This window comes from Chaetodon auriga, chromosome 9 (genome assembly GCF_051107435.1).
Source record: "Chaetodon auriga isolate fChaAug3 chromosome 9, fChaAug3.hap1, whole genome shotgun sequence".
Lineage (NCBI taxonomy): Eukaryota > Metazoa > Chordata > Actinopteri > Chaetodontiformes > Chaetodontidae > Chaetodon > Chaetodon auriga.
In genome coordinates this window covers 27,881,579-27,953,667 of record NC_135082.1, presented here as the reverse complement: position 1 = coordinate 27,953,667, position 72,089 = coordinate 27,881,579, and positions in this window count along the sequence as shown.

Sequence of the window (72,089 nt, the reverse complement as noted above, 5' to 3'; positions counted from 1 at the left end):
TGCTGCTCTCTAAAGTGCCACCGTCGCCACCACTTTTTCTGATCGTCGCCACCATCGGATCGTCACCTCCTGTCAGGCTCTGATCTGAGAGCTGCCTGCGACTCCGTCTGTCATCTTAAAGAATGAAAAGGAAGCTGAAGAAGCATCGCTCTCGGCTCTCTAATGGGCCCGGATGACTGTTCACCTTTTGAGCTTAACGCAGCCTGAGAGCGGCAGGTACATTTCTCTCTCTGCCTTCGTTTTCATTCTCTTTCCCTTTTTTCGTCTTGCCGTCAGACTAACCTGTGAGCTGATAATGGCTTCTCCCATCGAGGATTCATCCCTCGTTCTATAACTTTCCCCCCAAATGCAAATACGCTCCGTCACATCTTTTTGACTCCCCCTCCTTCCTCCGTCTCTCCCCGCTCCTCTTTTTCTTTTTTCTGGAGAAGCAAAGCAGAGGATTAGCAGCCATGCGTGACTGATGGGGAGAAGATACGCCATCAGAATAAGTTAGAGGACGAAGATCTCTCCTCCTCCTCTCCTCTTGATTTCTTTGTGCATGAAAGAAAGAGAGAGAGGAAAAGAGAGAGGAGGGGAGACGCTCACTCCCTCTGAAGTGTCATCCTCTCTGCTCGTCTTATGAAACAGGAATAAGTGGCTGGTTGAAGTGGAAGGAGCCTCTGTTGGGGTGAATCTAATCCGATGCGTGTTTCTTTGGCTGGATGTGACGCCACATCACCTGCACCGCAGCCCGAGGCCCTCATTACTGTCACCATCTGACTCGCTCTGAGTCTCTGTGAGTGTGTGCGTGGTTTCATGCCAACATGTGGAAATGAAATGGTTATAAATTCGTCCAACACCTGTGCTCGCAAAGCACCTTTCCATCTGAGAGCTTCACAGGTTTTAAGCAAATGTCCAAAGACTAGCAGGAAAGAGATGTCACTGTGTTTGTCCGTCGGTCAGCAGGAAGCTGCCGCGTCGCGTCGGAGTGTCAGTATGATAAAACATTAGTTAAACATTACGGCTACCTCGTGTGTGATGTGACAGGAACCAGAAACAAGCCTGAACACTGTGACGACGGAACAGAGCTGCAAACATCTGGAGGACGAACGCCTTCCTGGATAAGAGCTGTGGATTCTGGGATTGGTCTCGTGGCCCCGCCCCTCTTAGTTGCTGCTGCTACGTGGGTCGACCTTTCAGTTTACGATAACTGCCGCGCATCGGTCCTGATTTCAGACAGAAGTCGAACAAAGAAACTTCACGTTCAGCAGCGATCGCAGGCTTTCAGCGGCAGCTAGCTTGATGAGTTGGTCACCAGCTGTCATTTTAATGTTTGCCGTTAAATGGACTCAAAACGAGAACCTTGTGAAAGAGTTTCAGATGTGGACTTGATGACCACCCACATGATGAAGAGTGAGGCTCGATCTGCATGTCATAAAGTTAATGGTCCTCACAGCTGATGGAGAGAAGAAGCAGCACTGTTCTGTTATTGCACTGTTGAGCTGCTTAGTTCTAATATTATGAGGAAGATATCAGCTTCATCCAGCTTCCATCTCTTCATCTGTGGCTGCTGTTCAATGTACTGCGACCTCATTACCCAAAATCCTCTCTGTCACCCAGGACGCTTCCACTTTCTTGCCTCTCTTTTTGTTTTTTCAAGATTAATTGCGTCTGTCGGGTGTTTGGTTTTCCTTTCTTTTCCCGGCCTGGTCGGCTGCTCTGGGATTGGGACCCGTTGTCACATGACCTGCTGAGTCAGCAGAGTTTTTCTGCACGCACACACACACACACACACACACACACACACACACACACACACACACACAGAGCACTGATGACCTCCCCTGAGACGGGCCTGACCCCATTACAACACCACACGCTGCTCTCTCTCAGTTTAAAGTAATGAGTGCTGGTCAATTATTGATCAGCTGAATAATTATGAATACAGAAGTTAATTGGGGTGGGATTCCATCCTGAAGTTTCTCCACGCCGGACATTTTACCGGCAAGAACAGAAAAAAAAAAAAAAAAGCCGGACGTGTGAAGAGACACGAGCAGTGAGACGATCCGGCAGGTTGGACACAAACCGAAAGGTTAGACAACACGTTTAGTCCAAGAGATAAATCAGCGTTTGTGTTCATCCACTCAAGTTCAAATGTGAGTGAGATGATCCTCAGACGCCTCCAGATTAGAGGTTATTTATATCGTCTTTAGAAGAGTCAATAAAAGACCAAGAACAAAATGTTTGTTCTGGTCTTTTTATGAAATAACTAATGGTAAATATCATCTGAAAATCAATCTTTCTACGCTGTCAGCAAAGCATGAAAGATACCGAGCGATAACGGTTTACTGCAGAATAACAGAAGTCAAGCTTCCAGATTATGAAGAGAAATGAAAGTGTGACTGTAAGAAGGTACCTGTCCTTTAAGTTCAGTGTGGAGGGAAACACGATGCAGAGGAAGAGGAGGAGATCATGGTCAGTCTCTCAGTTTGCATCAGTTTGGAGACAAATGGAAGGAAATAAGGACAGAAAGCATTAAAGTCAAGAGAAGCTCAGTTTAAGAATTTCATATTTACTAAAATAACGATGAACACAGAAGGTAAAACGCAATGAGCAGTCAAACACGGGATATTCCTGTCAGAACTATAATTAAATTATAAGTCAGCAGTCTGGGAGAGCGAGAGAGCGATCGATGACTGAGGTTCAAAAACAGAAAATACGTGATGAAGCCAGATCAATAACACATCTGTGACGGTGCACTGAAGAGGTTTGGGATTCAGGGACGGGATCAGGATTAAGGGAGGGTGTGAGGATGGGGTTGGGGTTTGTATTTGATCAAATAAAGGTGGGACTGGGGTCCTGGGAGGAGTAGAGGAGGGGGCTGGGTTTAGTGTGTCTCCGTCGAGTTGGATGTATTGGAGCACCAACCAGCCCGAGGAAGCCTGGAAACGAGGCCATGAGAGCAGCGAGACCGGACCAAACGTCTCCATGAAGACCCGTGCAGCCCAACAGACTCAGCCGACGACTCTCTGCGGGTTCAGGCTCCTTTCACGTGGTGTCATGGCCTCATCGGATGTGTTAGCGGGAGAGGCGGCGGGAGGTCTACAGGAGACGACGCTAGCTCCGACCTCTGTGCTGCAGTCTGGACTCTTTCCGGAAGCTGGACCTCGTTCCTCCACGTTCAGTCAAACTTGTTAAAAAAGTGCCACCTGGCTCATGATGGCGGCTGAAGTGTGCCACCACTTTAAAGGCTCTGCCAGCTCTAAGTGGATCAAACCGTCGCTGGCCCGGATTTGGCTACTGAAGCGCTGACGCCGCCGCCGCCACCACCCCGGGAGAAATCAGTGGCTGGAAGCGGCCCCTGTAATTACCGGCCGCTCTGCTGCGCGCTGATTGATGCCTCTTGATGAAGTAGTGCAGTGATTGAAGAGTAACAACGCTCCAGGAAAATCTATAAGAGGCCTTTAACTGCTCGTGGAGGGGAGCGCCGGGATTGGCCGTCCTCCATTCGGCTGCTTAATCAGAGGGGAGTTTGTCCCCATCACGTGGTGGATCGTCCCAGCTCGTCAATCAGATCGATCAATCAGCTGATGGAAGCAGCAGAAGCAGGAAGGAGCTCCTCACCTGCCGCCTCTCCGCTCTCAGCGCCGATGATGTGGATTTATTTAACGCTGTTAGCGTCGGAGTGTTTCTGCTTTCATGCTTCATATTCCACCAGCGCTGTGAGCGAAAGTGGAGTTTTCTACTGAGAGCAGATGGCTGCTTTTATACGGCGCTCAGGGTCAAAACAACCAAGAAACAGCATTACAATCGTCCTCCTGTTGTCAGACAAAAGCTCCTTCAGCTCCTCGAAAATATGAAGGAAAAGAAGAAATGCAGATTGAAGGTAAACATGATTTGTCAACAAACTGCAGAACTCTGCCAACTGCATCTGCTATTTGCTTTGAGACAAATGTATTCACTGCGCGCGCGCACACACACACACACACACACACACACACACACACACACACACTCAGACAAATAAATGTGCTGTTGAGATGTTTGCAGTGAGAGGAAACTATTTCATCTACAAACACAGTTTTCTTATGTAAGACGTTTGAACTCGTCAAACTCAGCTGTAATTAATAAGAAGCTTACTTTTCTTTAACCCTGATTTACAGTCGTGACCCTGGTCGCCTTTAATGCGCAAAAAAGGAGTTTTCAAGGCACAAACTTGGATTTGTTTATTTGTTAAATATGAAAACTGTAAAATTGAGCGTTCTGCATCACCAAAGAGTCCTAAAGGCCACATGATGTCACATTTGTTTGGAACTATAAAGGCCTGAATATTTCCATACATGAACAGAACGACATCAGGAGGTGCTGCCTCCTCAGTGATGGAGGTGATGGAGTGAGTGCAGCATCTGAGGAGAGTCAGGGAGCCGGAGGTCTCTGAATCACTGTCCTCAGACGACGGGATGCTGCGAAGCTCATCGAAAAGAAGTCTAGAATTAAAAAGGTAACAAAGATCATTTTAGGCCTCTGGTGTTCAGATGCCTCCAGTTTGAGTCAGTGTCTCACCTCGATGAGCCCAGAGAGCAGAGATGATGAAGATACTCCGCCCGCTCGGACAGTCAGGTGTGTAAAGTCAAACACAAACTTAGAACTTTGACGCATGTTTCTAAAAGCACATTGGTACAGAAATCAAGGTAACGCGGCCGCCGAGGCTCTGCAGAGCTGCAGTCGTCTCCACCGAGAAACCGCCATCAAAGCTATAACTCACTTCTCCACCGAAGCCTGTGATTGGCTGGCTGAGTACAGGGCCCGTGCTGGTCGCAGAGGCTTGAATGTTTCAGAACAACCTTCTGAATAAGAAAACAAAGTGAAGAACGATGGTTTTGTGCATTTTTACACGTTTGTGGGCCGAAAAGCTTGGAAGCATTTTGTTTGTTCGTCTTTTACGGTGAAATTAAGATTAATAAGATGAGACTTTGTTGATCCCGCAGCAGGAAAATTAAGTCTTTAAAGCCAGCAAGTATTACCAAAAACAAACTAAAGGATAAAAAGTTCACAGAGAATCAACTGTGTGTATGAACATCATGCACAGACTATAAAAACTCATGTTTCACTCTTCAGGTCTTTGGTTCGCAGTTTAAACAGTTTTCAACCAAAAGCTGCTCCAGGTCTGGAGAAAAGGCCCTGCGAGCTGGACTTGTCGGCCTGAAGCCGCTCAGGTCTTGTGTCTCGGGTTTCTTTTCGCGTCGTGTTTCCTGGAGGATTCTCGCCTGTGCCGAGCGTCGCCGCGCCCTCCCGCCGGCTCTCAGCCTCGGCTTCCTTAATCAACGTGGCAGCTGTGCTCCCTCCTCCCTTCCTCTCCCCTCGTTGTCATAATCACACGCAAGACTGCCATGACAGGCAGGTATTTGCACGAGATTAAGGCTGTAATATTTTGGCATTAAGGTGAATTAATACAGAATAATAATACGAGTAATTACCAACTCTGAGGCGCTCTGAGACGTTTTAGGGACATGTCAAAGGATTTTCTCTTCTTGCTGTCTTCTTTACCCTCCTTCCAAATGCCACCATGTTTTTTTCCCGCCTGCTGTTTTCTTCTTCTTCTCTGGTAACAGCAGAGTGACCCCCGAGCTTGCAGAGAGCGAGTGCACCACTGGTTGAAAGCATCGATTATCACGGAGCAGTCCTTGATGGAGCCGTTTGGCTTGATGCGTGTAATTGTGGTGTAATTAAACATTGACACGGGGGCTTTAACGGAGGCCTGTCAAACTCTCTGACCTTCTCAGCAGCTCCGAGAGGTGATCGCACCATTTATTCCTGCTGGAGGGAGACAAAGGAGGATGTTTTGCCTCTCTGCTGGACACGAGTTCACAGCAGAGCGTCGACGATGTCAAGCTCAAGCACGCAGTCCGACTCGTGTGTCATCAGCTCAGGCTGCGTGTGACGTTTGGTCGCACTCAAAGTATGAGAGCGTGAAACATCAGCAAAGACCCTCTGCAACAAGTGGAAGAGAGAATTTATTTATTGCTGTCTGTCAGCTATGAAACTAACAATATTCTGACTAAAAGGAGAATATTCAAACATCATTGCACACGAGTGAAGAGCTGAAGATCCGTCTCAACAGCCCTCGCTTTGCTGAAGAGAAAAACAACAAAATGCAAAACACGTCGAAGCGGTTGTCCTGAACGCGCTCTCAGTTTTTCAAAAGCTCCCAGTTTGGCTCCCCAGTGCTTTGACTGCACTTACTGTAAGCTGCTTTGAGCAGAAGCAAATATCTGATTCACATTTAATATCATGCAAATTCTCGTGTGATAGCAGCGTTGACTCTTTTTCAGCTTCAGGTCGGCTGTGTGTGACTTTCACGTTCAACTTGGGATGACCCTCCTCAGACGAAGCCTTCAGGGATTCTTTTAAGTGTCTTTTAATTTATGCTTTTGTTCTGTCAGTTTCCTCTGCAGCTCACAGGAAGATCAGCGGTTTCATCTTAAAGACAGGAAAACCAGCACTTCAGTGTCCCAGGAGTCCTTCCACCCATGATCTGTACCCGCTTATCCTGGTCAGGGTCAGAGATAACGTCCATCTCTAACCATCTGAGCTCTCAGTGGGTCAGAGGTGTCTGATCTCTGCAGCTGGTCGAGGTTTGTGAAGGTTCAGGCAAAAAGACAACTTTTCAAGGCGAGGGAAGTCAGTGGTTTGGGTTGAAATGACGGCTGTTGGTCACGGTGACGGTTAAAGGAGAAAACATTGATGGTGTCGAACAGGAAACCAGCAGCTCTCACTCTGTGGTGTCGATCCATCGCTGCACGCCGACCCTCTGCAGACTGACGAGGGTCGGAGCTCTTATGGACCTCTGGAGGGCCGAGCAGGTAAACGTGCATGAAGATACTACACCTGCAGTACTTAAAGCAGTATTTCAAAGTACTTAAAAAAAAAACCTTCTTTATTGTGAGTGTATTATAAATTGTGTAACAGTGTACTAAACTACAAATACTTTCCATAGTAATAAAGTGTACTTAAGTACTTATTTTCAAGTCTGTTCTACAACACTGTTAGCAGGCTTGATTAACGTCTATAATTTCACTTCAATTGAAGTATATACACGTATACTGTATAAACACATTGGTAACAACATAATACAGCTGTACTGCAAGTGTGTTTTGAACGCATCCTGATTTTCTCTGGTGTACTTCAGTACACTTAAAGTTTGTAAAAAGTTGTGCCACTATTTACACTTCAAGTATTACTCACGTGGTACTCGAGGACGACTGGATGACGACAGAAAACACAGAGATGATGAATATTTGTCTTTGTTCATTTAACGCTTCTGTAAACATCATTTGGCTTTTTACAAAGAGCATTTCAGCTCTTTCAGGAAGGAAAACGAAAGGCTCATCGTTCGCAGACGGACAGGGACAAACCCTCCGCCTTCAGAGGTGGAGAAATAAACGGATAGAAACTTTCCTCTCTGACTCTTTCCCCCTTTGGCCCTTATTTTCCTCCACTTCTCCATCATCACAATTATATTTGTCTCATCTGGTTTTCTGGTCCGCTGTGGTTCAGCACTGAAAGCATAACCTGAGGTGGAATTGAAATCTAAAATGTAAATGCATTTCCCTCTGGGTTGTGTGTTAGTGTGCGTTAGTGTGCGTTAGTGTGTGTATGTGTGTGTGTGTGTGTGTGTGTGTGTGTGTGTTGCGGCAGTTCAGCGTGCTTTGTGCCAACAGAGCAAACACATCAGGAGGTAAGAAGGGGCACGACGCCTCGCTGAAGCTGCAGAATCATTTCCTCGTGCATTTACATGCAAATTCGGCCCTGCGCTGCCTCTCTGCAGCCACAATGGAGCTCAGCAAATCATTGTCTCATCACAGAGAGATGGATTTCATCCCCGGGCCTCGTGGACGTGGATGGAAACCGGGCTGAATTCATATGTGCAGCTCTCTGCGGCTGCCACGGAGCCCGGCTCCTCGCCCTCCATCATGGAGGAAGGCAAACAGCCCGGACCCTTTAGCATTTGTGCAAATGTCAGAGAAAAGGACAGATCTCAGGAATTAACAGCTGCAGAGGTGCAGGAAGCTAAAAAACCTCCAGAAGAAATAGACGGACTTTTGATGCCAGCGGCGGTTCTGTCTCCTCCACGGAGAGAAATAATTCAGAGGAGGCGCAGAGCCCAAAATTAAACACAGCGATGAAGACCATGATGTGATGAAGACCAGGAGGAGACTAAAAACTCACTTCATAAAGCATTTCAGCCTGAGCAAAGTCTGAAGTGTGTCAGATGGATTATGTGCAACCCTGATTCACTCATTTTCAATCAATCTGAAGTGTCTCTGAGTTCATGTGTTCACCTCCTTCATCCAGTCAGAGGACAGAGGACACAGAGGACAGAGGACACAGAGGACACAGAGGACAGAGGACACAGAGGACAGAGGACAGAGAGAACGCAGAGGACAGAGGACACAGAGGACGCAGCAGCGTGTGAACCCCACCGGCCGAATGTTGACGAAGGTCAGCGTCCACAGAGAGGTGCACGGCTCCACGATGAAGGACCCCTCATCCTGATCGGTCTGGTGGGTCGAACCAGGATCGCCCTGCTGGACACCACGATCACCTGTGAGGAAGACGAGGGGGCTTGACTCTGAAGGTTCTCATCCATATTGAAGACCTGCAGGGGGAGACCATGACTGAAGACAGAAGACGAATCAAAGTATGAGGTCGATATTCTGCTTGAAAATACACTTTTTTCAGTTTTTTGTCCAAATAATATTAAATTGAAGTGTTGATCGAATGAAGAATTCATGGACTTAGTGTGTTCGGTGCAGAGCTGGGGTCAGGTCAGTGTTAGCCTAGCTTAGCATAAAGCTCGCCCGGCCTCTAAAGCTCACTGACCAACAGAAACAAGCTGTGTGTTCACACGCTGTCCTGTGCAGTTCAGGAGTCATTGCATCTGTTTGCTGTTCACAAAGACAGAGTTCCTGCACAGGTGCATGCTGGGATGAGCACCATGTACTGTGGTGTACCTGCTCTGGTCCTTTATGGGCTTTTAAAACAGTTTTCTATTTGTGTTATTTTCACATTGTCTCCATGAAAACTGAGCAAACTCTAAGCTGATAAAGACTGAAAAAAAACATCCCAACTGATTGAAAAAGTTTTTTCTCCTTTTAAAAGGAAATTATTTTTTAATCAGAGTCCTTCAGATGCTTTCCAACTCCAGCAGCAGCTCGTTTTGTGCTTTAACCTCCGTATCAGCCGTTACTTTATCCCAGCTGTTATCACTTTCTTCAGATGGAGGAGATTTGAAGTTTGGACCAAACTCCTGCTCTAACTTCAGTTCAGTTTTTATTACGATGGAACGGGAGGTCAGCAGTGATGTCACATCTCACACTCCCACATGCAGGAACTGAAGAACCGTCAGAGGGTTAAAGTTGAACCTGAGTGGAAGTTGGCCAGGTGCATCATGGGGGAAACCAGCAGAGAAAACTCCAGCGAGAAGTCTGCTGCCAAGTTCCTGTCAAGCTCTGAAACTGATAACTGCTGCAGGGAGAAGCAGCCGGCCGTGCTTCTCTCAGTCCGCCTCAGATCCTTCTGAATCACGAGTCTCTGGTGGTGCCGCTCGCTAATCTTTGGTGACTTCAATGTTATCTTCAGCCGGACGGGTGGGGCTTTTCGGCGGCCCGGAGGCGAACGTCTCCTGCGGGGAAAATCTCATTTTCTATTCAGTCTGCTGCTCTATTCAGGGTGGAAATGCCTCCTCATTAGGAAGACCGTCCAAAGAACATCATCACATATCAACTGGATTAGCCCGCGCTATCGTCCGAATTGGACTTTTATTTGGTGAGTCTCCAAAACCAAAGCGTTGGAGTTTGAAGCGGCGTGGAGCGCGGCGCTGCAGACGGCAGATGGGATCTGAGCGCTCGTGTTTGGGCCGATGACTGATGGCTGCTCCTAATTACTCCTCCTCTCTGGTTCCTTTCTCTCCTGCCTCATTGTTGACTTTTCAAGGTCTGTGTTTGCCCTTCAATCAGTCGCCTCCATTTTCACTTTTTCATCAAAGCTGACAAAAAGAAAAACAGCTGAAAAGAAGTCAAATGAAGTTTAGATAACTCAGACACCGAATAGCAACTAAATTGGATTCATCATTATCAGAACAAAAAATGGACTGAATGTAGAACAGAGCATAATAGAGCGCAGCCACATAAAGAGCTGAGAGATGAATCTGTTTGTCTTGTGAAAGAGCAGATTAACTTTTTGATAAACTTACAGGCTCTAAAGGAGCTGTAGAGCTGCAGCATGTATCATAGATTTCTTTCTTTGTTTGGGCTTTAAAAGTCAGACATTTGACAGATCCTCCATCAGGCCCTTCTTCCCACAAACCTGCACAAGACAAGCAGCCTTCTCTCTCTGCTGTCTGCTCGAGGCCGCTTGGAAAAAGCAAATGCAAATATGATACTGCTGTTTTTATAAACTGTGTTCATTGATAGAGGAAAATGCGGTTTGTCTCTCCGTCAGTCCGTCAGTGGTGCACGACGTCATGCAGCTTCATCAGGAATGTGTTCATTCACTTAAACGTGAGCCTCTCGTTCTCACTCACTGATTCAATTTCAAGATTCAGAACTTTATTGTCAAGATTAAAAGCTTTGCACAAAGTCTGTACAGCCTGCAGAGCGGCAGCAGCTTCAGCGCTCCATCTGTGATGCGTTCAGGTGCAGCGCTGAGTGTAGGTCACCTGCCTGGTGGTCAAAGAGTAAAATCAGGCTTTGGGTTACGTTTCAGTGCATAAAAAAAAACAAAAAAACAAACAGTTTCTTTAATGAAATCATGCGTTTCATGCGTTCATTCTGGCTAACGCTTGCTAACATTGTGCTCTTTAGCTACGCTGTGTTTTCTTACTTTGACCTTTGTCTTTATTTCCAGTGTTGATTAAACTGTTTCAGGCTGTTTCCTCAATAAAAAGAGCTGAGCTGCTATAAAAATCTCATTATTAGTGTGATTATTTCTACACTATCAGTTTTAATACTGATGACAACCTGGTTCATCCAGTCCTTTCCCAAATTAAGTCTATTTCATTGCATGTACCATTTTCATCATTCGCTTATTAATAACCTGTGCTGTAAAAATTATTATGAAGAAACACCTAACAGCATGTTTAAAAAAAAAATAAAAAAAAACAGAAATGGAAAAACAAATGAAGGTTTTTCTGCTGCAGCTGCTTTAAAGTACATGTTGGGAAACTGCCGACGGTGAAAATAGTTGTTATTATATTTCATCTTTGGGTCTGTTTGGTTTTCGTTGTTGCTTCTGATCATTTCTTGTATGTTTTCATTAAACTGCAGAAGCTGCAGAAACAACAGTATTGAGACTCGTCCAAACTGAACCTGCCAAAACCAGTTTGACCTGCTGAGACTCAGTTTTAATATTCATTCGAGACGTCCTCGTGGGACCGGCGGCGTCTCTGGGGCTTCAAACCAGACAGGGCAGGAGGAGGAGGAGGAGGATGAAGAGTGTGAAGGAAGTAGACAGGCACCGGTCAAGGTGTGAAAGGTACAACAGGAGAAGGGAGGGGGAGAGGATGGAGAGAATGAGGAGAGGAGGAGGAAGCAAGGCAGGGAGAAATCACCTCCTTTTCTATGTTTCTCCAAATATCTTCAACTTGACCCTTTTAAAAGCACAAAAACAACATTTCAGAGTTGGAAACAGGAGAGGAAGAGCAGGTCAGAGAGAGGAAGAAGAGGAAAGGAGGAAGATCCAGGATGTGTAACATAAGGGGAACAGGAGGACAGACAGATGAAGGAAAAAGGATGTGAAGAGGAGAAGAGGAAACAAAGAAGGCCGGCGTGAATGAAGGAGCAGAAACTAAGGGAAGGAAGGACAGAAGTGAAGGAGACATGTGAGGAGACACACCCACCTGCAGCTGTGATATGAAGCTTGCTTTTTCAAATTAAGAGCAGAGTAAATGTAAGGCGGCAGGTGGAGCAGAGGCAGGAAGCAGTAATCCAGTTTCAGGTGTAGCTGCATTAACGTCGGCCAGATCTCTGCCAGCTAATTCAGTGAAACTCAATAGAAGCGGACCTGGCTAAGCTCTGGCCCGGCACAGGCTTCAGCCTGGTTTATTTCATCTGTGCTCACCTCCTGAACTGCAGCTCTGACAGTAATCCCCTTAAGTTTGACCTGAACTCTGTCGGACCGGCGGAACTGAGCTGAGGCGTCACGCTATCGATCAACACGTGCGTATTCTCCTTCACGAGCGATGAACCGTCCTCGTGTGTTACGGCCGTGTGGACGCTTTCGACCTTTGACCCCTTTGGCCACAGAGGAAAGTGAGCTGGTTTAAATTGAGGAAGGATTTGGAGTGTATTCTTTCCGTCTGCTCTCAGCTCACAGTTACAACTGAAACCTGACAGCTTTCTAATGAAATGCATTTTATCTGGATTCTTCTTCTATTCCACCGTAAATCCTGACGTCAACTTTCACATAAATCATTTCTTCAGTTTCAAACAGCTCTGGTTATTCTGGAAAATACAATGTGCACTAAAGCAAATTTGAGGCTCACAGACTGATGAGACTCTGAGAGGAGTTTAAGTGTTTAATGCTGTTGGAAAAGTTGACCTGAAATCCCAGAAATCCCTCAGATTGAAAGGTTTTATTGCTTGTTTTCAGAGCTTTGTGGTCTCCTGCTTATTTGCTGAGATCCTCTGATCTCAGCTGTGAAGCTGATCGATGACATGAAGTCGGAGTCGCTTTCTGTGAACTCCTCCTCGCAGCTCACTCGACCATCTCCTGCTGTTTAAAAAACAGGATTCTTAATATCAATGATTTCATCCTGTTTCTCTTGATTTCATGTATGTTTGTTTTCACTGTAAGATCGTGAAGCATCGTTATGAAAGAGCTGAGTAAATACATGTATTTTCTTCCCTCTCTCCTCCTCCTCCATTTCTCCCCTCAGGCGTCCTTCCTTCCTTTCTTCCCTCCTCAATCTTAATAATTCCCTCCTTCCTTCCTCTCCTCCTCTGTCTGGCCTCCTCCTCCTCTCCATCACTCCCTCTCCCTCCGTGTGGCAGAGGAGGAGCAGTGGATGATGATGGCGGAGGAGGTGGAGGAGGACGGACAGGGCAACATGCTGCCAGTCGCCGCTCATTAGGCCGCCGCTCTGTCTTGGTCGTGCAGATCAATGAGCGGTCTAATGAAAGCTGTGACACACTGTGAGGAGGGGGAACGGCCAGCCAATGAGGTGACAGCGTCTGCTAATAACGCAGCTCATCGACACCTGACGCTGATATTATTAACCTGATCGGCTCTGGTCTGATCTGCTTACAGATCAATTGAAGAACTCATCAATAAAACACCGCAAGAGCCGATTAACCTGCTGGAGCGCAGCGATCAGACTCCGACACACCAGCATCATAATAATCCTGCTTCAGAGGAGAAATGTAATTTCATCCAAATAGTAGTTTCAGTTTGGAGATATCGATGTAAAACGCTGTTGACTTTAAGAGGAATCAGCCAACAGAAATCAATCAAACCCTAGCTGGCAGTTTACAGAGAGTTTTATTTACTGTGGAAGAAGAAATCAAACTCTTTACTGAAGTAAAACTGGCAAAACCACAGAGGAGAAACTCTCAATCAGAAGCTAAAACGGTGCTAACGAAAGAAACGGCACATCAGAGCTGGCAGCGACGGGCCAAAAGCGTAAGTGCTCACTGTAAATATTAATTATCAAACATTTAATTTAGCTGATTTTTCAAGCCATCAGAGTAAAAGAAGTGCAGTAAATGAACTTTGCAGTAAGTTGAAAATGTGAATATCTGCACAAACAAACAGAGAAAATGTAACTTTAACAGCAGTCGAGGCTGCAAAGGACTTTTCATCTGTTGCTCGTTAGTTTGGAAGCTTCAGCGTTTGGAGAAGTTTTTAATCTCTGAGGTCTGAAACAACTTCGCACTGATGACGTCTTTCAGAAAATGACGCCGCGGCTGTTAAAGGCGAGCTTTGTGTCAGAGCAGCGACGTAACTGCCCTCCATGTTGTTCCACCTGCTCGTCACTGCTCCAGCATGAACGCGTCCTCCCAAAAATCAGCTGGAGCAGCAGCACTGGGAGGCCGAGGCAGAAGGCAGCGCTCCTCAACGTGCTGTGTGCTGTTCATAAACCCACCATCGTCCAGCCGTCGGCCGGCGCAGCTCACACCATCAGAGCGACGTGTCCATCACCTGCCACCTGACAGAGAGGCTGCAGACACACGGGATGAACTGTGAACTGATTCCACACGTTAACACACTTTTTATGAATCGCTGCGTGCATAGACGCCTGCTCATACACAAATTTAAAACTTTTGAGAGTAAAAGTTGAAACACCTGTTGACTGTAGTCAGTTGAGTTCATTAGTGAGGACATGCTGAGGGTTTGTGCTCGCTGCTGTAGACTCTCTTTGCACACAGCTGTCGGTGACATCGATTCGTTCTGCACCTGCATCATTACTGCAACATAATTTGCTCTAATAGCCAGAGAGCTATTACACTGGAGTACTGTATTAAAGGAAGAAATACATTTTTTATGGTGGAAGAAGGTTAATAAAAACCTCAGCATCTCAGGATGAGCACCAACCAAGACATCAAATGTTTGTTTTATCACAGTATAATTATTGCTGTAAATCAGACCCAGAAATACGCTGACACCTCGTCTCTATCCATCTATTTCAATAACACTGAAGGAAAGCGACAGTCGGAAAGGCAGACAGGAAATGTGTCAATGAGGACGCTTTAATCTGAGTCAGCAAAAATCAATAACAATTATTGCACAGTCCACCTTCACAGTCAGAAGTCTGTCTGCTCCAGCTTTGGATTTGGGTTCCTGCAGCTCGCTTTGAAGGTCTGGACATCAGTGCGACGAGAGCAGGCTGCAGTGACGATGACGGTGATCTCCTGCTGCAGGGGGTCTACTGACGACAGTCTGACTGCACGAGTCGAGATAATGGGGGGATGTTTAATCTGGACTACGGATGACTCATCAAATAAAACTAAAACAGCAAGTATTCCACCTCAAGGACTGTCTTTCCCTCTGAGCCGGTAACCACTCTGTGAAAAAGAAATCAAGAAAGCAAAACTCACAGATAAGGACACACGAGGACAAAACCTCCGCAGAATGAATGCCAGACTCACAGGTCCACCTCAGACACCAGTGCAGAGACCTGAACAGCGTCTGTGCCAGGTTTGACAATCTGAAGTGCTCCACTGAGTGGGAGGGGTTGCTCAGAGCCGACAGACCCCCCATCAGTCACAGTCTGTCCCACGTCCACCTTCAGCTCAGGAGGTGCAGCCTGGCAAAGCTCCGGCCCGCGTGGGATCATGGGAAGGTGCTCAAGAACTGTGGCTTGGAGTTCTCTGCTGTTCTCTGTTCTCCTCCAGACCCCAACCGTCCGTCTCTGGAAACCTTCCCCATCTGAACTCAATCACTACAGACCAGGAACACTCGCCATAATTTAAATACTTTGAGGAACTGGAGCCGAACGCCGTCCACCCTACGGTTTACTGACGAGACCAAGAACCATTCAACAGCATCTGATGATCAGCAGCATCTCCACCTCTCCTCACCTGCTGGATCACATCACAGACCTCCATTTGCAAACCCCACCCGCTGCTCCTTCTGCACCGAAGCATTACTGAAGCCATCCGCCTGCCCTGCACCACCTGCTATTTCACCACGCTCGCAACAGACACAAGCTCCTGAAAACCACTATCTTCTCAAATAATTGGTGTCCCCACTCCCAACCTGTCAGCCCTCATTGACACTGCCACCACACTGCACATGACCCCTGCCCCCACCCCCAGCCAGTGCTTCGCCCTCCTGCCCCCTCCTGCAGATACAGACAGTCAGCCTGCGAATGAAAACACTGCATTAAAGAGCCTGAGCGCTCTCTAACAGACGTGTGTTGCTGTTCGTTCAACCTCATTTTGTGTGCAGACTCAGGACGGGTTTCCTCTGTAGAAGACGACAAATGAATCTGAATCTGAACAACGCGCTCAGATTTAAAGTTTACAGCCATCTTTGTTAGAAGGCTTGGATGGACTTGAAACTGTGGCTCTCAGAGAGACGCTCAAAGGTCCAAGAAGCCTGTGGACATGAAGACTGAACTCTGGTCATGGTCCACGCGGTCCTCTGTTTTAGACACGCAATGACTGTTTGTCTTCATTTATCACATCATTTTCACTCCAGGCTGCAAATATCGTTCTTTAACTTCTCCGGGTTTGTCCTTGAGCATCAGTGTCTCAGAGAAGCTGAACCTTCAGGTGTTTCCAGCCAAACGTTTGTCTTTGCTTCTTAATGAGAGTCTTACAGTGTTTATCCTGCGCAGGACTAAACCAGGACACCGTAACAGAAAACTTTTCAGACTCTCTCCACTTTGTCTCTGTAGTATTAACACCTTTCTTCCCTGAACCTTCCAGCAGCACTTTAATTTTTCCAAACAGTTCCTGTGGGGACGCAGCAGCAGCAGCAGTAAAGCAGGAAGGCCGTAAAACCTGGGAAAGGACATTTCTGTAATTCACTGGAACGTTATGATTCCCAGCTGAGTCCGAGGAAGTTCTGTTTAAGTGCCGGCTGCTGAGGCGTCTCCGCTGCCTGATTTAGTCTCATTCATTTATTCTGTTTGTCTTTAAATGGAAATCCAATACATGCGCAGCTTTGATGGTGGAGACGCTGAACCCTCACAGCTGAGGCACTGCAGCAGTATTCAGTCAGCAGGGAGCAGATCTGAATCTCAGGTGAACTCGGGTCGACTCCTCCTCCAGATCCCTTTAGATGTTTCATGAGGGGAGTCCAGAGGAACGCCTCCCTCTTGTGGTGTTCACAGTGGAAATTTCGCAGTTCATTGTTTGATAATATTTTCTAATTTCACTCTTATAGAGCTTTTCTTCATCATTTTTTGCCACAGTATGTCTGAAGGAAGTGCTGATATTCAACACAGCGTCATCTTCTCCACCTTTGCATTTCCAGCGTGATGCTACCTGCTCGTTAGCTTGTTGAATTATTAGCCTCGGTGGCTTCTAGACATCAGCAGTGGCCCTGTTGCCGTTGCAGCGGTGTTAATGACCTCCCATGTCATGACCACAAGCTCATAAGTTCCATTTGAAGGCAGCAATGATCGACAAAAAGTTCATTGCTCAGCTGTTGAAGGAAGCTGCAGATTCAGGAGATAATCTCAGAGTAACCCCTTTCATGTTGTCACGTTACTTTCACTTTATCACCAAAGGCCACGACTAACAAACAGCAGGACGGCTGGTCGTTACCGAGGACATGAGCTCATCTCATCACTTTCATCTTCTAATATAAAGGTATGTAAACATGGAGTTCAGGCAGCGTTTCAGGCAAAGTGCAGACGCAGTTAGCAGTAAGAGAGCCACCAAGCTAATTAGCTAAAGAGCTAAATGGGACGTGGTTTCCAGCAGCTCAACACGTTTCTTCACCACATGTGTTCAGCTCAGTGTTCTCAGTAGTTTCAAGTATCAGCAGATGACTTTGGTAGTTTCTCTCATAAGAATATTGGCAGTAGTATTTTTATGGGCAGTAGTACTTTTTAATGGAGATGAGTATTTTTATAATGTTCATACACATAGTTGATTTTTTTATTCTGTGTCCTGTGAACTTTTTATCTTGATCTTGTTTTTGCTTTTTTAATGCTGTAATGACGTGTGGGATCAGTAAAGTAAAGCTCAGTCTGTTTTTCAGGATTTCTAAACGTCTCTCTCAAGTGTCTTTGAACATGTTCATCAGGCTCGTTCACTTTGTGACGGGCTTGGAGGAACGTGGTGACACCAACTGTATTAATGAACCTGTGTGAAGCTCTCGTTCAGCTGAAAACATGTGGCGACGCACCGACTGCAGTTTGCAGTGAGCTTAGCGAAGCAACCTGTTAAACACTGTTTAAATGACACTGGATGTGACGCGTCTGCTGAACAGGCCGATTCTGATTTCACCTTCAGCATCTCCAACGCTGCTTCTTCACCGCGGCGTCTTTGACTTCTTGAAGACAAATTTTATCCACATTTCCAGAGACACTCCACCTTCAAGCTCGGCCACATTTATCCAGAATTACGGCTGTTCAGAGAGATTTGACCTCGCTGCTGCTGAATAGAGGTCACAGTTTTTTTTCTTCGCAGCGTCTCAGAGAGTTTTTGGAGTGTAAATAATGAAATACATAGAAGGAAAGCAGAGCAGAGATGTGACCTGTAAGCTCCTAAAGCAGAATCAGGTCGAGGATGGGATTTTAGTTCTTATCTGCTCTGAAAAGCCTTTTTCTGTTTGTCTTTTCTTTCTTAAATGAATCCTGTACGACCGTGATTTCTGTATTTACCAGCAGATAAATAAACTCCTCTGTCCACGTGTGTTTGCACATTGAAAAGCTGTCGGCCTCTTCGTCTTTCTTCTCTGCAGCAGAAGCGGAGTGTCCTTGCAGAGCAGAGGACGACTCGCCGTTCAGCTCCTCCATAAATCTTCAGGTGCGGCGGAGCTCAATTAGCGACGACGGCGACGGCGCGCTCCGAAATGTCATCGTCTTTTGTTGCCGCCAGACAATTACTGTTAAATATCTTTTATTGTTGTTTGTGTGTGAGAGAGCCAATTCTCATTTAGGATTCAAAGGCAAAAGTGCAGGCAGTGTCATTAGAAAGGGCTGAAGTAATTAGCCGTCGTCCTACTGCTCACTAATCAACATGGAAGAGCGTTTTACAAAGAAGTGGGTGGACGGTGGGGGAGAGGGGTCAGTGCCAGAGCCTCTAAAAACAGTGATGATTATGAAAGTAAAGCATGCTTAAAATAGCTCAGTGAATAGAAAAAATATTAGAAATGAAGCTGTAAAATGCACATAAATCATTTAAATAAATAAAGATAAAAATGAAGCCATATAAAATCAGATCTGAAGCACTATGTTGCCAAAAGTATGTGGACGCCCACGAGCACTTCTTCTTCTAGGTTTCTCTTCCTGGGTTGTTCCAGGCCTCTTCGTTGTAATGAAGGTAAATTCAATGCTGTAACATAGAATGATGTTTTAGACAGTAATGTACTGAAGAACAGCCTGAGGAAGGACCTGAACTCAGAGTCCTGAACTCAACCCGATCCAGCACCTCCGGCCTGAACTGGACCACCAGCTGTTGGTCTTTAACACTCGTGTGTCTGGGTGGACAAATCCTGTTGGACAGCCTGAAAACACGATCAGACAGCAGCATGTTAAAGCATGAGGTTTTAGTTTCTTGAGGTTCAGCAGCTGATATGGCTCTGAGAGCTTTGGTGTCCACATACTTTTGGCAGCATATTGCATCTGACTGTGCTGCAAAGGTTCAGTGGCTGCAGCTCTCCTGCTGCTGCGATTGATTTCTTTCTTTTTATATCCTAAAATCTGAAAACCTCCGTGGCCCCGAATCATTTGTGGAAGGATGTGAGCATGCTCAGAGCAGCAGGAGCCACGAACGAGCAGCCTCTAATTCATACAGAAAGGCGTCATGAAGGACTCTCTTCACAGCTTCTCCGCTGCCATTGATGATGTCCATCGAGATAATTCAAAGATATTAATTCACATCAGTCTGCACGCAGTTATTCTGAGCGTATTTAAAACATCTGATTTTCTTTTTTCTTTGAGACTGCAGAACAAACCGTCAGCACAACATTAACATAATATGGGTCATGTTTGTGTCCACCTGATGAAGCTGAGCCCAGAGCTCGCTCTCATTTAGCTCTGCTTTGGTCACCAGCTCCTGAGATTAATGTGTCCGTTCAGCTGCTGGATGTTGCTGACATTTCTCTGTGGATTCAAACCTACCAGTGACACCTTTCATTTTACACATCATGTGATCCATCATTTGAAGCTGTGTGCTTTGAACCATGCAGGGTCACAGAGAAAGCCTGTTCAGACCCTCTGACGGAGCAGCCTCCAGCAGCAGGTATCTGCACCCCGTCGACATGAAAACAAACACTATAAAGACACAAATTTTAGGAAATTTAGATGAATCTAGACGTGCGACACCTTCTGTCGCTCGCGGGCTCGTCCATTTGTCTCCATTAGAGTCTGCAGAGGGAATTAAGCCGTGCATCTGTTGCAGGTCATGTCTGGATGTGTCATCGACACGCAGCATCACGGCACAGCAGGTGTGTATGGAGGTTCATCAGCGACTGCAGGATGCCCAGCGTGTCTGGACGTTTGCTGCAGCTGCATGATCCTCAGAGACGAAGCCGCTGCCTCAGCGTCAATAAAAACACTGAAAGAAAAAGTAAATACATCTGACCTGCAGATCCACACCGGACTGTCTGCTCGTCTCTGATTAAGTTCTGCGAAGCTAACGTGTAAATGCTATCAATCATGAATCAATCAATCAATCAGCTGTTGACCTGAACCATCCCGCCCACCGTTGATTACATGCTCTTCACTGTGTGAATCACTTCTTCTTAAATATTTCATGAAAGTTTTGAACGATTTTTTTGGTGAAGAATTTTTGCCTTTGTTTGTCTCGCTGCAGGAAATCCTACAAAGCCGATGAAAAGTCTTATTTTTGAGCATTTCATTGACATGTTTTATGAATTCAGAGGTCATACCTGGAAAGCAAAGGTGAGCTTCCTCTCACGTCTTCTTGGTGGATCCACTGATTCTGTCCTCACTTGAACTGACAGATTCTTTAGAATCGTGATACATTTACAGATTTTTTTGAAGTTAAACAAAATAGTTTGCTCAAACTTCAGCTCTTAAAAACATGAATCAAAACCAGGAGAAGAATGTGTGGAAGCACTTTTCTAATATGACAAAAAACAACAGCGTCTGCAGTGAGCGCGGTCACTTTTCTGACGATGCATCGTATTTGTCTGCTTTTCACACGAGATACAAAGCCGAGTTCTCGCGGCCTTCGGTCCCACATCGATTGCAGCTCGTCTTGGTGCTTGTTCAATACTTTTGTCATCAATAAGCTTCCATATGGATTTGTCAGATAGCTGTGGATGGATAGAGAGAGAGAGCGAGAAATGCTATGAACTCTGGGAAACGTGTCTCTTTGCTCAGCGGAGGCTGTCAGAGCGGCGAGAGAGAGTCGAGAGAGTCGTTCTGCTTCAGCGACGGGAAAATGCCACCGAGCTGCTCCGCTTCCCCGCTCATAAATACTCTCAAGGACCGCGGCTTTACAACAAGTCAATAGCTTCTGTTAGCAACACACACTCACGCGCACACACACACACAGCGTCGGAGAAACACACACAAACAACCGACAGCGTGCACGTACACACAAATAAAAAACACACATCAGCAAAATACGCAGATGCATGCTGTCAAAATATAAATCAACAATCACAGCACTACATAAACACAAGTGCCAGGCCAGCAGAAAGGGCTGCTGGGATAAACGCGGAGGCCGTGGCTGACGGAGCAGGAGGTAAATCTGTCTGGGAGGAGGGAAGGAACGAGGGAAGAAAGGAAGGATGGAGGGAAGATTAAAACACAAATCTTCATTTAAAAGAGCTCCGTTTCCTCTCCGTGAGAAAGAAAGCCTGCCTGAAACTTTCCTGTCACCACTTCCTGAAACGTCCCGTCAGCAGAGGAGGCGCCGCCAGTGACAAAAACAGCAACGACACTCCAAACTGGTGCGACTGGCACCCGAGAAATAAACCTAACCGCAGCTGACGCAACTCAAAGTTCTGCAAAACACAGAAGAAAAGCGAACGCGCTGACACTCATGTCTGTTATTTTGGGCTCAGCAGCAGCTTCAGGACGTCACAGCTTCAGCTGCATGGACATGTCCTGAATTCACTCCAGCTCTCCAGAGGATGAACCCGTCACAGAGGACCATCACCAGGAACCTGGATTTTCACATTGTGGGTTTTGGACCTTTTCTTGTCGGTTTTGATCTAAACAGTATTTATTTGAACATGTGATCAGCCGGCACAGCGTCACATCACTTCCTGAGGGTGGAGTCGCCGCTTGATGGCAGTGGAAGCAGGATTATCTCTTTCCTCCCTCGTCGGTGTCCTTTGGCTCGTCACCAGCAGCAGAAACGTGTCCGCGGAGGAACGAGCCGGTTCGATTCCCTCGGCCCGGCCGATCGCCTCCGACGCAGCGCGGCCTCCAGATTCATGTTATTTACAGCTCGGTCCGTCCCAGCGGTGCGGAGCTGCTGACGGGTGGAGGAGGAAGACGGTTGGATTTAAAGACAAAGAGGAAAGAAAACCACTCTGGGTTCTGGGCGGCTGTTATTTTTAGCCAAAGCAGCCATAATTACCCGGGCAACGTCTAACAAAATTGTTCAGGCTCGGCTGGGCAATTAGGCCAGGCGGAGCAGCTAATGGAGAGAGAATTACACAGACCTTTCCCCCATTAGCCCCCATTTACAACAGGAAATTTACTGGGAGTGTATGGACGAGCCGTGACTTCCAAACCAGATTACCGCTCTGAAACCACTCTCCCTCCATCCCTTTATCTACCCCCCCCCCCGTCCCCCTCTTCTGCACACAATGGAAATCCATCCATTCAGAACAAGAGGAAATCTAACGGAAGCGGCATTAAGACCTCCTTCATCTGCTGCCACGGTGTCATTTCACAGAGAGCGGGGAAATGAGCGTGCATGATGGTGGTAAAGTGTTTGAATCTGAATTTTTAAGAGCCTGCGGATTGATAAGAGCCACGTCTGCCTTTAGAGGGGAGTGAGATTACACTCGAGTGACATTATACAACTTGTTTCCCAGCAGAGTAACATTAACTATGACTAGTAAATGAATTTGGCTCGAGAAGACGGAGCGCGCCTTGAAGGGCAGGAAAATCGATACGAGACATTAGCTTCATGGTACAGTTTAAGTTGGCAGCGGTGTTGTTATTTAGCTCCGGCCGTTTAATAGAAAGAGATGCTGCCACGCTAACGTCACTCGCTGCCGCTCTGAAGCCTCCAGTTTGGCGTTTTGGCCGTCGCCATCTTTGTTTTTGGAGCTTTTTTGGACGAGACGGTGGCACTAAGTTATCAGCAAACTACTCCTGACAACCGGTGGACAATGTGATGTAACCGTGTGAACAGATGGTTTTTATTCTGCTTTTATTGTCGGTTTATTTGTGTAATAATTTCACTGAACAGACAGCTGTGATCATCATCGGTAATGCGAGCAGCTCTGTGTGCATTCAGCTTGGCCGACCGTCCTCGATGTCTTCTGGAGTTTGACTCTCTGAAATCTCTAAACTCATTGTTTGCTGGAGCATTAAGACTTAACTTTTAACTTAACTTTCCCTTTTATTTTTGTATAATTAGCATAAAAGTTTCAACATGTAGCTCTGAAACGTGGACGAGTAGAAAGCAGAAGATAGAGAACAGTGTCTGAAATGTAGATGTCATTTCTACCATTCGGTCTGTGTTGGCTGTGTGTGTGTGTGTGTGTGTGTGTGTGTGTGTGTGCGTGTGTGTGCGTGTGTGTGTGTGTTGCAGGAGACTGGGTCAGTAGCTTCAGGCTGATACCTGTGGATCTACAGAGCTGATGCATTAATTATGAACTGCATGAGATTAGAAATGGAGGTGAGGTGAGGAAGAGGCTGCTTCTCCACAGGTGGAGAGAATGAATATGAAACAGTGGCATGTGTAATCTACTGACACACACACACACACACACACACACACACACACACACACACACACAAGCTGCATCCACCCTCCCCCCTCCTACTTCTTCTTCTTCGTCTTCTCTTGGTCGTAGAGATTCGCAGCTGAGGCTTAACAAAATATCAAAGGCACAAAAAAGAAAGTATTAACAAGGCAAAAGTTCTTGATCCCTTTTAGAAGATGAAAAAAGGAAAAGCAAAGCAGCAGAGGAGATTTCCATTCCAACATTAATTCCAGCGCTGGTGAATTTCCAATGTCGGCAGCCATTAAGGCCTGTCAAATCAAATGTGACACCGGGGGAAGGAGAGAGAAATATTCAAATCATCTTTCAAATCTTTTTCCAGAGCTGCCTCTCTGAGAGCTGTTGCTCTCGTCTCTGACAGCTCTGACAATTAATTTATGTCCTACAGATTATTCCTTAAGCCGCCGCTGACCCCCCGAGGACGTGCACGAGCGCACAAACGCAGGCGGGAAACAGACGTGCACGGACGCCACGATTCTGCAGATACCTGCCGGCGAGGGCGGGACACTTCCCCTCCGACTGTCAATCAGCGGAGAGACGCCTCAGATATGAACGCAGCAGCTCAGACACACGGCGAAGAGCAAACAACGTCGAACACGACTGAAGTTAAACCAAAGCTTCGATTTATTCATCCGTGAAAACGAAGAAATTCCAGTGCTGCCATCAACAAACGCTGGTTAGCAACACGCAGGAAGTAACAGACAGCAGAGCGGGAAACTGAGAAAACCAGATCCCATAATAAAAACATCATCCGCAATGAAAGATTCATGTTCCCGGGCATGTCGAGTCTTCCTGTGGTCACGATGGCGGCTGGTTGTCTGTCAGCAGATTGATTCACGCATGTCGCAGCTTTCGCTTCTGAAATAGTTTTTAAAGGTTTGGAGAAGAAATGAAATAAAATGGCGGCCTCATGGTTGAAAACTGAAGGAGCAGCTGGAAAATTCAAAGCACATAAATTCAGGTTTTCACAGTATTTTCGTGTAATAAACGATGTCAATTCAAACAGCGGTGATTAAACGGGATAAATAAATCTTCAGTTCCAGGTTGAAATCCCGACAGCTCGTCTTCCTCCGCTGACTGCAGTTCATCCTGTCAGCTTTGTTTTTTGAGCTTCATTAACCGGTGCCAGATTAGTCCTCGGTGGGACGGTGGCGGGGGGAGACGTGAGCGCCTCGCCTCCGACCTGAAGAGGTGCAAGCAATTAAGGAGCAGGAAGACGGAGTCTGTCAAGAGCGCCAACGCAAAAGCTCAAGACACCTAACCCACTTAGACGCTTTCAGCTCTGTAATAAAGAAACTTCTGTAAACTGTCAAAATGATAATAGCCCGGGCCACCGCTGGTAATTGCAATTAGAGGAGGTAAAGTAGGATAGTGCTACACACACACACACACACACACACACACACACACACACACACACACAAGCATCCCTCCTATAAAACCTTAACCTAGTTTTTTTCTTCCTCTGACATCATTTACTGGAAAACAGCACGACCGAAAAGATTAAAATCAACGACAGAAGATCTCCAAAAAATATTAGTTTACTTCAGTAAATTTAAAATGGAGTCGTGTCAGTTACTGATAAACCAAAATCAATGTTTGTCCCGGAGAACTTCATGTAGAGACAACAAAGGAAGGGAAGAAAACAAAAATCAGGATTAAAGAAATAACAAAAGAAACTGAGATAAAGAAAGAAACAGAAGAACAGATGAAACAGAGAGGTGGACAGAAAGGAACCCAGAACAAATAATGTGAAGACATGAGGCTGGAAAGAAAGAAAGAAAGAAAGAAAGAAAGAAAGATAGATAGAAAGTAGAGACGGGGAAGGAAATAGAAGATGGAATCCAGTACAAAAAAAAAGAAAAAGAAAAAGGGAAAGAAGGAAAAAGGGCAGAAATAATCAGAAATAAAGAAAACAGGAAACAAAGACATGAATAAGTAAGGAGAAAAGATAAAATACAGTTAAGAAAAAAGAGAAGAAGAAAAGGGAAAAGAGTAAAAAGAGGAAAGGACACAGGAAAGGAAAGGAAAGGAAAGAAGCAAAATCTAGTAAAGAAGGAAAGAACAAAGGACAGAAAGAAGGAAGAAGAATTTTTAAGCGGAAAGGAAGAAAGAAAGAAAGAAAGAAAGAAAGAAAGAAAGAAAGAGAAACAAAGAATAAAGACAGAAACAAAACAGAAAAACAATGAAAGAAAGTAAAACCAGGTGAGAACTCCACGTTCAGTTAATCCTCGATTGACAAAACAATCAATCAATTAATTAATTAATTGATTTATTTATTTATTGACCACAGGAGATCAAATCTTAAGACTGTGACTCTCTTTAACTGCACTTCCTGTTTTATTTTGTAGGAGCTTTCCTCGTGCATTCCAGATTGTTGTACTTCCTGTCATTGTTCAGTTTCCCTCCCAGCTGTCCTCAGTCGTCCAGTCAGGCCCAACGATCCACCTGTTTGTCTTCCATTCGCCGCTGTTTGATCTCTGCTGATGTTTGACGTTTGATTCCCGCCTGAACGACTGAACGACCTTCTGTTCTGTGTTTCATCTCACCCTAAACCGATTTTTGGATATTTGGGTTTTCCGTGAGATTCTTGCAGCCGAGCCTCTTGAAGTTCTGGTCGTTACAAAGATTAGCCGACGTCGCTGACTGCGTTTGGCCTGATCCCAAAAACACAAAGTTCCTGCTGAGCTGTTGACGTGGATAAAGAAAAGGAGTAATCCGTTAATATTCACGTTAACGAATGTTCTCTGATTAAAGACTCCATCTTTGATTCGTTCTTGGAAAAGTCAAAGTCGCTGTTTCTCCTTTGCTTCTGCAGAGCTTTTCTTCTGCGCGTGCGTCTCAGAGCTGACTGTAAACAGGAAGTGTGACACAAACCTCGGCGGAGCTGCGTACTCTGACCGTGCCGTGTGCACAAATCCAAGCAAAATACGGCGTTTGCATCAGATTCAGAGTATTAGCATGCTGGGAACGATGTGCGGTATTCATGTGCGTGTGGACGCAGCTAACCTCCGCAGAGGTAAACTACTCCCTCTCCTCTGATTGGTCTCAGCTGCGTGCTCATGTGACTTCCAGCCTCGTGTTCATCCCTCACAGCAGCTCAGCTGGAGGATCTGTCTGACTCCTCTCACTTCACATTATCGTGTGCCGTCGACTTCCACATGTTAATGTAGCCGCAGTCAAATATTCCACATTCATATTCATGCTCATATCTGATGGATGACAACCATCAGCTGCCTCCACCGGCGCCACAGTAAACCGAGGCGAGGCGCAGGAAGGAAGCGCTGCGTTTGATGTCTTATCTGCTGCTTTGACGACTGGGTTTCACTGGATATCGATCACCTGCTTATTTCCAGGTGTCATCTTCCCTGACGTGCCGACGCACACAAACACACGGCGGTCGCGTCTCCTCGTGCTTGACGGATCGATTTCAAATCAAACTTCGTCCTTTGAGCTCGATGAACGTACGTGTCAGATGACAGGAAGTCGTCCGGACGCGTCGGTGAAGTGACCGGATCGGCCCCGAGGTTCGTTCGGCTTGTGCGTTTCATAAATTCAATGAGGCTTTTATTCCCGGATTCAATATGCGGCATAAAAGGCCACAAGGACAATAAATGAAGATGGAGTTTTATTTGCATCTCTTCCTGCGGGGCTAAATTTAAAGGATCAGTGAATCAAATCATTAAAATAAAAACGCCTCTCTGCCAAGCGTGAAGGAAGGAGTTAATTACTCAGATTTAGTGGTTTTGGGGTGATTTCAGTTTCCTATAGACGGTGGAACCGGAGCTCCTCTTCCGCACTGAAGGATCCATGGCTTGTTTGTGCATGGATTAACAGCAAAGGAAAGGCAAATCAAATAAAATTAAGTATTAATATGCAATATGCATAATTGACAAGCCATCGCTCGGAGTGCTGTTCAAAAACTTGCAACAAGGTAATAAAGTAAACAAGCAGAGGGATGAAATCCAGCTCGGAGAGGCTCCCCACAGCCTGAACGAGCAGAAAACAAGCAGCGCCATGTACGAGCAGCTCCACACTTTCACTGAATTTATTATCTCTGCTCGTCGTTTTCCAGCAAACGCTCGTCTGTGCTTATGAATATGTAAAGCTGCAGGCGTGAGATTTACCTGTTGACAGGTTCCTGTTTGGAAGGTTCAGTCAGTTTCTGTATTTTGAATCTTTTTTCTGGAGAGAATTATCATCCGTGCATATGAATAAACTGTTACACAATGGAGGCGCTGAGGATCCAGGTGTTGCATTTAGAGGTTTTTACACATCAGGGCAGAGGGCTTTTACAGCTGCTGCATGCCAAACTTCAACTCCCATTTTCACGATTTTACCAGCCAATTATATAAGAGTTTTGTTTGTTCAGTTTTTCCCTGCGGGTGGGGGCAGGGTCAAGCAGAAGCAGGATCTCCAAATGAGACCTGGTCACCTGCCAGAGCAGCTGAACTGAACAAAAAACCTCCAGCTGCCAACTTTCTCTCAGCATCTGGCGGCGGCGCGGACAGAGAACACGGAGGTAGAAGGCCGGCGGCTCTGGACCTGAACTTTGTTGAACTCCTGGTTTACCAGACATCTTCACCCACACTGAAAACATTTTCTGCTGTAAAATCCAAAAACAACTCAGCAGTGAACACAGTTGCAAAGTGTAAAAGCTAAACCCACAGTGCTGTTCAGCTGCTCGCTCTCACATCTCAGACTTCACAGCTCCTCACCTGCACATGAACGCACCACAACACATTAATCTTACCTGTAAAGTCAGGGTGACCAGGACCAGAGATCAGGCTGCTTCAAGCTGCTCTCATCGTTTCTTTTAAAATAGCAAAAGAAGAAACGTGTGACGTGAAAGTCGTCGCCTGCAGCGACAAACCAGAGAAGAAATATGATCCGACTCTGCGGCTCGCCTCGGCTCTACGGACACTTGAAGCTCAGCTGTCGGCTCATTGTTTTAATGTAACAGAAGCCTCATTACGTCTCAGCACTCACGCTGACTCTTTTCAGGTCAGTGAGTATTGGACCTCGTCAGCCACGTGTCTGCTGGGTGTGGAAGAAAGCAGCTGATGGCAAACACTTTATCAGCTTCATAAGGTTCTGAAATGTCAAACGTGTTCTCAGCTTGTTTTGCTGCCCCCATGTGGCCAAAAAATCAACTCTATTCTTACAAACTGGTGAACACGTGCAGCTGAATGGGAAGCTGTCCTGAACCTCCTGCTGGGCTGCAGCTGTTCGTGCATCTGCCTTAACGTTGGTGGTCTTTACCTCAGTGAAGTATATTTGTGCCTGGAAGCAACCTGGACGCTGATCATTTTCATGGAGGACAGGATGCAGCCAGTCTGCTGTGCTCCACCTCCTCCTCCTCCTCCTCCTCCTCGCTGAGACTCCATTAGCTCTGCTGTCCATCAGCAGGCTGTGATGTGAGATTAGACGGCAGCGCTGCACCCTCAGAGGTCATCCCGCTGTCCTCTCTGAAGCTTTGTGAAGACGTCTCCTGACCTGCTGCTGCATCACACAGATGGACGGAGGACCGAAACTAGTCCAACAAAGAGACTTCAGATACACATCGTCTGGGTTCTGACCCGACTATCTTCTGCAGGACTCGATCACTGTGTAAATTTAGACCTACGAACTTGTATTATATAGTGTTAAGAACACCTTGTGGCTCAGGAGGTGGAGCGGGTCTTCTTCTGATCACAGGGTTGGCAGTGCAATGCCCACCCAACCACAACCATTTGCGTATTCCCAGCGGCACGCCTGCACGGACGACATACACGTCACTCAGACTCAGAGACGATAAAGACGTTCAAACAAAGGCAGTTTATGAAGGCAGTTAGTGGAGTGAATGTGGAGCGCAGCGAGCTGGACCGTGAGCTGTTGATCTGAGACAAACATCAGAGCAGAGCAGGAAGTGGCTGCAAACGTCAGGAAAAACTCTGGAGACAAACGAGGATCAGATGGCAGATAAACCAGGGGGGCAGGAGACACTGGACCTGAAGCACAGGTGAAACAGGAGGAGATGAGGTTTATAGACCTCACCTTTATGTGGCTCCTGGAGACGTCTGTAATATGAAACACGTCTGTTATAACTTGAACGACTGCAGGAGGACACCCAGAGTCTCTGCTGGACTTCACACTGGAAGTATTTCACCAGAACACCTTCATCAGCCTGAATCTCAGCAGCCAAACGGACTTCAAAGATTCCTCTGACTGAATTCTTTCTCACCTTCATTTCTGAGCAGGTTGTTGTTTGTAATTTCTGAGCAAAAGTGAGAAGAACCAAAACTTCCAGACTTAAAATTTGGCTCATGACACGTTCAGGTGTCGCAAACAGCTCGGGATGTTTCCCTTCAGGGAGGAGCTCTTTGAAGCACGTCGGCTCATCACAGGGAGTCCATCCAGGGCTGAAAGGGCTGAGAACCACTTCTCCTGCGCTGAGGGGAAACCTGCTGTTGACACAGACGAAGCCGCAGCCTTCAAGCCACAGTTTCATAAAGACGATATATTAAAAGAACTTTGCTGGTGCACCTGGAGAACTTTGCAGTTAAATTGAAAGCTTTGTGATATTTTATTCTGTTAAAGATGATAAAGCTGGTGTGAGCGCGGTGACTTTCCCAGAGCTTCCTGTCAGCCTCATTCGGCTGATGGAATCAGAGGAAGAAGTTTCTGTCGTTGGTTTTGACTGTACAGCGGAGCCACCTGTCACCCCCGCCTCACCTCCACCCACCGCCCACCTCTCCCCAGTGAGACGCCTTCGCTCCGATGCAGCGAGGACGGATCTATGAGCCGCGCTGGTGGTAAAGTAGGCATATTAAATTTTGCATGGATTCTCTTTGAAGTGTCAGGAGATAAAAAGGGAAGCTCACCCGTGTTTTCATGTGTTCATTGTGCAGGAGGAGGAGGGGAGGCCAGGTACAGCTGGGCTGGGCTGTAACGCGAGAGGAGAATAAAGCAAACAGAAGAAAAAAAATCCTTTTCCTTTAGAATTCAGGAAGTTTTCAAGCAGAAGCTGCAGATTTTCTTCACTTCTTCATCAACCTGAGATCTCAGGAGAGTTGAGCTCAGTGTCCTTCGCTCTGGTTCCTGCTGCCTCGTTGGACGGCTTCCGCTCACAGGAGCCAATGGGCTTTGAGCGGAGAGCCAAAGGCAGGAAGTCAGACACTATCAAGAGATGGACTAACACGTGGTTTTCATGAAAGAAAAAACAAAACTATAAATTCAGTGCAGACAAATCGGAAAGATGTGCTAATTACTGTGTACAGTTTAAGACTTGATAAGATAAGATAAGATAAGATAAGATAAACTCTTATTGAAAAAATTAACTCTGTATATGTACATAATGTACAGGTTTTAAAAATACTGCTGCCAGTATGGATAATAAATACAGATAAATACAGTGTTTGTTCTACTGCACAGTCGAAAAATACAACAAAGTCAAGCTTGCAGATGTGATGAATGTGAGCGTAAATTAGCATAAACAGTGACATTGTTGGGAAACCTTCAGGAAAACCCTTTTTTGGGTGTAAATCTTGACCAGGTGACTCGCTGACGAGTCTCCTCTTCTGCACTGCAGTCTGAAACTAAGAGTAAAACACTTGTTATTTGCAGTGTGGCGGCGTCCTGTCTGCATCCTAAGTCTCCCTCCTTGATCATCGCTTGCCTCTGAGATATTTCTGCAGGAAGAGGAAGTGACAACGACGTCAAAGGCCTCGAAGCAGAGTGACACCCTGACACCCACCCCCCCGAAAGAGGAGAAAAACTCCCCCTCCGCCAACCGAGCCTCCCCACCTGAGCTCACCAAGGGTTTGCATTCCAGTTGCTGGATCGTTAGCCGGGGGTATTAGGCGTCTTGCCTGGGCCTTGCATCATCGCCTCCCGTCTCCACGTTTTGACGCGCTGTCTTTTCCCTCTATTCCCGTCTCTATTTTTCTCTCTCTGGCATGTAGATTATTCTCATCAGCTTCCCCTCAACATCCCTTGGAAGAAAACAAAAAGAAAGATGGTGGCAGGCTGCGTAAAGCGAAACAGCAGAGCCTGTTTCCATTGAAGTGCAAGGTGACCCTGATGAAGATGCAATCATACATGACGCCGTCACAAAGCTCCTTGACCCAAAAGAATGCAAACAGAGAGGATTATGGGCGAATTACCCGAGAGCCCGACAAGAAAAAAAGTTATTTCTGTCGAGTGTCTGCGCTAACATGAAAAACAACATAATTGGCTGCAGGATGATGTCGAGCTGTACGTCGGCTCAGAGCGGCAGTCAAGGTCACGCAGGAGGCGGCGTAATGAACTGCCTCTTACTATGTGTTCATGTACGGATCAGACGGTTTTCGGACGTTATGTTTCTCCGCGTTGCCACACAGAATTTACACAGCACAGACGAAGGTCTCACCAGCAGCAAACAGCCAAGAAACAGGCGTTTAATGTTCAGTCCCAGCGTCCACACTGACGGACGAGCGTTCAAGGACCGTCCCGCTGTCAAAACGTCAACGTCAACTCGCACATTTTCAGCCCTAAGCCTGCATTTCTGCAGGCTGTCCCTCAGGCAATTACCCACAGTTCATAGCATTAAATAACAGAAATGTTTGTTACTACGAGAAACTAAATGATGAATATCTGATTAATTAATTATTCTATTGCACAGAAATTCTCTTAATCACTAATTAAGCGCTCACCAGGTGACGTTAAATCTGAGGGTTCAGGACTGAAGGCTTTAGGGGGGCGTCGTCCACTCTGTGTCCCGCCCACACAGGAAGTGAAAAGCAAAGAGCTGCTGGACTTCCTCTGATGGCCGCTCGAGCAGTGGTCCCAGCTGAATGGCAGCTCTTCAGTTGGTGTTTGATGATTTAAAGAAATGTTAAAATTAAAGCAGAGACGTATTAAAAGAACCGACGTCGTCGTGTTTTCCTTCATGCCGCCGCTCGGCTGTTTGCTCGCCTCTGCGTGAATCCTGCAGCCATGTTTGAGCGTCCTGTGTTGTGACCAGGACGGATCAAACGCAGCAGCCGTGGTGTTCTGTTTATTCTGATGCACAGTCTGTGTGGATTGATGCAACTGAGCAGACATGAATCGCATTGTGCTTCAAGTTGGAGCGTCTCTGTCAGCCTGATTCTTGAGCATTTATTATAGTGGGAGAATAAAGCGGCTGTGAGCTTTCTGTGGAGCTTTCTGGAGCAGGGTGAGATAAAGGTTTCCTTTGATATGATGACAGTCGTGACTCTGTGGCTGCAGCGCTGCTTTGGGTCGTGCGTCTGCTGGGGAAAGCTCTGACTTCTCTTTAATATCATTTCTAAAGAAATCACTTGCAGCTCCCGGCGGCTTCACATATTTTGAGCGCTCAGGGCGCAGAGCACCAGAGGTTAAATATATTTCAACTTTTTAAATGAAGAGTGTTGCTCCTGGAAAGTGTTTCCAGCAGTCACTCAGAAACAACAGCGGTGCGACCGGCGCTGCCCTCGGCGTCGTCTGACGGCATCAGCAGACAGCGAGGGCCTTCGGTGGAAACATGACATCGCTTTGATTGACAGGTGACCGACATAGAAAGCGTCCGGGCGGATTCGTACCTGCAACCTCTGTCACCCGCTGTCAGTCAGCTGCTGGAGAGCCGCTGGTAACTCAGAGCATCGCTGTGTTACATGAAGGTGTCGGATTATTCAGTGGAGGCGCTCGTTATCAGCAGGTGTGAGAATAATACAGACATCTTTAAAAGGAGGCTTCAGTTCAAACGTAGTTTATGGCCACACATTTTGTCACATGTCGTCTTTCGGTGGATGTCAGCAGTCTTCAAACGCAGCCTCTCCTATAGATTCCTGAAAGGAGACATCAAGTCCTCACACTACGTCCAGCGCAGACACAGGATCAGAAACAGACCTGAGCATCGATGCAAAGTTAGCCACGGCGCTACCGTTGAACCACAGCACAGATTCAGCCTCTCGCTATGTCCATTTCCTGTCCGTCCGTCCTGAGGGTCCCTCCTCTGCTGCTCTTTTTGAGGGTGATGCTGAGCAGACTGTGAAGCTCATTCAGGGAAATTTGTTATTTCTGGTTTTGCTGCATAAATAAAATGGTTTGTATATTTCCCATGTAGCCTATTAGAAGAACCAAAACCAGAAATAAAAGCAGAAAAATGAATATCTGCACTGTTTGTGTTTGGATGAAGACATATTCAGCCAGTCTGATGTGAGATGAGGGAGCGCTGATCTTTAAATCAGCGGACGTTCGACAGGAAGCATCATTTTCATCCAGATATGATCATCTTCAACACTGCTCGCTGCTCAAAATCAGTCCTTCAAATGTTAGCTGAGGTGTTACCGACGGCCTGTAAGTCCAGGTTCAGGCACAGAGAAGCAGTGTGAGCTGTTAGCAGTGATTCAGAAATTCAAGCAAACCACATCTCCATAAGATGAAACCTCCAGCGAGAGCTGCAGCGGCTCAGCGGGGTTCAGACGTTACCATCACTGACTGATCGATCGACTAAACGTGAAACGGCTGCTGTTACATAACAGACGTGTTGTTGTGCAGTCGTAGTTGAAGCAGTTGTTTCTTCCCGACACTCACGCTCAAGTCTTCAGATTAACAGAGTAATGACGTATTAATGCGAAACAACACTCACAAAGCACCTTCGATATTTGACTAAACGTTTTACAGAGATGAAAGGACACGTTGGTCTGACTCTCGTTTGGGCTGAGGGGAAATCGGTGAATCGCTATCCGTCCCGCTGCGTCCAGGAGAAACTGAACGGACAGAAAGAGGAATGAAAGAAGAGAGAGCGAACAAACGGAGCTCGGAGTGACCCGAGGCAGCAAGACGGATCACAGACAACACAAGCCGAGCAAAGCAAACAGCACGGGCTCGACCGTACGCCGAGATCTCCACAGCTTCTTCAAAGATGGCTGATGAAAAATGGATGTTAAACAGTTGCTTTCAAGTGCCGTGGAACCTCTAAGATAGAGCAACACCGAGGCGTTTGATGTTAATTCCACTGTTAGTCTTTGAAAAAGTGCTGGCGAGTTCTTTGAGAAGAGCCACACGCAGACACATTAAAACAACTTTGAACTGCTAAATTGTTCTAAGCAACACGGCCGCAGGAAATTTTCTGCATTTGAAAGCCGCTTGAGCCTCAGCCGAGATAAACAGTGGCGATGTTAAATTCATGTCTTGTTTTACTTTGAAAGGGAACAGCATCAAAGGCGCGAGGCAGCGCATCCCACAGCAGAAGAAAATGAGTGTAGAAGAATGTCTCTTTAAGCGTTTCCATTTCCAATGATTCAGAGCGAAGGCGGTTTGCGTCTGCAGCCCGAGCACCTCCAGCCAAAACACATCTCCACAAAGTTCTTCCGAGTTTCGGTTTCGCCGAGGCGACAGATGGACGCTGAAAGCTGCAGTGGACTCACGGCCAGACAGGAAGCTGTTTCATCTGAGCTCTCATTACGACGTTGACGCTTCAAAGTCAGAGAGAAACAAGAAAAGACTTCACCGCTTTCATTGTCGTGATGAACCTTCTGGAAAGCAAAGAAAAGCACAAACAAACATAACTTTGCCTGTAATCCTGCAGACGACATCATTTTACAGACATTTTTTAGACCCGTCAACAAGTTTTAAAGGATTTCTTAAAGTCGTAGATCTCTGAATGAAGATGAATCTAAGTTTGACACCTCAGATGAAAACATCTTTTTTTTTTCAGACACTGGTCGATTTTGATTTTTTTGCTTCTGAAACACGTCAAGTGGAAAGAAAATCTTTCAAACACACATTTAGTTTGTTCAGCTCAGATTTCAGTTCTGGACATTTCTGACAATTAGCACATGATGAAAAAATAATTAAAATCGTGTTCAGTAATCAGCTGAAGAAGTTTCATTTGATTCACCTGGAGTTTCTTATTTTTGTCTAAAAACAGAGAATTTTACGTAAAAATGACTTTTTCTGACAGCAAACCTCCCTGTCGTATTCTGTCTGTTATTCTGAAGGTTTATATGAGTCAAAGCCTGATTTATATAAAATTTTCCTGCTGCAACATGTCGAATATAAATGTTTTTTTTGTGGCTGTTAATAGTATGTTCTGATTAGTGGAGTTATAAAAAAAAAGAGATATCCAAAATTCCTTCTGTAAAAACGTTTGACTGAAGTGGGACAACGGACGGTTGTCCAAAGTGACGGGGACAAATGTTGGACTTCTGAAGAGAATGCAGACATTCAGCGTGAGTCAGAGACAGACTGGATGTTTCACTGAACAAGTGAAATGAAGTGAAAAACATTAAAAGCACATTTTGCTTTTTGGAAAAAGTCGACCAACTGCTGAAAAACACCTTTCAGTGTTTGTGAAGATGAACATGTTAAAAACAACATCAAACACTGATGGAATGAATGTTTTACTGTTCAGGATTTTCCTGTTTGACACCACAATTTCATATTTTTATAGAAATATTTACAGGAAATCCTTTTTCTTCTGATTACCAGCAGCAGCTAATCGACATATATAACTTGCTGCCTCCAGCACCGCTCAGGTTTCTCACGCGGCCCTTTGTAACCGCCCCTGCTTTGAGGGTGAAGTTGAAGAGTCTTCATTTACATGTTCGTGTCTTATTAAAGAGTTTTTCTCCGCACAGTCCATTTAGAAGGAGCACTTTTTATTCTTATTCCTTATGCAAAGGGAGAACAGGTAACACTGCTGGCTGTGTGTGTTTCCACGTGGCTGCTGCCCCCCCTCCTCCAAAGACCCTCGGCCCACACAGTGCATCCATTTAGAGGTTTCTGCCACGGCCTCCTTTAATATTAACGACGGTGGGGGAAAGCATGTAAAAACAAAAGCTGCATTATTCCAGAGGAAATTCATAACATGAAATATTTAGTGTTGTTTTATTTGACAGAAATGCTGAAGGAAAAGAAACATGCAGCAGAAACGCACACATATGCTTTTTTCTCCCATGATTCCGCTGGGGTCTCCTGCCAGGCAGTCTTCTGGAGCGTCCTCCTTTCAGCCTGTAGCACATGGCCTGTCTGTGATAAAGGGATGTGAAGAGCAAAAGGGGAAAAAAAAGCTTTTAAAGTTGTATTTGGCGTCCCGGCGCTCCCCTGTCAGCAGGCAGCAGACTTCTTATGAGATTAGACGTTTTTAGGCAGCCAGTCAGTCGACTTCTCCGTCTCCTCTGTCTCCGTCTCCGCTCGGGCTAAGTTTGGCTGCCATGACCCCGCGGGGTTTCAGAGCGCCCGGTCCTTCTCGCTATCTGCCGCCGCCGCTCTGAAGGCCGGCCAAAACGGTCTCAGCGGTGGTGAAGTGGTAACTGAAGAAGAGGGTCAATAGGAATATCTGCTACTTTAAAAACTGACGAAGAAAGACTCGTGTGTACCTCACAAAGATCCTGCAGCACATGCAGCTGATGTCGGCGGGTGAATGTGAAGCAATGTTAAAGTGGATATAATCAACACTATTTGTATGACTGCAAACACGTATGAGTAAGTTTAAGTTGTGATGAACCCACGTAAACCCAGTTTACAGCATCACTCTTTACTGTCTCACCGCTCTCATCATTTTCGGCTGCAGCAGGCGGCAAACGCTCTATAAAACGCCTGCTGTGCACAACCTGCCCAGCAGACAGATGCCGTCAGAGACCAGCTGGTGAAGAAAGCCGGGCGTTCACGGGCTGAGGAGCCACATACCTCCCTCAGGAGCCGGCGGAGACCAAACCAAAGTGGAAAGGACAGGCGACATTGGACTTAAGTTAATCAGGCGGACACAAACAGAAGACGTGTGGGTCGATAGCTGTTTGCTAACGTTCACGGTATGCACGCAGGAAGAGTTTGACTTCAGGTCTTTCTGTCAGAAAGCTGTTAGGAACTGAGGCGACGCAGTATAAAGAGCACATATGGAAGAGGTGGGTGGATGGATGGATCAGACAAGTGTCAAAACGTCAACTCTGACCTGTTCTTTTAACCCACTATGATCCATTCTGAAACATTGCCAAGTAAATTTGGCCTGAGCCTCAGCAAACCACCACTCTCACAACATTAACTACACACTGGAAAGGCTTTCTGGCAGAAAGTGCTGACAGGCAGACTTATCAAAGGTGACAGTATGTCCAGTGTTGCTTTTCCATCTTGTATCTGCTGCCCCAAGTGGCCAAAAAGGTGCAAAATCCTGTCTTCATTGTTCATGACACCCCATAATATTAAAACAAACAGAACAGACAGCGTTTTTCTTCTGACCTGATCAGCAGGGGAACTAAAAATCAATCCAGCATGAAAAAGGAGACTTCATGATTGTCCTCACTTCAGATTTGGACACACTGATTTTGGTCCCCTGACCTTTCCTCCACCACACCGGAGTTCCACCTCAGGCGACGCTGAACATCCACAACAAGCTTCAGCGTCATCAGACCAGGGCTGGATGAGGCATCTTGGACGAGCTCATTTCCATCCCTGCAGCAAGCAGAGCAAGAGGAGAGGAACCTCCTTGTTACAGAGAATAAAGCTCATTTAGCTTCTTAGTTACCTCTGGAGTAAGTAATGTTATTCTAAACAGAAGGCTGTGCGGGGAGCCTTCAGGTAGTCCATTAGCACAGCACTGAGGGGAAAAAGGGGAAGAATTATGAAACAGTGCGTGTGGCAGAAACTGCTGCACCTTGTGTGGATTTGAATAAAAAGCTTTTATTACCGGGGCAGGGAAACAGTGCCTTCATGTGTCTAAATTCATCTTAATTTGCTCTGCTTTCAAAACCCTGACATTTCTAAAGAATAATGATCTGCATTTTAGGAAACCTGCAATTAAGATGAAGGTAAAGCGCTGCATTGTTTCGGAGTATGAAGCCGTTCAGTATCACTGACCTGGATGTAAAACACCGCGCTCAGCACTACCTGGACCTGAAAGTTAATGTCGTTAAATTCTCATTAACTCTGGGCTCATTGTTACCGTCTGGCGCTGTGTGTTTTCAGCGCACAGCGGTGGCGCTCTGCTCGCCGTCCCGCCTCTCTCCCGCCTCTCTGATTGGCCAACCTTGCTTTGAAGCCTCACCATTTAAATCCATTGTCCTGGAGGCGAGGGCACTCCCCCCTGTAGGTTAATTATGTCATTACCCGCTTGTTGGTGAGATTGTTTGATGAAATATGAGTGTAATAAAAATACATGGCCAAAGGCGATATTAAAATGAGGCCCAGAGCTCGGAGAGATCAGATCAGCTCCTCGACACCGTCAGCTTCATCATTCACATCACGAGGTAAATGTTCGTGCTGATACAGGCGGGCATGAACACAAATAAGATGCTCTAAGCTCTCAGACAGACACAGATTGGGACTGGAGGGGACCACTCATTCATCCCAAAATGTTATTTCTATGCAAATGAAAGGGGCAGGAATTAGAGACAGGAACGTGGAGATGGTCACGAGTCCCGCCAGTTGCCATGGGGACCGAAATCTCATATCATCAGAGTCAAGTGGGGCATAAAGCAGATGAGTCGAGAGCCAAGAGGGCAGAAGAAGAGGGAGGAGGAAGCGATGGGGTAGTTTGAGAGGAAATATGGCCCCTCGCCGTCGGGATTGTCTGAACATCAGCACCGAAAGTTCAAAACCGTCCTGTTGTATTCGGACGTGAGGAAAAGGCTGATTGAGAGATCGATTTACATTTAACAAACAAACAAACAAACAAACAGCAGCGACTTCACAGACACAACCATGACTGACAAGAGTTTTGAAGTTTCTGACGGGGGTTTCAGGATCGAAAAGACTAGATGATTTCATGTTCTTCGTGTTTGAACATGAAGGCTGATTTCTTTTTGGATCGTGTCCATCTGGACAGCGAGGAGGTCCAGAGGTTTGGAACATCGTGTCCATCTGGACAGCGAGGAGGTCCAGAGGTTTGGAGCATGGTCTCCACCTGGACAGCGAGGAGGTCCAGAGGTTTGGAGCATGGTCTCCACCTGGACAGCGAGGAGGTCCAGAGGTTTGGAGCATGGTCTCCACCTGGACAGTGAGGAGGTCCAGAGGTTTGGAGCATGGTCTCCACCTGGACAGCGAGGAGGTCCAGAGGTTTGGAACATCGTGTCCACCTGGACAGTGAGGAGGTCCAGAGGTTTGGAACATCGTGTCCACCTGGACAGCGAGGAGGTCCAGAGGTTTGGAACATCGTGTCCACCTGGACAGTGAGGAGGTCCAGAGGTTTGGAGCTCTGCGTTGTCTCTCTGGAGATTTGCCTTTTTGTGGGTGTGTGAACTCCAGACTCGACCTAAAGTCTTTAATCTCCTGGTGCAGCCTGCTAACAACATCCAGGTTTCGATAAAGGACTTGAGGACCGTTCGCTGACTGTTCCGTCGGTGGTGTTCAGCTGCTCAGTGTCTGTAGATGAGTCTGTTTATTTCCTTTGGCTGGTTGTTCGTCTGGTGGTCCGGGTTGTTGTTTTCCTTCTCCACCGGCGGTTTTGGATATTTTGGTACGAGTACAGCAGAGGTGTTAAATCTGATCTCGCAGCTGGGTGCCGCCATGTTGAATCCCAGTCTCACCTCTTCGGTCTCGCGATCTCACAGTCTCACAGATTGTCTGTTTTCTTTTGTCATTGCAGGTTTTCACATGTGAGAGCAGATTTTCTCTTGCGACGGGACACATCGAGGGTGAAAATGGAAACATTTCAAAACCGCAAGGGTTTTAAATCAGGAGACAAAACCCAGAATTCATGTTTTTCATGAGTTACTTTTTGTTTGATGCTGAAGAAAACAGTGTCAGGAACAACTAGTAGAAAACCAAACCAGCTCAAAGTGATGCAAAGACCACCGAAATAAGACCCCTCCCAGTCTTATCAGCTGGAAAACACAGTGGACCACAGCATCAAGCCTTACCCAAGAAAAAATGACACCAATAACAAATAATGTATAAATAAACAAATAATAATCTGTGCTCATGTTTAGACGACATGTTTATATTATATTATATTATATTATATTATATTATATTATTTATATTGAGCCGTTTTACTGTGTTATTTCAAACCTTATGTAATATCTCTATTTGGACTGGCTGGCTCAGACATTGGCTTCTTTTCAACATGGACTCTGATCTGATTGGCTACTGTTGGCTGTGGACATGACATTGAAAATCCTAATTGGTCAAGTGAGGTGTCAATAAAAAGGTTAGAGTGCAGCAGCCATTTTGAATCCAACATATCTTGTCTGCGTGCATGTTTTCTGGAGTTAAAAAACAGCTTTTAGTGCATTATTTCAGTGCTTTGGACTAAATATTTTGGATTCTATCATCAGGACCTTTTCCAGTGTAACCAGTAATCAATCGGTTGATTATGATGAGACTTCATCAGTAACTAACCATCGAGATCAGCTGTCACACATCTTTCTTCATAACCACAAACATGAACATTTTGCCTCTGAATTTTAGCAGCAGCAGGAACCCAAAAGAGACCCAGAGGGTCCGTCACCACCTTCATAATGAGGACCGTGAAGGAGACCAGTGTCACATCCTGTTTGGTCATGAGACCTGTTGAGCGAACAGGACATTTCACATAACTGCGACGTCCAAAGTTGTCTCTTCACTGTCTTAAATGCACTTTCTGACTGTCTTCTGTCTTAAAAGGACTGTTAGCCTTTGATAACACTCAGCTGGCAGTTTATTGGGTCCTTTTTGTTTCAGTGTCCTTTAGACACAGTTTCTGTTGTCGTCTGTGCTACTTGCAGCATTTCTGTATTTGGTTGTTTTTTCATTGCTTTTCTAAATCTGCATGTTTTTGTCAAATTGGTGATGTTTTCTTCATTTGCCTTTGTTTGTTTACAGGCTTGTGTTTTCTTAAGTTGAGCTCTCAGGGCCACCGTAGCATCATCATTCTGGAGGATTCAATTTCTGCTGCTGTTGAGCTGAATTACATTGTTTGAGAGGTGCTTCAATTATTTTTTCCACCCATTTATGTCAGTGAGGGTGGACTAAATAACAGAAACACCTGCCACTGAAGCCCAGAGTTCAACAGCCTCTGAAACAGTTTCAACAGCAGCTGAATATTCATTCAAATCCTGCCTTCACACAGGACTGCTGTATGATTGGTCTTAGTCAGGTGTGCTGAGTGCTGTTTGAGTTTGGACCAGCTAACGAGCGGCCCTCTCAAACGATGCTTCGTCCTGTATCTGTTGTTTGGACTCCGTATCGTGTCACCTCAGTCTCAGGTCAATGGTCAGGCCTGTTCGGGTGGCGGCGGCCCTGCTCAGCACGAATCTCCTCGCTGCTGCTGACTGTTGTGTAACCTTGTGTGAGGCCTCGTCCACTCAGAGGAAAAGCCTTTTCACTTCTCACCTCTTCACCCACATCATCATCCCGGTGACATCAGCATATTCCCCGAGTATCTCTGCAAAACCGTTTGAACGCAGCTATTAAAATCATGAAACATTAACGGTGCTGAGAGCAATTACGTCTCTCTATAGCCAGAGGGCTTCGTTCATTTATTATGCATCTGTTGCTTCCCCCCCACGTCCGGCTTTCAAACTGTGGGGCAGGTTAGATCACGAGTGTTGCCGGCTGAGATCTTGCCACTATTAAGAGAATTAAATCCAGCTAAGAGGGCCTCTCAGAGAGAACATAAATTCTCCATTATCTCCCCTTCTTGGTGGCCTCCTCCATCGCTCTTCTCCAGCAGCGGCAGAAGCTGATTTTTACTGCCGTGCTCTCATTTAGCCTCAGAACTCGTCTGCTGGAGACTCTTAAAGCCCCGCCGGATAAAAATAAGATCTGTTGAATGAGCGCGTCAGCCTGGCTTCTTTCTTCTTCTTTCAATGTTTTGTTTGTGACACACAACTTAAAAAAAGCATTAACATAAAAGCCCGCTGCGACTGCAGAGGTCGACGACGCCGCAGCTGCAGGAAGTGATGTGCTGACAGACTGCGTGGCTTTTTATTTCCTGCTTTGTCAACTGTTTACGGCCTTTGAACTGAAGGTTCTCCTCATATTTTACTTTATGAAGGCAGGGCTGATCTGTGCAAAGTGTCTTAAAATGTAAAGTTTATAGTAACACTCTGAAGCTCAGGTATGCCAAAGATAACGTGTTGGATATGCCTTCATAATATTTGTTGTATTATAACAAAACCTGCAAGTATGACCGGCATCGCATACGGTCAAATGATGTTTGCATGTATCCGTTTTGCATTAGCATTTAAAAGAAGCTATCACATGGTGCAATCTGGAGCCATTGCGGTTGAACATGGTGGCTGTGGTTTGCCAGAATGCACCTTTATGCTCATTACACCATAGAGACTTTCATATAGAGTTGCTCAGACACGTTCGCACGCCGCTTTCCTGAGTCGAGCTGCGTCAAACATTTGCATGTGCAGGTCTGCACAATGCTTTGCTCATGTTTGGGAGGTGTGCAGCTCGACTGCCAGCTATGTGACCTGCAGTTACCCAGAACACCTTTCTGCGAGCAGGTTGGCAGATGTTTGTCTTCAGGGAAGTAGAATTCCAGTTTAAAGTCCAGCCTGCACTCCTGCTGGACGGGTGGAACAAAGCAGCATTTTTGTTCTCCTGCTTCCTCAAACAATCAACAATGAAGTGCGACTTCACTTCTCCTGAGCGAGGCGGTGGCTATTTATGTCACCTGTATGATTAATTCATCACATGCAGCTATAAACCATCGACTGCGGGGATATCAGCCATCATCATCAATAAACATCAGGTAATTAATGATTTAGCACTCATATGGAAATAGATCTTAAAAAGAGCTTCAAAATGAAGGATAGAAAAACATAATAAAACATCTCTTAAATAAAGTTGATAAAATTAAACACAGGTTAATTAATCTAGACAGTTTTAAATGTACCTTTGATTGGCAGATCACTGTGGGCTGCAGTCACACACATTAAGTGAAATTAAAACAAATCATGTTTTATCTTTTAATTCCATCACAAACACGTTTCTGCTTCAGTGTTTCAGACAAACATGTGCAGAAAACCATGTGCACATTCTCATTTTGTGTTAATAGCAGCATGCGCGCTACTTTTTGTGGACACATTATTTTGAAGTCGGTTTATAATCTTCTGCGTGCGCTAATGTGTTCAGATGCAGACGCGTAATGGGTTTTGAAAAATAATGATCTCCAGAGGTCAATCACATTTCTCCATGTTGTGTATTAAGTCAGCAATAACAGGCTGTGGGAAGTGCTGATGTATGAAAATAATGAGGCGCAGAGCTCAGATCTCTGTCGTATTAACCATGATGATGATGATGATGATGATGATGATGATGTCGTTTTGATTCTGGTTTTCTGACTTCTGGAACAGAAGCTGGACTTTCTGTCTTCACATTAAGATTACACAGAGCACCATAATATTCATGACACCTCAGTCTGTCATGAAAATGGACTGAGTGATTATGAGTCAGTGTGTTAATGGACCCTGTGAAGTGTTTTAATAATCAAACTTACATATGACTTCTGCTGAGGTGTTATTATTCATTACTAAGACTCTTCTGGTGCATTATGCATGTGCTGTAATGTCTTCGGCAGATATCTATACCATCTATACAGTGCATGGCCAAAAGTATGTGGACGCCCCTGCAGCCGAAGCTGCCTGAAACAGACAAAGCGCTGACGGCTGTTAGCGCAGCACGCGGCCGCCCTGACGTATTCGGCTGTCACATATGTTGATTTTTTTTCATTTGTAACATAAATATACATTTAAAAAATAATATCTTAGCTGCACGAATCAATCAAACAACAACAGGCTGATCTCTGGAGGTTTCAGGCCTGCTGAGGCAGCGGGTGGCAGGCGGGAGTCTTTTTTTTCCAGGAAGTGATAATTGATTCATTACCTCTCTTAACCACTCTCAGCTCTGACGCCATCAGCCCTCCTCCCTCCTCTCCCTCCTCTCCCTCCTCCCTCCTCCTGCAGGCCTGTACGAGCTCTAATATGATATGAGAACAGATGAAGCAACCAGTGCTGCTGCTGCTGCTGCTGCAGATGGAGACGGAGCCAGGCTGTTTAAGGCGATTATGTTGGGAGTGATTTTCTTTCTCTCTCTCTCTTCCTTCTCGGGCTTTCGGCGGTTTCTCGTAACCCCGGCCGTCAGCAGCAGAGCCAGGCAGTCGGCAGGGGGAGAAGGGAGGTTACAGGAAACACGAAGGGGCACAATGCTGATGATTAAGGATCAGCTGATTAGGCACTTGCTGTGTAATCTTAAATAAAAAAAGGATATGAAATCACTTGCTTTACAGCCGTGGAAGTGATTTTCCTCACAATGGGGGCTACCTTCCGCTAATCAGCTTTGTGCCACAGAAAAGCCACTGAATATATTTGGCCCTTTGTACTGCGGTGATAATGTGAGCGAGGAGAAGCTCCACATCCTTTGAACACATCCCTCCCTTCTTACTCTCTCCCCTCCCTCCCTCCTCCCCTCTCACCTCCTCAGTTATCGGCTTGCTCAATAATTTCTCCAGCCTTTTTTTTTTCATTCTGCAGCGGAGGAAACTCCTGCTTTTAATTTGTCTGGGGGTAATTTGACTGCGAGGTGTACCGGAGAGGATTGATCGAGGCAAATCAAGACTATTGACTCCTCCTGTGCCAAAACACATTCATTCACCCCGATGCTGACTCCTTCCTTCCTCTGCCAGGCAGTGGACATGCACTGACACACGGCGAGGAGGAGGAGGAGGAGGAGGAGGAGGAGGAGGAGCTGAGGTCAGGGCGGTCGCTGTCACGCGGTCCAATGGATCGGTCAGAGTGGCGTGTTTCTCTCTGATGCGAGCTGCACCAGCAGAAATCCGAGCACTGACAATTAATGAACTGTTGGGCAGTTCAGATGATCTACACCACAGGCCGGGACCAAAGAGCGTCTCGTTGCTGTCGAGCCAAAGGCTGCAGAGTTTCCTTTACAGAGAATTTATTTGAGCCTGTGATGGCAGAGGTTCAGATCCTGAACTTAAAGCAGCGTCGACACAGTGAGAGAAAAAGAAGCTATGGATTCAGAGTTTAGCTAAAGCTGTAAAAACTTCACATTAAAGCACTTACAGCAAAGAAAGCTACAGTTTAGTGTTGCTTTTGGTGGAAAACTTTTATATATATGGTTTTGGGAATTTTTCATGTTTTCCGAGCCGTTGAAGAAAGAAGGAAATGAAAGAGGAGAGGAGAGAGGCTATACGTCGTGGAGTGGTGACAGCGGTGCAGAAGACCACCGGCTGCAGAGGAAACAAGCACTCAGGGATGGCGTAACTCTGCATCGGGATAAATAATGAAAAACACCCTGTGAGGAGTGAGATGACACAGATGGTGCAGTTGTAGCCGTGATAAACTCTCCCAGCATGCATCTGTTGTGTTTAAACTTTATCGCTGCTGCAGAGCAGAGCAGCAACAAGCTCTCAAATCCATCACCGCTCCAACCTCCATAACCTCTGCCGGCTCCTTCAGCTGTACAAACTCGTGTGGAGTTCATAAAGCTTTATTTAGACCCACAGAACTTTATTTCACGTTCTAGTGGAGTTTACAAAGTTTAAAAGGATATGGAAACTCAATAGGTTATGCAAAACTAATATATGATGAAGTAATACTTCATAAAGTGCTGCACTATAAAAGAATCGGCAGTAGAATGAAGAGCTGTAGTCATGTTTGTACAGAGATATGCAGAATATCCACCTCAGCATGCTGTAGGAGGGTCTGCCTAAAAATAACATGTGTATTACTGCAATGCACCACCTGCGTTTCCTGACTGCAGCCTTCAAGTCTGCTCCCAGGCAACAAGTGCACCACCCTGAGCCAGCACCCAGCCTGTCTTTGGGCTAAACGCGAGGACCAAGAGTCCCTACGGCTGCTCAGGGTTCGCAACCTGCAACCTTTGTGAATATGAGTATTGATAAAACTCAACTATGCAAAGCAACAGATATGAAGAAAAAGCTCCAAAACACATTAATTTTAAAGAAAATAATGTATAAAACAGTAAAATACAAGATTTTGCTGAGTAGAAATGTTGAAAATGTGGAACAGAACTAATGTTAAACAGCTGCAAATTAGCAAAATCTGTACTTACATTCATTTACTGAAACAAACACTTTGTTTTGCTGCACTGACGCGACTTTAGAAATTATTCACAGTTCGCTGTCCAGCCGGACCCTCACCACCACAAATTCAGTAAAAGTTCACGTCAGAGCGGCGCTTCAGTGTCATGGAGTCTGATAGGACAGTCGGCAGCGAGGCTGCGCTGACATTTCCTCCGTTTCCAATTTCCTCTGTCTTTAATGATTTCTTTCACACCATCATTAAAACAGTAATAATTAGATTCGGGTCGTTTGTGTCTGCAGAGTGAGCGTACAGTGGATTGAGTCACCAGCGCTGATGAGAAAATGAGAACAGCGTGTCTTGTTTTACGGGTTTCTCAGTCCAGCTGCTCTGAGCCGGTTTTAGCTTCTGTGTTCAGTAAAGTTCTTCGGTTCGAGGCTGAAGTATCGGAGCTCCGCTGTGCTGCTGCAGGAACACGTCTTTCTGCTCGCTCATTAGGACATTGGCACACAAGAAGCCCTTGGGCCTCTGGGTAATGAAGGACCCCACGGACTTGTGGGTAATTGGGCAGCTAGAGTGGAGTACAGGTGAACGCTGGCTTGTCTGAGAGTTCTGGTTGGCCAATCAGCTGGCGCCTTCGCTTTAGCCAAGTGAACAGCGGGCGGGGAGCCTCCAGGGACCGAAAAGTATGCGAGAACGCTGCAGGAAAGTTTTTGAAAGCAGCGATGCCGAACTGCTGCAAATAAAGAAAGTATCCATACCTGTCCTGTTTACTGCTGCTTTTTTCAGCCAAACGCCCTCGTGCTCCGCTCCCATAACAATAGGAAGCAGGAAAGTCTTACAGATGGTTGTTTTGTGAGAGAACGAGACTGACAGTGCTGCTGCCTCGCTGCTGCCGCTTTGGTCACGAGCCAGTTTCTGATGTTGTTGTGGAAAGCCATAGCTGGCTAGCGCCGCAGTTTGTTTAGCCTCGAGGGAACAGGCAGGGTGAAACCAACCAGGAGCGCTCTGGGACTGAATACTCAATTAAGGCAGACTTGTCTAAAGAAATTGCTGCAGAGATCCCAACTGCTGACAAACTGGCCTCCCCACGGTGACAGCTTAATCATAGTTCTGCAGAAAATGTCCAACACTCTGCGTTGGTTCAGTCGTGGATTTGGAAAGAGAGAGAGCTGTGGCGTGCTGGGAGTTTGTTGTGATTTGTCATCCTGCTACTGCCGGTGTTTGGAGCTCGCTCTAATGACCACGCGAGCCCCGTGACAGCGGCCCCCGTTTGAGCCGGGGCCGGGGATCCATCATTCTCTTCTTTGTGGCTCATTGGCTCGCTGCCCCCGTCCAGGACAAACTCCCCCGCCGCCGCCACTGTCGCTGAAAGGAGCAAATAAACGTGACAGCAGGTTTACGGGAGGCCGGGTCGCCTGGGAGGAGAGCTGACGGTAACGGACAACACGGGGCCTCGGGTGCAGTTTGTCTCCACACGACACCTGCAGCTGCGGTACAGTGATGGTTTGATGTCCTGCTTAGACGCTCCGTCACCTCCGTCACGCTGCACTACTGAGGATCTGAAGGGCTTTCAGCTGCTCAGGTTAAACATATGATCAGGTGAGGCCTGCAGCAAGTCCAGTCTGTTTGCATGAAGCACAGTCACACAGAGACACACCTTACAGGGACAGAAAAAACAGATTAGATCTGTCACATCATATCACAGTGGGTATTAACCAAGGGTGTTTGCTGTGGAGCTTTTGATTGTTTCACATGGTCTTCATCAGCAGATACTGTTCATTTCTTCATGAATCTGGTGTCTATGTTTTCCTTTGTTACTGTATTTAAACCTTCTTTATTTCTTCTTAAAAGTTTAGCCTTACAGTTCATCGAGTTTGGAACCAGCAGTTGGAAAATCAATAGAAACTCGAGGTTCATTCGCTTGCTTGTGGTGGAGCTTTTAATGGTGCCATGCAGTCGTCAATAGCAGAGTAAGTCCCAGCCGTATTTATGATAAAACAATTCTAAAACATTCTTGAGCTAAAAGATTTTCCAAATCTGCCTCAGATGGAGCTGAGAGGATCTGCACAGACGCCGAACTCCTTCTCTAAAGACAGACCGAAGGTCTGCGGCCGTGCCATCCTGTATCTGAGCTGCTTTGAGCTAAATGCTACACACAATGCTAACATGATGTTGCAGGTCTAATGTTAGCCATGTTCACCATCTTAGTTTAGCATGCTAACATGTACTTAAAGTACTAAACAGAAGCTGCAGCTGAGCTGATGTTTTTGCAGGTATTTGGTCATAAACCAAAGTGTTGAATGTTGATTAAATTCTGTTCAAATCCGTCTTAAAGATGTTTTTAAAACCACAAAGGTCAACCTCATGGAGCTGATGGAGGGATCAGCTGGATCCATGGAAGCCGTGTCCGTCCAAAAGCTGCTGAGACGTTTCAGCGTGGACCAAAGTTTGGACCGACAGTGAACCTCACAGAGCGACTGTTGGAGAAGAAAACTTTTTTATTCAACCCAGAAACACACTGAGGTCGAGACCTCATTTAGAGTAAAAAACAAAAGATCCTCGACACCAAGAAACACAAAGAGGAAGTCTGGAACCAAACAGAGAAAGATAAAAAGTTTATTTAGTTTGATTTTAGCTCAACCTTGTATTCACTTCACTAATTTATTGGTTTGTTCTTTGTTGTTTTTCTTCATATTTGCCAGAAAATTACAAATCGTGTTTGGTTAAATGAATGAATGAGGGCTGCATTTGCAGGGTTTCCCTCAGGAAGATTGTTTAGCTGTGTTTGTGACTCACTCAGATCCCGACGCAGTTTGTCTTGTGATCAATCAGGTTAGCGGATGATGGCCAACAGCAGCGACGCGCTTCACATACACAACATTTGCTCTTTTTCTCTGAAGGTTTCATTGAAGTCTGTAGAGCTGATGCAGCAGGAAACCCCGAATTCATCATTATGAGAAAACTCCAATCAAAAATTTGCTTTAAAGGGTTTTGAACGAGTCTGTGTTCATGTGGTGCTTTCCCCCCTTTTCTTCATCCCTCTCTTTTGTGTGTGTGTGATAATTATTCTGTCATTTCAGCCGAAAAGAGATTTTGATCTCAAGAGACCATTCTGGATGACTCAAAGGTCAAAACTGACCAAAAAGCGTTCGCACGAGGCCAGATGGCAGGATTATCTGCCTCCTCGTGTGTTGTGACTTCTACCATGTGAATATGAAGTGAAGGATTGTGGGAGAGAGGCTGTAAATATGATGAGGTAATTCCTGGGAAAGCAAAAATGATAAGTTACCCCAGAGAGAGAAAGATGAAGTGGCTAACAAAGCAGCAAAATATGGACAATGAGGTGGACCTGGTGAGCCGCACCACATCCAGATATGCATGAGGCATAAATCAATATTTATTGCACATAAAGGAGCAATTTTTTCCACCATGAATGATTAAACTTCCCAAAGACGGCTGCAGTCGGGCCGTATTATCGCGTTCTTATTCAAACTGATAAATAAGGAATTACAGGAGCGGCCGTGTGGATGTGAATGCAGCGTCGTACCTGAGCGGATGTTTACAAACTGCAGATTATTATTATCGCCATATCGCACTTCCCCAATCGTCGTTTGAATATTTCATGTTTGAGGGAAGCGTGCCGGGTGCGACGGCGGGACCGGGGGGGGGTATCCGTGACGGGATTACTCCTCTCTGGAGGTTTTTGTCCAGCAGAATTTACAGCTGATTTTCCTGAAATTCTCAATCGCTCACGGCCGAACATGTTGACTTGTTTACTCATTTGAAAATCATAAATCAGTTTTTTTATTGTTCCGACTTCCATGCTGGAGGAAACAGTTAAAACATGATGGATGGAGCTCCAGCAGTGGGACCTGTTCTGCTGCAGCCTGAATAAAGTCCGGGCTGCAGGTTTTTGTGTAACAGTCAGCTTTAATGAGTTCACTGAATTGATTTCTTCTTTTGAGTCTGTTTTACTGAACAGCTTTATGCTAAGAGGAATCAGAACTTTTGCTCTTAAATACTCATGCCATGTAAATATATGCACAGAAAGACGAGAAGGAAGTTTGGACCGACGGTATTTTGGCCTCTGGAGGTCCCAGATTCTTATGACTCAGAAGTTAAAGGTCGTATGTTTTCGATCTGAGGCTGGCTGAAATCTCATTAGGTGTGTTCTTATTTTGACCTGACGATGGCACTTGACAGAGAGTGGAGTTATTTCAATTCATCCTGAGGGGAACATGCATGTCTGAACCAGCTTTCATGGCACTGAATCCAAAAGTTGTCGAGATGTTTCGCTGAATTACAAAGGTCATCCTCGTGGTGGTGCTCCAGAAGAAGTCAGGAGGTCACCAAAGTCAGTAGGACTTCAAATTTCACGTCCATCCATCAAGCAGCGGTTCAGATATTCGCCTGGACCACTTTGCTAGTGTGGCTAAAAATGGCTGATCTTGGAGCAGTGCATCATTTATTGTGGCTGAGCTCTCAGCGCTTGCTGATTGCCACATTTATTGAAACGGAATTGCATCTGTTCTTTGAGACGGACGACTTTAAGCAGTTCAGACAACAGCCAGCGCGTATTCACAGACCACGTTCATGTATTCAAACAGTGTGAGAGAGTTATTAAGTGAAGTGACAGGCAGAGCGGCGGCGTTTGAGCGAGGCCACATGGATGTAAAAAAGGCTGATGCTGTTCTTAATTCCCCTTTGGGAAAAAAAAAAATCCCCTAATGATGCAATCATCCAGGAGCCTGCCTCCCGCCAATCACCTGTCAAATTATGAAAAGCACTGTTTGTGGTTTTAATCTCGCTGAATGCCATTCAACAATTTTCTATGCAGAACATTAGAGCGTAACATGAATTAATCAGAGAGAGAGAAGAAATCAATCGAGCCCTGACATTTCGAACCGCGCAGCACGACTCCTCCACACACACACACACACACACACACACACACACACACACACACACACACACGCACACACACACGCCGCCAGGCCTCGTTCGTTCGGGCTGATTTGATTACAATCCCACAGACTCTGGATGGATGGAGAACCTGCAGGACTTTGCAGGAGTGGGCGATGCAGAATGAGGCGTCCAGGTTTGCTGCATTCACAGACCTGCACACACTGCGAGCAGACTGACAGCTGCATGAAGCTCCTCCGGCTGAACCATCGGCACAAAAGACGAACAGCTGTGTCTGAAAACGTCTCGTTCGCACAGGTACAAGAGCCCGTGGACGTGAAAACCTTCAGCTGCTGCGAGCTGAAGCTAAAAACTCCAAACCTTTGAAATCAGATCAGTGTCACACGAGGTCGGTTAGTGTGATCACAGGTTCAGTTTCCAACTGCAACAACAAAGTGTTGTGAGTGTGCTGCAGCTCTGATTCACACATCATCTCCATAGCAACAACAGCCGAGGGTCATGGGAGTTGTAGTATTAAGAGTCTTCCATCTAACCAAACAAGCTGAAATAATCCAAACTGAAGACGATAACATAAAGCTACTCTACAGTTAAATTACCCAGGATGCTCTGTCCTCCCTGACAGCACTGAAGCGGCTCAGCATCCTCAGACTAAATGCTGATGAAGTTCTTGTCCTCTTAAATTAAAATGCAGCTTTGATCAGACCAATCGTGATGTCTTAATCAATGGTCTTGAACCGTTGGTCGGTTTGTCTGACTGTGTGCTAAACTGGTTTCAAGCAAACATCAAAGGGAGAAAGTTTGACGTCAGTCCTGGAGATCATGTTCTCTGAGAAACATGACATCTGCTCTGGGGTGGCAGGGAGCTGATTGGTCCATCATGTTCTCATTATACACGCTGCCCAATGAGCACTGTGTGTTTCTATGCAGATGACACACAACTGTACATCTGTGCCAGACCAGATGTTCAATGACCAATAAATCAATGGATGAGCAATAATTTCTTGATGTTAAATGAGGACAAAAATGAAATCCGACTATTCATCTCTAAAACAGAAACAGAAATGCTGTTTAATAATCTGTGAAATTAACTTCTTGGATTAAATGTGAGGTCACAGTCTTGGTGTTCCCCTGGATTCAGATCTATGCTTCAAGTCTAACATCAACAAGGTGACTAAAACTTCATTTTTTCACCTTAGAAACAGCTAAAGTTTAGCCATGATATCAGTGAAGCTGCTCGCTGAATATTTTTGAAAGAAAGCTAAAAACTGATCTCTTCACGTTAGCCTCCACGTTCATTTTCCATCCCTGTCTTTCTCATGTGAAGCACTTTGAGCTGCATTTCTTCTATTTCTTATCATAATTACAATTATTGACTACTATTCATGTGCAGAAAGTGTATTAACTGTCAGTTTAGCTCATGGTCTGTATTAGGTGAACTGTTAGCCAGTGTGACAAGAAGTTAGCAATAGCTGTTAGCCACAGTAATTGATTACTTGATAAGCCCTTTAAAGAAAACTTTATATCCTGTCGCAGTGATGTCAAAATGATATTCATCAGTGGATGAACGCCAGCAGGGACTTTAATTTATTTATTCATTTCTCTTTTTTTGAGACACAGCTCTCATTTGTTTGATATGAAGATAACTGATTTCCTGCCTTTAGTCTTCTGAGTGTGTCCCTGATTGATGTGTACATGCGTTCAGCGGCGTATGAGTTTACAGTCGTGATGGATGACGGGGTGAAGTGCAAAGAGCATGAGGCTGTGTACACCAGGACTCTGTACATCTCCATCCATCTCCTGTTAATGCAGCAGACGCAGCACTGAGGCTCTGGGACACTTTGTTGACGTCCCAATGAATCCTGGGTGATTTATCATGTCGAGCCGCAGAGTTCAAGCCCTGCATGTATGCCAAACACAACTCCATCATGATTTTAGATTCGCTTTGTCTTCTCTTCTTTTATCTCCTTCTGTTCATTCCTTCGTTTGCACACTTCTTTCCTTTCCTCTTTCCTCTGCTCTCCTCCTTCCTGTTTCACCCTCCTTTCCTGTTTTCTTCCCATTTCGTTGTTTCACCTTTAGCTTTTTTCTTTCATCCCCTTCCCTCCTTTTTATTATCCCATCCCCTTCTGTCTCTTCTCAATCTGAATTCTCGTCTGTTCTTGAGAGACACCATCCAGCACATCCCAAGTGCGGTTCAAATATCCCAGCATGCATTTCACATCAAACTGTGGCCATGAAAAATTCAATCAATTGTTATTTTATCAGTACACTTAACAATGGATTCTTGATTCTTGAGGTTTTTGGGGGATGTTCAGGACTCCTGAGCTGCCAATCATCTCAGAAGCTGCTCTCTGGTCAACGTCCACCTTCATCTCTTGGTCTCATCGTAATAGTTTCTCTGTGATTTAGTGGCTCTGATGGTTCTGTAGCATTTTAAAGAGGATGCATTTCCTTTTGGGCAGTAAACATCGGCCTCAGAGTTGAAATCCAATATTTGCTGCTGCCACATTAGCTTGTGTGCAGGGAAAGCTGATGTTCATGTTTTTATTGGATGAGTTGAGGCTCCTTCAGCGCACGGTTGAGGCAACATTTAAGTGAAACTTAATAAAAGGACGTGAGTGAAGCCAAACAGAAGCACAGTAGTGGATCATATTACATTCTGTATATTGTAAATATAGCTCTGAAAATAAAGAGCTCGCTCAGTGGACCGTCGAGTTGATATTATTGACAGTTAGACTGAAGTGTGATCACCTGAGTCCGGCTGATGTGGTGAAGTCTGCTGTCTGTCCCAGCTGTAAACTGAACGTTCTGCTTCCTCCTGTTCTCCAGACTTTGAACTCCTGAACTCGACTCAGAGGAACGAGTTCGTCTTCATCGTACGCTGCTGCTCTGCTGCCACTCTTCCTCTCCTCGTTTTGTTCCCTTCTTCTTTGGTCTCCTCTTGTTTTAACTATTTGCTTCTTGTCCTCACTTCCTTCCTTTGTTCTGTCCTTCCTTCCTTTGTCCTTCCATCTGTCTAATACTGACATTGTCCCTCTGCTCTTTCTGTTCTCAATCCTCCTTTTTCACCTTGAGAGCGTTTACTTTCTGCTCTCAGCCATCACACGTTTCAACACAAAATGACTTTTTCTTTCCTTTACGAGATTTAAACTCAGCTGTGAAGTTTCTGCCTTTATGTCCAAAGTAAACACCCCCCCACCCCCTCCCCTCCAGGACATACGGTACATCCATCAGTGCCATCAGCATGCCGCCATCATGGCAGACTTTGTGAGCACGCATGCACGTTTGACACCACAACACACAATGATTTCCACTTTGTAGATATTTGGGATGAGCTGCAGTCGTGAATCTTGATGAAAAGAGTGAAAACCAGGCAGCAGTAAATACGTCGCCCCCCCCCCCCCCCCCATCCCCCCATCTGGGCCAATCACTGACAAATATGGCTTCTTGTTTTGAGCTTGTAGCAGGTGCCCCCACTGGGCCAATCAGAGTCATTCTAGATGCTGGAATGCAGCTAAAATGAGGTGCATCAACTCGCTGAATTTGTCAAAATCGGATCTCTGGGACAAGAAATGTGTTTCCTACTGGATCGTATTCCTTCATCTCAACGTGTCAATTTGTCCAAAATAGAGCCCTAAGATTTAATTTCATTTCCTAAAACAAGTGGAAAACCTTCTCATGGAGGGAAATTATTTCATCCTCTGAAGGAAAGTGTCAGCACCTGGAGACGAGACAGAATCAGATCGACGCGGTGGAATGAAGAAAAATGAACGTGTTAATCCGCTCAGTGTCCCTGAGATATTGTGTGTGACGGACGGACAAACAAGAGCAAATTTGTTGTCTTTCAACCAATTTCATCATGACACCGGAGGTTCTTCTGCGTGTTTCAGAGCCTCATGTGCAGAGGACACAGCAACACAGTCAGAGGTGTGTGTGTGTGTGTGTGTGTGTGTGTGTGTGTGTGCGTGTGTGTGTGTGTGTGTGCGTGCAATTGGTGGTCAGCATCTTAAAGAGCGCCCCACAGTGGCCTGATATTGAACTTAATTAAAATCATTTAATTATTAATTCTCTGAACAAAAAGTAAGTAAATAAAAAAATGCAGTAAAACATTTAAACCTGTTTCTAATACAACTTCCTGTAAGTTATGCCAAAATTAGCGTGTTGAAAAAGAATCCAGAAACATGAAACTGCCCTCAGTGACGTGAACAGGGTGAGCTTCAATCGATTCAACAGAAGCACAAAAAACAGCCTGTAAAAGTTCAACAGCACAAAACCTGAACATGATAATAGACTGCAGATAAAAAATAAACCTGCAACACGGCATCCATCACATGTTTCGTTTCCAGCTTGTTCTCTGCCACAAAGTCACAAAAAAACTAAATAATGAACATTTAAGGGGAATGAAAACAATTATCTGTTCAAAACCACCATTATATTGGTCTGTTTTATATTAGTCTGAAACTGTTTTTCAGCTAAAAAGGGTGAAAAAGGTCAAAAAGTTGAGACTTTTCCACAAGCGTTTGTTGATGACAGCAGCAGTTCATGTGCATTTTGGCCTGATTTATATAAAAGTATGATTGAATGACTGAACTAAGTCAGACTTTTCATTAAGACCAGGCTCAAAAACAAACTAATCATGTTGAGTGTGTTTGGCTCAGCCGCCGCCTCGTCACGTCATCAAAGTTCAATTCTTCAAACTACACCTGTTGCTTCACGTTGCAGCGCAGAGGAGGTGAAGAGGATGTTCTCGTTAACGACAGCCAGCTAAAGTGGAGCAATTAGGGCTAATCAAATGGCATTCTCCTTTAAACAAATGATGGGAAAGGTCAGCGGGCCGGCGCATGTAATTGATCAGATGGCAGTTCCCCCTCAGCGTGAAGGTTAGCTGATGCTGACATTTGTTAGGATCATTTTCGGCTGCGGATTAAAGCTGTACAGTGACATTTTACATCTGTCTGAGTTATTTCACTGCGACGTGCTCTGAATGCACAACAGCAGCGACGGTCCGCGAGCTTTCCTGCCAATTCATCAATCCAAGTTTTACCTGCCATTCACGACAGAAAAATGTGTGATTCTGGTGTCAGATTGGTTGTTCATGAGGAAACAAAGGAGCTCAGCTCATAACAGCATTTTATTAACTCATCTAACAAACAGCTGCGTGCAGGAAGTCCTCAGTTTTTGTACGTTTCAGACTTAAAATGGATTCAGTTCATTTCGTTTTGCACACACTGCTCCACAACTGTGAAGCAAAAACAGGCTGTTTTGTAAATTTATTACAGATAAAAGACTGAAATGTCGCGTTGACACCAGTATTCAGACCCTTTGTTAGGACGAGCTCTGCTTCATCCTGCTTCAATCTGTCAGTGTCCCTTGAGATGCTTCTGCAGCTAGATTGGACTCAACCTGTGCCTAATTGAATTCATTGGACATAATTAGAAAAGACACACACCTGTCGATAGAAGAGCTCACAGTCAGAGTGAGAAGAAGCCAAGAGGTTGGCAGAGCTGTCTGCATACATGTGAGACAGGATTGTGTCAAGCTGCAGATCTGAGGAAGGAGACAAGAACATTTCTGCAGTTAAAAATGCCCCAAAGCACAACAGCCTCCATCAATCTCACATGAAAGACGTTTGGAACCACCAGCAGTCGTCTAGATCAGGCTGCTCAACTAGACTGAGCAATCAGGGAAGGACAGTATGAACGGGACCTGAAGCAGACCACCAAGAAAACACACGAGTGGCTTCAGGACAAGCCTGAAAGTCCTGAAGCCACTGAGTCCAGACCTGAACCCAAAGGAGCATCTCTGGAACCATCTGAAAAGGCTGATGCTCCTCATCCAACCTGAGCTCAGACGATTCTGCCACGTAGAAGAAACTTCCAAAAGAGCGGCGTGCCAAGAGTGTACGATCATTTCCAAAAAGAGTGGAGGCTTTAACCAGGAGAACGTCAGAGTGAAGACGTGTGGAATATTTCAGTCTTTTATTCTCAATAAAGGTACAAAATGCTGCGAAGAACTGGTTCTGCTTTGTCATTATGGAGAGTTGAATTATAACTTTGGCTTTAACATTTCCTCTAGCGCCACCATCAGGTCAAATTTTTCAACCTGTCCAATATTTAGCAGGTATTTGGTCCTTAAATAAAAGTGCTGTGACTCCCCTCAGCCTCAGCTGCAGCATGCTAATACACTGCACCAACACGATTAATGGTCAACATTAATTGATAACACTGACGCTCTTCTGTTGTCTCTGTGAGCGTCAGCGAGAACAGCTTTACTTTATTTTTATGAAACACTGTGGTTTTATTTCTCGAGCTCTCTCAGAACTCAAATGAAGCAGTTGGAGGAAGGAAAATCACTTTTCAAGTAAACCGGTCACAGCTCTTCCAAATGCATCCTGCGACGAGGGGTTTGTCCACAGCGCGTCCTGTTAAGCCGTCACAAGCACAAAGGTCTGAAACCCTGGCTTACACTACAGACAGAAACCCCTGTATCACATTCAAGCTTTCCAGCTAGCCTGTACTTTCTCATTGATTTCTTCTTTCATTATGCTGGAGAAGAAGGCGGCTGAAAGTGGGGAAGGAGCCTCGCTCTGTATCAATGCTGCAACACAAGGTAACAACACAGAAATGTATTTTCACTGTCTGGGACTTTTAAAAGCTGCCGTGTTTGAAAGAGAGCAGAGCAGCGCCGGTGTCTTCCCCGTGCCCACCGACACCAGCAGAGCGGGGGCGTTTCTGCATGATGAACTGCATGTGTCCGTCTCTGCAGGGAGGAGCGGGAGGGGGAGGAAGGGGGAGGAAGGGGGTGTTCTTCTCATCCAGAAATAATCCAATTCCACGGGAGGATGAACCAAACCTCCACCCTGCTGCTCTCAACTTCACCACCATGAAAAGAGCTTTAGAGTCAGAGGTTGCTGAGGAAAGACCCCAGAGACTGGCTTTCGGTGTGTGTGTGTGTGTGTGTGTGTGTGTGTGTGTGTGTGTGTGTGTTATTACATGATGCTGAAAGCAGGAAATTCCCCCCTGCATGGATTTACCTCATAGCCCTGTTTTTTTAGGGAACACAGGATGCTGGAGCAGTTTGTGTTTTCTCATTGATATTCACACACAAGCACACACACACACACACACACACACACACACACACACACAAACATGCATGTGAGTTCATTGATACCAAAGCTTGTTATGACTCAATAAAAATGTCCTTAAATACCAGAAAAAACAATACTTTCATGTCTCTCCACAGTCTGTCTGCTCACTTTTTGTCTCGAATAACAGAAACTGGAGACTTTTTGCAGCGCGATCACACGGAAATAATTTATCTTAATTACTAAAGAGTATAAACACTGTGTGCTACAATTAGTCGCAAATTATCATACAAACCTGCAATATTCACCTCTGACATTCTGCAAATGTGTTGTCGTAGAAGGTGTGGAATATTAAAAGTGAAGAAGAATTGAGGTAACACCTGAAACTCGTCCATTATTTAGAAAAAGCCTTCGTCTATCTATTTATCTATTTAGTTGAATACATTTCCCAAACCAGACTGAGACCTGTACACAGTGTGAGTTCAGGGAAGTTATTTCCATTGTCTACAGTCCTTCAATGTAAAAGCACCCCGAAGTTCCAAAAAGTCAAACTCAGCCTGCCTCCCCCTGTGTCACCTTCACAGTTTTTCCAAGGTGGTGAAGTGGAAAAAAGTTAAAAACAGCACAACAAACAGTCATCGTTACTGCAGCTAATTAGCAGGTTCCCCTAAAAAAAGGCCGATATCGGATGAGACAAATTGCTGCCTGCGGGTCTGTCGTCAGAGGTGATGGATGGATGACACCGACTCCCTGCGGCAATGGCAGACACTGAGCCGAGTGGAGGGGGGGGGGGCGTCGTCTTGAGGACAGCAGGAGGGTAAACAGGTCTGCAGGACGGCGATGGCCTCTGGTTCTGCTGCTGTAAGTCCCCGATGAGGCGCGTATATGGAGCACAGAGCGTCACCTCCGTGGATCCTCCCCCGCAGCGTGGGAACAACGACAGCGCTGCTGGTTTGTGACGGGGGCGTCACCCTCCCTGACGGGGGGCACCGTCAGTTTGTCCCTCTGTAGGTATAAAGAGCTCCTTCTCTGAAAAACACAACAATTCTTCTTTTCAGGTGATTTCAGGTGATTATAGATGAAGAAAATCATCAATATTTCATTTAATTTCTTCCAACAGATCCCCCAGAATCCTTCACACTGGACCTTTAAAGAGCCTCATTCCAAAATAATAATTACATAGAAAACATCTTTGCATAAGTGGTCTGTCATTGTTCACGTTAGCTCATCTCTGTGCTGTTTGCCCTGTGCAGCCAACAGAAGCTCTGTTCACATCGCATTGTTTACGTCCTTCTTCACTGAACCTGCAGCTTTCTTTGCCTTTGTTGCTGAATTTCAATACCGCCACAATATGTTGACGAGCAGCGTAAAACCGGCTGTAAGAATGCGTCACTTGTGTGCGCCCACATGTTAATTTGTATGTTCGTGTGCGCGCACAACGCAAACACCCTCCACAGGGTACCTTTAAGTATCCCCGCTGCTGCTGCAGAAGCTGCTGTCGCAGTTTTTAATATAAAATTAGTCACGTCTGACAAAGAAAAGTGACATCCACATTCTTTATTCCACCTACAAATTGGCCCCGTTGTTTTTCGACCTGGGAAGCCGACATCGCTGAGCACAAAAGAGCTAATTTCTCTTGAGAATCCCTCTTTAGGGCGTCGCTGAAGACTATTGGCTATTTAATTTGGGTGTTTTTGAAGCAGTTTGTTTGTGGAGTAATGAAACTAAAAGACGTGTTAGAGGCGTAAACAGTAAACAGAAAAACAAAATGTACTCCAACAACACGGTCGCAGTTTCTGTGGCACGTTGCGGATGTGTGGAGATTCTTCGGGGCTGAAGCGTTACCCTGGATCTGGATTCACGCCGAGATTTAGAGCCATCCCAGGTGATCTGATCGCTCTGGTCACATGTCAGCGCCCCTGTGAGCAGATCCGCTCTGCTCTGCTGCATGAATGCGACGTAGATGAGCTAGCTTCAGTTTTCGCAGTGATAGAAATAAAACAGGAGGAAACTCAAAACGCAGAGAGACGAGATGCAGATGTAGAAAAACAACTAAAGAGGTCAAAATAATGTTCTGCTGGTGACTGGAGCAGCAATCAGACATTCAGCAGCTCACATGATTAAATGATGAGAGCTTGTACTTGTAGGTGGGCATGTTCAAAGCTATTTCATCACTTTACTTTTCAAATTTTGCTGCTCTGGGTCTTCACACAAACATAAAACCTGCCAGTGGAGAGAAAAACGGATCAAAGTTGGTTTCCAGTCATTCTCCCAATTGTATAATTCATGCGCCTGCAACTTTTTTTAATCACCATCTTCATCTGTTATTGATACGAGAGCCATAAAAATCATCCTCGTTATCGTTACCGTCGCTGTGTCAGAACAGCCTCACAGTGAGCACGAAGACCTGGAGGTGCTGCCGGTGCTGGAGTCAGGGATCCAGGTGATTCTGTCCAATAAGGCGACGCTTGGATCAGCTGAACTCGCCTTCTGTTGGACCCATTTCTATCAGCACAAACAACATTAATGCCGTGTGAAAAAATACAGCTGCCTGCTTTATTTCAATGAGACCACAGTGCAGGTCGGGCTGCAGACGACAAGGAGGCCCGAGGCAAGATTTCCTCTGACTTTGCCCCGAGACAAGAACATACAGTTTTTCCATATAATTACATGTAAAACTATTTTGAGTTTTAAAGACAATCTTGCAGCCTATGAGCATCGTATTCATGTAGAACAGCACCTCGAACAACAGCTGGAAATGTCACACGTGAGGCTTCTGTCGGTTAAATGATCACAAGCCGCCAGCTGCTGTTCAGACGTCTCGACTGTTTGAGGTCGATGCCATTTTACAACTTGTTCGACTAATTTCAGAGTGGAGAAAATAACAGCAACAGCTAGCTGTTAGCATTCTCACAGGGTGTGATCTATACTGGGGGGGGGCGCTATGGATTTCCTTCATGTGACACCTCCACATATTTATATATGTATACGTGACCACAGTGAATCAATGCACACAATCAGATATGTGCAAGTGCACATTTATGTTGACTTCATTCACTGTGGCTGCTCTTCGCCTTTCGGTCGATGTGACGGAGAATAAAATGGTGGTCAAAGTTAGAACCTCCAGAGCTGTGAATTCCTGCTGTCAAAAACGTGAGAAGAAAAAAACATGACGCCTGCATCAACCCAGTAAACCTAAAACAAAGTGTCTGTTTATGGTTTGAGTCTTCTTGTTTGTTGGTATGAGCAGGTTGTGTAAATGCGCCTCATTTGCATATCAATTTAACCAAAAACTCATTTAGCTCCCCTCCCTCTCCTTGCAGTTGATTATGTAGCACTCTCACTTCAGCAGACAGGCCTAATTTGCTCTCTTTCACAGCCAATCGAGAGGATATTTGTTTGCTTTACAAAGAGGGGCTCGTCCTCGCTCTCAGCTGCATCAAAGTCTTCTGCGTTTCGACCGCAGGAGTGCGCCGATGACGGCGGTGGTGGCGATTCAAACTGCCCCTCCGTTCAGAAAACACGGCAGGTTTCGCCCAACACCAGGGCCACCGAGGCCCCTTTTGAAGTGCAGGGGAGGAAAAGCCTTTAAAAATGACTGCTTTATGCTAAAGGCCTCTAAACGGCGTGATGGGCAAGCAGCGATCGTCTGCTCTGGTCTGGAGCTCAGGGCAAGGCATCAATAAACAATGAGGGCTGGATGTGAAGAAGAGAGCGGCTGGAGGAGCTCTTCATTAGCTGTCGCAGCAGCAGCCTCCACTTCCCTCTTTTATCTCAGATGAGTCACTCTCCATCTCTGGGTGTTTCAATCCGACGGGTCGGCCGAGTCACCCCCCTCCTCCCCCTCTCCCTGCCTTTCATGTTTTAAATCCACACTCTTGTTCTCTATGTGTCACCTCCAGTCATCCTCCGGCTTTTTTCAACCAACTCTCCCTCTCAATTAAACCTCCTCCTCCTCCTCCTCTCCGTCTTCTTCTCCAGGCCCGGCACTAAATCAAATGAGCAAAAGTGTAGGAGAATTAAATCCAAATGTGTCTCGCATATTATCCCAGACACATGAGAGCTGAGCGGAGATGACCTGCTGGAGCCAATTAAAAGGCAAAGAGTCGTCTCCCTTGATGTGCACTATCACTGATGTGCCATCTTACCTGCAGGCTGTGTGATATTGGCTGTTTGATGGGACAATTGAGTTGATCCCTGCTCATCTTTGTCATGTTGGAGGTAAAATGTGACGAACCCGAGAAAGCCAAGTGCATTTTTTGTCCTCAAAAAATGCAATGTGCATTTTTTTCTCTCTTTCTATTCTCTGATGATGTATTTATATTCTGTGCCAATGCACCAGTCATGCTTTAATGAATGCACATTAACAGAAAAATGCCAAAGAACAACAAGTTGAAGTTTCTCCCATCAACACAGTACAGTGCTGCTGTGCTTGTGCAGCTCAACGAAGCTAAACTTTGCATAAAGCATCCAAAGGTGACAATACTGAGCATTAGAACGTTAAATAATAGACTCTGTGAAGGTCCAAGGAGGAAAGACTCGAGGTCTCCTGTTGATTCAATGAATTGTGGATGTAGACAACGCTCAGCACTCTGGAACTCAAAGGCGTGCAAGACATTTGGATTGAGTCCTCAGCCTTGACGGAGACAAAGACCTGATATAAAGTGGAGATAATAACATGCACAAGAGACAGATGATGCCACTCTTGCAATCTTCCTCCATAAAACTCACTTATGTTGGATTCACAATTTGGACCAAGACAAACAAACGAAGGTTTGTTTAGTTTGTGACCAGTTCCTTCCTATAATTTGTGCCTCTAGTTTCTTAATCATCATCAGATCATCTGTCTTTTTCTCAGCTAAATCACTGACAGCTTGGTGCGATCAGTTCAGTGAACAGCTGATGTCACTGAGCGCCTTAGAAATGTGCAGCATGGTATCATCTGCATAGCCGAAAATCCATGTTTAAAAAAATGTCTCAGTGACAACACATTTATGAATATATTTTCCCAAAGCTGCTTGAGCTTTGAGCAGTTACTCATCACTACACCATGGATAGCATGCATACACACATAGGTATGTATACTGATGCATAATGATGCAGGAGAGATGAGGTGGAGCTGAGAGGAAGCTGACAGTGACCTGATCACCCCGTCAACAGATCCAGTCCGAGCTGTATGGATTTGCTGAGCTCGTTTGAGTTTGTTTTCACAGTGATAGAAAAGAAAATAAAAGGATGAAACTCAGTGAGAGAAATGCAGAAAGAAGAGATGCAGGCAAAAAAGGAAAACAACTAAAGAGGTCAAAAAAATGTTCTCCTCATGACTGGAGGAGCAATCAGACATTCAGCAGCTCACATGATTAAATGATGAGAGCTTGTACTTGTAGGTGGGCATGTTCAAAGCTATTTCATCACTTTACTTTTTAAATTTTGCTGCTCTGGGTCTTCACACAAACATAAAACCTACCAGTGGAAAGAGAAATGGATCAAAGTTGGTTTCCAGTCATTCTCCCATCTGTATAATTCATGTACCTGCAACTTTTTTAATCACCATCTTCATCTGTTATTGATACTAAACCCATAATGCTCATGCTCATTATCATTACTGTCGCTGTGTCAAAAGAGCCTTAACATTCACGACCAACTGCACGTCGCTGCCACTGTTGCCAATAAAGCAGCGAGCCATCAGGACGGGGGGCTTGTATCTGTGAAGACATGGACATCTGGCTCGGTTTCAGAGCCCGTCCTCGGCAGCAGAGCCGGGGAGGGGAAGTCTCCCGTGACAATACATCAGTGGAAGATCCTCTGCAGCCATATGCTGCCTTTAAAAGCTGCCTCTTTTCCCCACTTTGCATCACGATGGGGATGTTTAAAGAGGGCTGGCAGGGTACTTAAAGTGCTCATTAACAGGCGCGTCCAACATGTTTGGGAAGGACCTGCATTTCCACACCGGGACCTTAAATTACTACAACGCTCCCACCCCCTCCTCTTCACCTCCTCCCTCCTCCTCTTCCCAAACTGCTGACCGTAGGCTCCCTCGCCATTTTTCTCCTCCCTGACATTTTGAATAGTTGTGTCACCGCCGTTAACTGGCCGCCGCTTTATGACAACGGGGGAGGAAAGACGCCACATCTGCAGAAAAACGACAAGAGCCAATCCTCATTAGTGTCTGGACGAGTGCCAACGTTAAATGAAAGGAGGAGAAGGAAGATGGCAGGGAGGGCAAAGCAATCAGATGGCACCTTTTTCCTGATGGTGATGGATGGCGAGGGAGCGGCGGCGCTCCGCTAACAGTCGTCCCCTCGGGGGTTTCCCCTCCGCGGCTGCTGATGTAAAAGTTTGACTGCACTTCAGAGATGTTGTAGAATCACGCTGGGGAAGACGTGTTCGGCGGTGACAGATGTCGACAAGTTGAGTGACGTTCCTTCGGGGCCGACAGCTGAGCGCAGTCATGTGACCCAACTCCTGAGCTGCTGGTGGCGAGGCCGAAGGATGCCGATGTCACTGGGTTCAACTTCAGACCAGATTGTCCTGAAGTTTGGTTCAGCTCTTTGTGCTCCCCAGACGATTATTCCCAGAATATTTTGTGATTCTTCGCCTCCATCGCGTTAAAACTTTTGTCCATAAGAAGGAATCTCAAAATACACTGAAGAGACCTTCACGACAGACTCAATCCTGAGATTTTGCTGATTCCCCTGAACTTTCTGACCAGCAGCCAAAAATTCTACATGTGCAAAGAAAGGATTAAAATGTGATGAGCAGCTTGTAGCACTGGGTACTGAACCTCAGCACTTTCTGTAGTATTCATTAAGCACTACACACCAAGTATGAAAAACTGGATTGAAAGCCAGCAGCGAGTGTCTGGTGATAACCTCTTGGATCAGATTGTTCCTGATTTACATCAAAATTCTGCCAATTCAGGACTGTTTTGTTAGGAAAAAAATAAAACGCCAGCTGTTTTAAATGACGAAAAAGTAAAAAGTAAGAAAGGTCTTTGTGTCAGCACTGAAACTCGAGTATTTCAGGTATTGCTAGTGTCAGTTGATTTAAAGTGGTACGATAACTTCAGCAGCATGTATTTGTCTTCCCTGATGGATGGAGCACTTTTCTCTAGCGCCACCCTCAGGCCAAAACACAAGCTGGACTTATATGAGACATATTATTCCGTACAATTGACGGATTCATGGTCCCCACAGAACGATGAAACGCCATGATGTCATTGATCAAACGACCTTTTCTTCAGTGTTTGTAGAATCTAACGCACCCAAACTCACCATCCCAGTCAGATGTTAAAAAACGCAAACCACAGGACTTATCTGCATCACCACGAGCATAACCCTCCGAATGTGCATCATTTAACCCAAATAAATATGAAACAGGGTTCAAACCACTAAGCCAGCGGCTGAGGAACGAGGGGGCATCGTGGGTGAGTTGAGCCTGAGATGCAGCTCTAAACATCCGCAGCCTCATGGAAACACAGCCGGTCAGTTTCCAGTGAGGAGGTCACAGGATACTCTGGCCTTTACTTTTCAACATACGTTGCTTTGGACAGAATTGTTATGCTGCTGTCTCTACATGTTAAAGCAGCTCTGGGGATGGCAAAGGCTGCACGTTTTCACCAGCAAGTCTCTGATGTCGGTGGAGATTGTTGATTATGAAGATCCCATCAAGCAAGAGAAATAAAGGCTAATTAGCGTTCTCTTTCCCAGTAACACACATCGAGCGAAGCCATCTCCACTGGAACAAAAGACGAAGAAAACCTCTGGGAGAAGATTAAAGCGTGATGCTGCCTGGTCACGTACAATACATTCATCCCGTGTTGCTGTGGTGACATCGTGGGTGAAATCAGATCTGCTTTGCTGGTACGTCCACCACATCTTCAGTGTGTGTGCAGACGTGCGAATAGCTGGCGTGAGGAGGTTGAACTTCAGGACCCTCCAGCTTTTCAAAGTGCTTCAGCTGCTGACCCTCTGACCCCAACACGACGTTATCCATGGAAGTGAGCACTGACAGTTTCATGACTCCATCCACACAAACCCAGCGGATCTACCAAAACTCACGACGTATTTGGCTCAAAGCAGCAGTGGCAGGGACTTAATGGAAGCCAAAGAGAGTTCAACTCATCATTTTCATGCTGAGCTCTGCTGCCTTTTGTACAACCCTGATTCTGAAAAAGTTGGGATGTCGTATAAAACATCAGTGAAACAGAGCAATGTGCTAATCCAGCACAAAGACAGTATATTTAATGTTTGACCTCATCAGCTTCTTGATTTTTGTACATATCTGCATAATCGGACTTTGATGCAGCGACGGGTTTCGAACCTCGTGAAGCCGTTGTTGGTAAACACAGTTTCTTGGTAAATGATTGAATTCTGTTTTTAATTGATATTTCACGCGGCGTCACGGCTTCTTTGGAATTGAGGTTGTAGTAAAATGGATTTAAGTACTGTGGTTCAATACGCTGGTGCAAAACTGTGCAATTTCTCATGAAAAATGAATTCCCAGCACTCCACTGAAGTCTTTTCAGTTTCCATTCGACTTTGGTCGTCTCTTTCTGTGGTAAATAGTCTGCCCCAATGCTTTCTGGACCAAAACACTTTGCTCGCCCATCGACTTGGCCTCTTTTCTTTTCTCCTACAATTCTATAACCTCCTCTCGCTCTCGCCTCTCTCCTTCCCATCCTCTCCATCCCATCAATTGGAAATCTCTCAGCATCACACCTCAGACACCCAATCCTGGGCAGACAACTCCACCGAGTATTAAACAAACATAAGCAGAGAATGGAGTGGCTGCTGGAGAGGTAGATGGTCGGGGTGATAGGATTGCCAGACAGAAGGAGCAGAGAATCACAAGTGCTCTGAATTGTAGGTCTGGAACTGCCAGGAAAAAAAGACCTTAACATGATGACACTGAAGCAGAGAGACATCTTGGAGTGTGAACAAAATAATGGCTGCAGAAATAGAAAAACAAAAAAGTGAGAGGAGGGGGAAAAAGAGGAAGGACAGGACAGCTCCTCTGATCCATTTAAGTTCAGTGAAATTGGAATTACTAAATCATGAAAAGAATTAATTGAAAACATTCCCCCACTGTTGCCGGATGATGAAAATGTTTCAGTGACTTGACATCATCGCGTTAAGCCGGTGTCGTTCCCCCGCGGTTCGGCGGGTTTACCTTCAGACGGGCTCGGCTGGAAGATCGACACGGGAGAATTTCTGCAGAGGCCCAAGTTATCAAAGGCGTGCCGGGTGTAAATAATGGAGATTTAAAAGTCGAAAATGTTCTCTGCCTGCGCACGCTGCATACCGCTCCTTCATTACCCGGGCTGAATTTATTTTCCGAGAGGTCTTGTTGAGTTTCTGTTGATGAAATTGTTCTCACAAGAGGGCAAACTGAGGCAGACATGCTGCTTTTAACCACATGCTGCTAACCTCCCACCCAGGGAATTTCCCTCAGACTGCACTGCTGAATTTCTTTTCTTGTGCACTTGAGCAAAGGCTTTAAAAGGCAGCAAAACTGAGTTTCAGCCATCAGATATGTTTTCCCTTTGTCCTCGCGCTGCTCGGTTTGTGTCAGCAGTTGTTCCTTTGACGTCCTGTACAAATCTGTGGATCACAGTAAGTGGACACAAAGCCGCAGAGGTTAGCCTTGTTTTGGCCCAGTTTGGATTTCCATTGTTTTATTCTTCTTAGCCTTCTGATGCATCTTCATGTGACATCAGCCTGGACAGTAGAGCTGTTTATTCTTCCACATTAAGGATTTTAAACCCAAGTTCATTTTATTGTTACTAACAAAGTCCTGGAAGTGTAGAACTCACATAAATAATTTAGGAAGATCAGTAGATTTACCAAATTAAAAGCATCTTTATCGTTTATGCAGTTTAGATTTTCTCTGATACTCAGCAAAGTTTAACTCTTTTACATGTTCGACACCTAAATCCTCCTTAAATGACCAAACAGGCTGATTGCCAGTGACTCCCAAAATAACATATATGACCATTGGAGGGTCCTTTGTCATCAATAATGTGCGTGAAATGGTGTCAGTTTGTGTAGGTTTAGGGTTAGGGGTCAGTTACCTGCAGCTCCTGCACCAAGCTCACATGTCCCAAAGCTGTCTGTCCACTGAAGACAAGCGTTAGAGGTAAAAGGTCGTGGCTTAAACATTCAGTGTGGTCCACTTTAGTGACTGTAAAACTATTTCTACTAACATCTAAGACTGATACTACTGTTTGTTCATCATCGTCATTGCTGCTCTGTGAGGCTAATTTGTGCGACGTGTGTTTATTCCAGCGTCCTGTCGGTGACTCCATCTTTACAAGCTAACATTCGTCAGTGCAGCGTTGCATAAACCATCGTCCGTCCATACATTTGTAAGGATGTATTAGCATCAAGCACATGTGGTGCAGCCAGAAAAGCACGAGTTGACTCTTTGGCTCAGTTGAAGAGCCGTAAAACCTGACACACAACATATATGAGACACTGAGTGACAATTTGGAAATAAATCGTTTACGGTAACAGAGACGATAAACCCAGATTCTACTAGAATGAAGTTTATTATTGTGTGTCTATCCCCGTTTGCTGCAGATGAGAGAGGAACGCTGTGCAGGAATCTGTTGTTCTTGCTGTATTGTGGAGCTTCACTGAGGCTGACTGGGAGAAATGACAGTGAGAACCTGCTGAGAGATTTTCCGGGCATGTGGGTCCATTTTCTGGTTCAGATCAGGTTAGCGCTGTTGTAAAATTGAGTTTATTTGGGCGTAAAACCTCCAAACATGAGCCTACGAAGGCAGCACATCCCTCTGCTTGTATATTGAGCCGCTCTTGCCAGAAGCATCCCGTCTTCTCCTTGAGCCTCTGTGCTTTTCTTTAGATTTCGTTCATGTTCAGAGATATTGATTAAGGCGCCCTCAGCCAGGACGATATCATATGCAAGAATTCGCATAAATGGAGCACCAAATGTCTTTAAGGATCTCTGTGTTAATTCATCCACACTCTCACTCCGGTTCACATTGGGCCACATTTTCCTTCTCATTATCTTGTGCTGTGTATACCGCTCTAAATACTTTCTAAGTGCAATCTGAGGCAGTCCCTTAAATCTTTTATGAGTTAAACCTCTCTGTAGTTCCCATCTCTGCTCTGGCTGATATGCATTTGTGCAGAGCTGTCAGAGTCGGGGCACTTAGCTCTCAGTCAGCCTCCTACTAACATGGCGGTATCTCTCTCTGCTTTAGATACTGCAAATAATGAAAGGGGGAGCCCCAGCCGTCTTTCAAAGAGCACTTCAGAACATTTTTTCTTACAAAATAGCTCTCTCTAACTCCTCGCTGAATACAATTGCTTCTGGGGGTACAATGAAAATGTTCTTCCCTCAGCGGCGGTGACCTCGCTCGCATTCACGTTCCAAAGTCACAGCTCATCACTGAGAGAGCGACAGAGGAGTCCAGAAACTTCTTCCTCTGCTGCCGCCGTGCTTTTTCCACGCTTTCACAGGCGGACAAATGCACGCTGCAAACGGACGGAGCAGGCGTTTGAGCCTTGTCCCCACACCTCGTGCCCTGGTTCCAGAAAGCAGCACCCATGTTGGTGCACGCTCCTGCTGCAGGTTTGCTCGTTAAGTTTGTGTCCATTTGACTAATTCATTAAAGAATAATAACCACGTGAGCGTAACAGCAACCAAAACATTAACAGTACTGAGAGTACAGTTTGACTCTTTTACTGCACTGAGCCTGAAGATTTGATAAAAATGAGGGAGCCACCTTTTGACCGACAGCATTTCAGCATTATGCAGGTAATAAAGTCCACCGTGGCCCAGAGGAGGATAACGGATCAGTTCTTGCTTACTTACATCATAAATAGTAAAAACATGAATTGTTTCTGTCTCTGCTTTGTATGGATGAAACTAGCTTGAGTTGAACACATCCTCCACAGCGATAGCGTGGTGCATTCGAGGCCCCTGAGGGTCTGGGTGCTGGGGCACTGACCCGGCCCTGCTCACGGTCACGGCTCCTGAGATGAGACGTCCCTGTGGACAGTCCTCTGTTCCTGTCCTGCTTCTTTAGCAAGCTGCAGATGAGCTCAGTGAGGCAGCTTGATGGATCGCAGCTGAACACCTGGACGCTTACGATACATTTGACATGTTGAATAAAAGTTACGGCACATCCGCTGGAAATGACGACAGATTATTGAAAATAAGTTGGTTTGCAGCAGATGAAACAGTCTCAGATGATTGGTTGATTTCTTCACTTGTTTTAAGAAAATAAGATATTGAGTTCTCCACAACCGACTAAATGACTTGTTAAGGTGGAGATTTTTTTGGATTGTGCCTTCAGCTGTCAGCTCCTCCATCCTCCTCCTCTTCTTCTATCCATCATCCTCTATCAGTGAACCGAGCCTTGCACAAATCACAAAAAAGGGGACCCACCGCTGTCTAATTTCAACCCGCGATCAATCTCCAATCAACAGCTCTATATAGGTAATCACCAGAATCTTCTGAAGGAGAAGAAAGCCAATTTTCGCGGGCTATATATCAGTGTGCCGGATCCCCTCATTGATTGGTGTGTGAATATGGGCCTGAAGCAGCAGCAGCAGCAGCAGGCGAAGGCAGACTGTGTTTGTTTATGAGGACCAGGTATTTTCTGCAGCAGATGGCAGCCAGAGGGGCTCAATTTCACATCAGGTCGAGTGTCCAGGCGAAGGTGTCCAACTGTACATCATCATCAGCGTCAATACATCAGCGCTGTTTGCAGACATTTTGTTTTCCAATAGGGTACAAATGCCTAATTAAAGGAGCACTCTGACATTTTGGGAAATGCAGTTGTTTGTTGTCCTGCCCGGAGTCAGATGAGAAGATCGATATCAGTTTCCTCTTTGTGTCCAGCTCAGAGACGGCCTTATCGTTCTGACACTACTGTCAAAGTTGGCAAAGTTCACTTTTAACTCAATAAAGGACGCAGCAGATTGGCTCGTCTCTTTTCAGCCACCGCCTTCATTCATGTGACAGTGACACATTTACATTTCGGTGTGGCAAAGCAGGTCGACTACAGAGGAAACAATCAAAATAACTTTACAGAGAACAGAGGAATAAACTCACTAAATCCCTAAATGAACGTTTCCTCCTCACTGATGTTGAGTGTATTTCTCAGTGGCTGAACTCACGTGGACGTGTGTGTGTATTAATGCTCGTGTATGTTGTACCAGTGTAAAGGAGTACTTGAGTTCTTGCTTAGCGTTTCATACTCCTTTTCTAAGCATCATGTTTGCAAACAACACAGAGACATGACATGTTGCATCTGCGTCTGGACGACTGCACCAAGCGCATGAACAGAGAGCGAGAGAAGAAGACGCTCTCAGCTGAAGACAGAATCCTCTGATGAAGCTCGTGTGAACAATGAAATCTGCTTGTGTGCTATGCTAACATGCTAATGTAGCCTGTAGCGTGCAGCAGAGATGAGCAGCAGCTGCAGAGGTCTGCAGCTTCAACCGACTCAAGTGACATCCCTTGAGGACATTTATCGGACTTCACGCAGCCCC